Here is a 53447-nt window from a genome sequence, read left to right as displayed (position 1 = left end):
ATTGTTTATGTATAGTAGTCCTAGTATCCATTTAATATATATATATGATAACGGACACACATAATATATATATATATATATATATTATGTGTGTCCGTTATCATAATAACTCGAGCGAAAATGATCCGATTTTGATGAACTTAGGTTTGGTACAAACCTGCAAACATACATTTATTCCACCGAGTTCGCGAACCAACATGATCGGTCTATGGGAACGGGTGTTTTATGGGGTAAAAATTAGTTTTTCCCATTTTTGACGCAAAAACACAAAAAATCACAATTAATTTCTTTCCAAACCATAGATAACAAAAATAAATAATTTTGTATATTGAAGCAATTTTGTATGCTTAACGTTTACAGAGATAATTAAAAAAAAAATTTAAATTCCCATGTTATTCTTATGGATAGTAAATAAACTGTTGTAGTTTGCTTGTTTGTGGATATATTTTTATCAAATTTTGCAATTTTGTTTATTTTACAGTAAGCTATCAACATAAAAAAAACCTTAATTCCTTCCCTGTAGTAGCAAAACTAAGTACTCGTTATTTGAATAGGAAATAAATCGGACAATTTTAAGCGAATATTTTAGTAGAAATCCAGCCAGGAAAATTCACTTAGTCTGCAGGATTGCTGTGGTGGGAGTATTTGGGTTATGCTACCACAGATGATACGTTTTTATTTTTGGCATTCTTTCTCTAAAGCCACTACTTCAGGAGCTGTATCTACCAAAAAACTGTTTGCTTTGTACATTCTGCATCTAGCAGCTCATAAAAAGTTGGCAAGTCTTAAATTGAACCTAAGTTTAAAAAAGATTTTAAATATGTTTTTTAATTTTTAAGTTAGTTACCATATTGGAGAATGGTGGCCACTTTTTAAACAGCAGAAACAATATTTTTAACACATTTCCTGATTTAGAAATGTATAAATGTAGATATGTATATATCATTTTAACACGTTCACTGCTAATGACGCACTTGTGCGTCATAAGTATATTAGCAGATATATAATACATGATGTATATAATTACATAATATATTTTAATCCACAATTTATAGTATAAAATTTATTTAATTAAAGATATATTGTCACTCAATTAACATGATCATGTTAATGTTTATGTTTTTTAGCCATTTATAAAAGTATTACATATCATTAGCAGTGAATGTGTTAAAATGTATATGGGCTACAATAATTTTAATAATTATAAGACATTTATTTTTGATAATAATTTTTGTTAAGAACTATCTGTATATTTGTTAAGATAAACTGTTCTTAGGTTACATATCAATTCTGCTTACAATAATATAATAATTTTCACAGAGATTTATTGTTTAATTTCCTTACCTCTGTTAATTCAATAATTTCCTGAGGAACATGTCAAGCCAGACAGACAGTTTGGACAGCTTTTCACCAGTGTTCTTACGTTGATCTCAAGTTCGATAAATGATGTTTGGGACATATGAAAGTGCATAAAAACTTGTCATTGTTATCTTTTAACTCTTCAAATCTATAATCTATATCTATACGCAAGCAGATTTTTTGTGACAATTACTCCTCCGAAACTACTGAACCGATTGACATGTTTTTGGTGTCATTGGAAAGAGCGTAACGTGAAGTTGTGCAGGAAACTTTTTTTATAGGGAAATAATTAGAGAGTGAGGCCCTGGGGCCCTTTAAAGTTTCGTATTTCTCCATAAGATTAACATGGGAAACAAACATTGTTATGAAACTCCAGCTGTTGTCAGAAATGCTGTTCTGCTATTTAATTTAATTTGTTTACAAGGAGAATTGTTTCTTGGTGCCATGTGGTCAATGAGTTATACTTTTGCATATATTTTAAATGATATATATACACTATATAAAATGATGGTACTGTAATACATTAAGAGATATTCATTTAAATAATCAATAGGTACGATTGAGCCTATGCCTATATGTTTCCTGGTAAGTGTGTTGTAACTGTTTCTTATAGTATATTATAGTATCTTAAAGTAAAACCAAATTATTCTTTTCTGCATTCTCACCCCGTAGCGAAGCACGGGCAGAGCAACTAGTACTTATTTAATACGCAAGCAGGTTTTTTGTGACAATTACTCCTCCGAAACTACTGAACCGATTGTCATGTTTTTGGTGTCATTGGAAAGAGCGTAACGTGAAGTTGTGCAGGAAACTTTCTTTTTAGGCAAATAATTAGAGAGTGAGGCCCTAGGGTCCTTTTAATTTTCGTATTTCTCCATAAGATTAACATGGGAAACAAAAATGGTTATGAAACTCCAGCTGTTGTCAGAAATTAAAAGTGAGAAGAACATATGTTAATTGTAAACAGTCAACAATATTGCTAATTTAACAGTTTGGTACAAACATTTACTGACTTGGTTTAAATTTAATAGTTTACTTTTTCATTTGGGTTGGTGTAAATATTACAATGGAAAAAAGTGAGAGCCTGGATAAATTGATATACTAAAAAGGAAACTGAATTAACACTGTGCTGCATTTCGTAGTAATCATTGAAAGAGCCGATTTGCAAACTATGGAAACATAGAAAAGTCATAGAACACCACCAAGGAAAAGAAATAGAACTTTTTTTTATTTATAATCGTTATTATGGACAACCTAATGCGGCTATGAATTAGGCTATTTGTAGAAAACACTAAAAAACTAGATCAGCTTTGGAAAAATGATAAGATATTTATAAGAAATGTTGATTATATAGATCTGTTATGTACATCTTGAGTATTTCCATAATCTTTGAGACAAATTTTTTAAAGTCATCAGAAATTATGGATGTTATTCGTTTTTAAAATAACGCCTGTAATACTTAGGAATTGTTCGATTTCGAGCAACAGGGACACTAGTAGTGTATAAAAACTCTGTGATCTGCAGCTATGGGATGAACAGCCCAACACCCTTTTTACAATGTTTTTTTTCACATAGACTTGTTCAAAGTGTTAACACCACAGGGTGCGTATTTCAATTTGTAAAACTACAGTGTTTAAGATACCGACCATTTCTTGAGTACTCATACTGGGTTCTTTTATTCTCCATTCCTTCATCACCTGAGAGTGAGTTTTAAGTGGGAAATAAATGTCAATTTGGTCAGCCGCCAGACATTTGCTATATAAAACAGTTTGGCAATCATTTAATGAAATTATATGCTCACTGATAACAATAATTATTCTCTTGCCTGTAGTTGATTTGATTCCACTTGACCACATTACGGTGACAGTTGCTAAATTTATGTGCTATGACAATTGCAAATAAATGAGTGATTTATAATTACTAAGATTATTGGGAAAAGGTAATGACAAAAGTTCATACAACATCTAAAATCAATACTTTTATTGCACTTGGAAAATTGTGCTAAACATTACAATACTCTTCATCACTACTTAACATTATTTTGTTGCTGAAGTATAGTAAACTTAACAACACTTCCGAATACTAAGTAAATTAACAAATAGACTGACTCTTAAAAACTACAAAGTAAGGTCTTAAAAAATCTGAAAAAAATACAATATACAACTTTGGACTATCATTCTTATACTAAATGACTAGTAACAATTAATTTTTAAAAATCGTGTTTTTAAAACTAAAAATAAATCCTCTGACAATAAGAATGCTTACAATACCATAATATGAAATTGTTGACAAGATATAAACAATGCATACTGTAATTAGATTAATTAATCAGAAAAGTATGGTGACAAATGAAGTGGTTAAATAATATTCTTGGCTGAATGAAAACGTGATGTTGGTTACTTTTACCTCAGAAAAAAAAACATAAAACCCCTGTAACTTAAACTGGGCTAAGTCTTGGCACAACATTAGTAGGTACTCAATGTATAAGTAAAAATATTGCTTGATTAAACTTTTTCTGTATTCAACTAGGCCTAACTTTGCTGTTCTTGTACAGTGAGGCTTGAGGTTGAAAGAAAGTCATTTTCTTATTTCGGCCCACAGTTGTATAATGGCCTCCCTCAGGACATGAAGAGCTCCAAATCATATGGTTCATTCAGGGCCGCAATGCAGAAAAACGAATGTAAATTGTAAATGTTTTTTCTTTGTAGTTATTTTGTAGGATTATATTTATGTATATATTAGGTTAGCTTAGTTTTAGTTTGACTTGAGTAAGTTTGAAAAACATGTATATGAAACTCGCTTGCAAATAAAGGCCTTTTTATTTATTAAGTCTCAGCGGAAGTTACAAGTGATGTTGTTTTATAAAAGAAATAGAAAAATTGTCAATTTATATTTCAAATGTGCTACTGTACAAGAGAAAATTTTATTTGCTTAAAATGAATTTATAACCTTTTCAACTTCTCTAACACGTCAGGATTGTCGCATACTGCAGCAGACAAAACACTTTTTTGTGTTGATTTAGTTAGAGCTTGGCGCACATGCATCAAACAAAGATTTGACAATAAACCGTCTTCAATGTTTTTTCACAGTCTGGAAATTCTAGTAAATTTCGTCTTTAAATATTGTCTTTTATAAGACATGCACAAAATCCACTACCCCACTGTGCAGATGTGCTTCCAAACACTTGACAATTCCACTAACCCTCAGCAGGGACATTGTATGCATTAGGAAAACAAAAGATGTTCTCTTGTTGTGTTTCTTAGTGGGTATGCGTTGGGATAGTCATCCCACAAAATATTTTTTTGTTTCCAAATTTTATCAATATGATTCTGGACCCAGATACTAATTTTAATAATTAACTACCAATCAACAATGATACCTAACAAAACGGAGGACATAAGTAGTAACAAAAGCAGGATTTGGGCTGTTCCGTCAACAAAAAACACAAATATTTCAAACATATAAAAAACAAAATATACTAATGATCAACTGTTATGTACATTTTAAACAAAGAACAAGATATGATTCACACAATTTTTCATTATATCCACTAAGGAGTATCTACTTACACTGGAAGAGCCTAGTATGAATATATGTGAACTAAATCTAAAATGGCAGTGAAAACTTGGCAAGACACCTTACAGAACACTGTATATACACTGAAAATAGTTAAACAGTAAATAATTTAATTTTCTTAACAGCTTTAAATGTAAGATATAAAGCCCCCTACTCATGATCAATTCACATTATCAATTTAATGTAAACAAATATGATGTAAACAGTATGGAAATGTCCAAGCCAGCAATTTAATAGTGTGTGTATTCGTGTCAGTTCAGTTCATCAAATCAGCTGTTATGGCAATTGCAATTGTCAAGTTGAATTATTGAACATGTTAAACAGGCTTAGCTTAGGTGTAATAAATACTCAAAAAAGGATTTGGGCAGGCAGCATAAAGGTTTCAAAGATACCACCATTAGTGGAAGTAGCATCAAACATAAAAAACAACATTGAGCTCTGTGATTTAGAATAATTTTCACTGAACTTTTGAACGTGAAAGAAATTTAAAAAAATGAATTTGTTGTGACAGTTCACATAGTTTATACTTATTTATTTGTTGATAAGATCCCAAACAAAATGTGTACAAGGTTTTTTATTTCAGCAATATTTGAACAAATCAGTTTCATTACGAGTGCAGTAAATTGAAGCAAATATTATAAAGCACTTTCTTATAATATATAGAGTAAAATCTCACTAACTTGACACACCGGTAACTTGACAGAATGTGTAATTAGATAGTCAACAGGGGTGCACACAAAATAGTAAATTTTTTCACAAAATTTAGTTTGAATTGTTGAATATAAAAAAAATTTTTGAAGATTTTTTATTCAATATGTAAAAATACTCATCTAAGTAACAAATTCTCAATACCACTGATACTTGGACATTGGTATCGGTATCGAGAATCGATCGTCAAAAGTCGATTCCGATATTGATACCCGACTCGTCTAAGAATATCACACTATCAGGAAATTACCGCTATTGCTGTGATCGCACAAGACGACGATGATGTTTTCGTGACCGTAGGAAACGATGATGATCTTTATGTCCACAAATGGTTGAGTTAGTGAGGTTTTACCTTAGTTTTTGTTTTTGGTAAATAACAAAACCAGAGTTTTGTATAAATATAATCCATCCTCAAGCAAGCTAAAATTCATAAATACCATATTCACTTAGACAGCATTAAAGTATTTGCAGCAGTTCTCATTTCGCAGTATTTCTTAACACAATATTTTGTTCTCATTCTTGTCCAATACATTTTACATTGATTACTCAACCAAAGTATTGCACGCAATTATAAATAACAATTTATTATTTTACCATATCCTTCACTAATTTATGTTGTGACAAATCATTTACAAACAAGGAGAAATATTTGGTGAAAGAGGCTTCCCTAGAACATATCAGAAAAATGAGGCCATCTTTCACTAAACAGTATTTTACAAACCATAGGTTGTAGTGGGTGTCAATCTCGCTAGTAAGCATTCAGTAGGCTACCCAATGAACTGTTCTTGTGAACACTCAAATCACAAAACTTATGAAAAACATTATTTACAATACGACAAAAGTAAAAAAGTTGTTGGTAGATTTGGAAATTTAGTAGAAGATTGCAAAAGTTTTAAAAACTGTAAATTCAGCTTGTTTCTACTTAATTAGATAAAACGTTAAACAATACAATGTTTACCTTTACATTTCTACTTTATCTAAGGGAGCTGCTACTAAAGAAATTATGATTTTCAAGCAATAGTGAACCCTAAACAGTAATATAATCTTTCTTAAAATATTTTCATGCAAAACAATTAAAAACTTAATCCTTCAACATTACAATATATTTTTTCTGAATTTGAAATTTACTTGTAAAAACATGAATCTCAATAGAACTTTGTTTATCGATAGATAATAACTGCTATACAAATTTAAAACTCCTCCATTTTTTTAAAGAGCTTATTATAGGCTTTTTATAGGTGTGCTATTTCCGTCATAAGTTGACGTCACCCAGATTGCAAACAAAAAATCAGCTGATTGTATTGCCATACAAGTATATATTTGTTTTGATTTGATTGTTATTGTTTTTATAATTTTTCTAAATGGTAAAATGGTGTTTGCAATCTGAGTGACGTCAGCATATGACTAGAATAGCACACCTATGTATTTTCCTTAAACCATGAGCTACAGAAATTTGTCCTTTCTTAAACCAGATAATTAATTATAGGAAATGGTTAAATAATATTGACACTTTAAGCATAACAACTATAAACACCCTAATATTTCAATGTGAAATAACATAGAGAACATAATCACTAATTTTGTTACCCAAAGGTGATTGTAATAGTCACATAGATGCAAAGAAAACAAAAATAGCTATAATACTCGTAGGTAGCTGATTAAAAAAGTCCTGCGGTCAGTTTCCAAGCGTATGTTAATTCAACTAAATAAATATAACATGTTCAACATGAACTATAGGACTGTATCATCCTTCCCAGTTGGAAACCCAAAATTATAATATCAACGGTTAATGCTTTACTTTGACGTACAGTTTATTATTTGGAAGATAATGTTTAATAAAACAACTTTAGATATTTTAAACACAATAATTGGTGTTATGTCTTCCATATATACTAAAAAGCTCCACATAGTATGCAAGATCCTAACATTAATATTTAAAAATTTCCTACAACAAAAAAGTAAAAAAATGCTAAGCTGAAAAAAGTGATTATCATTTGCCACACACAACTGAGATATCAAAGTTCTTCACATCAAATAGAAATGTAAAAAAGCCCCATTTCCTCTACTTTAACACTCCCCCAGAATAATTCAAGTTATTTATTAGTAATTTGGAAAAAAACAAGGTTTATATATATATATTTAAACTAACTGTTTGAGGATTTCCAAAAAGAGCACACAATGTATTCATTATTAAAACATATTTACAATCTGTGCAGTTTTCTAATTTCTTCAAGATCAAAGTACAAACGACGTACTCTCGTTTCTATTTCTTGCTTGATAAATAAAATCTCAAATCTTGGAACTGTAAAGGGTATGGAAAAACGCACAGATTTTTATTTGGTATCGACTCCACTTTTAGTTATAGCAAAATAAAATATTCAACAACGTTTGTGGGTAAGTATGACAGCATTTGAAACTTCTGTTGCCTTAAGTCGGGTTTTCCTAGGCGCGGAATCGGCGAGCGGAGAGAGGAACGCGGAGAGCGGACTCCACTTGTCTTAGGCAATTTAATGTTACTGTTTTCCTAGAAGCGGGGCGTAACACCATGTTAATCTCATTTCTGCTCTCCGCGTTCCTCTCTCCGCTCGCCGATTCCGCGCCTAGGAAAACCCGGCTTTACTTCAAATTTGGCTGGAACTCCTATTATTAGCATACAGTTTTAGCAACAAAATATTTTAGTTTTCCTGGTCAAAACATAACAAAGAGCAAACAGACTGCTTACTCTGTCCAAAATTACAGATACTGAAACCAAAACAAAGAAGAGACAATCACTGGTTTTCTACCTGTAATAAATACAGCGATCACATATGACCAATAGATGGAGCACGTTGGCTGTGACGTGAAGCCAGGATTTTTCACTAATCTACAACAAGATGGCGGATGCCGGCTGTGATGAGCCCTAGTAGCGAGCGCATCTAATTAAATTTAATGTTAGTTGATATCAATAATATCCGTGACAATATGTGCCGTGGCGTGTATCGACTATGGTATAACCAAAACTATAGCAGCTAAAAATTAAAAAAAAAAATGATCCAGAACATATAACTCTTTAGCTACAAAATCCACCGTTTTTTAACTTACCACTCCAAGAAATAAAAAAAGTAGTAGCCGACAAACTATTTCATGTCATATTTCAAAACTCTTTTATCAACTCTTAAGCTTTTAATTTAAAACTATTAGTGTCCTAGATTTATTGACTTCACTCATACGAAATTTCAACCATATAACTTTAGTATAAGTATACTAAATGTCGAGTTATTTTGAAGCGAAACATTGAGTTTTGGTGCCATTTTCATTGACATCTAGTGCTTCTATCCTACAGTAAGATGGCGGACCAGGCTTCAGCTGCTTGAATGTTAGTTAGATATGTGTGCTCCATCTATTGGTCTTATGTGTTCATTGAATAAATACTTGTAACTTCTGTGACAAATTTCAGTTCCCTTTGTTTTAGTCTTAGGAGATAAAGAAGCCTCCTTTAGAGTCAAGTTAAAAATATTAAGTTATGGATACACGACTAACCAAAGAAAATACTTCACACGTTCTCAATACACAATTAATGAATCTACAACATAATTAATAATTGTGTTGTGAATGTGAACTTTTTGTTTTGTCAACTGCTGGAACTATTTTTTGGGTAAGCTCGTTGTGTATCAATTCCTCAATGTATTCCTAATCCAAGAGATCTTTCCAAATAAATCAAGTTTGATAAACCATCATCAATAAAAACTTTATCAGTACTAGGTTTTGTGCAGAGGATTACCGTTGGATGTCTTGGAGCAAAGAGTCTAATCTCGTGGTTATCCTCTGGAGCAAGAAAAACCCAACCATCGTGAAGGGAAGGCTGAGAACAAACCCGATACCTTCGAAGATCAACTTAGGTGTAAAGATGCTCCACACCATGAGGTGGCGGGCATGTATACTGGCTGCTAACATGCAGCCAAACACCTGCAAAAATTCACTAATTTAAAAAAGAGTCTTGTGAATAATGTTAAACCTGGAACCAAAAGTCAAAAATACCGCCGCCGCAAACCTGCAGACTAGGTGAATTACCATAGTTGAATCTTTACTTAGCAGCTTCCTTAAAATGTTCAGATTTTTCCCCCTATTTAAAAAAACAATAGGTAGGCTGAATATAGTAGTGAATTATTAAAAGCTTAGTATAAAATAAAACCAGCCAAATTTAATCAAAATACACCAATTAACGAGCAAATCAAGTACAACAGTTTATTCTATAAGAATAAAACGAGAATTTAAAATTGACTTTTTATGGAATTTTTCCCGTAGCATTAAGACGTAACAGGGTTTCAAATTATTAAAATAACTTTTTTTTAGCTCTTCAACCTGGTTTAGAACTACATTCCAAAATTTTATGTTTGTGAGTCAGAAATTGGAAAGCTGGTTTGCAAACTCGTTAGTTGAGTTATCTTGCTAACTGACATAATTTAAAAATTTTAACGCATAGTGTTTTTGGCTTTTGGGTGAAATTAAAACAAAAACTAAATTTATTCTGGGTCTAGATCTTACCATGATACCAAAATACCTACTTTGTATGGCAGCCATTTCATTTAAAAGTATAAGTATTCATTTAAGTATTAAAGTATCGTAATGCTTATTCTCTATATGGGAAATTTGCAGCGTCGGTTGAAAATAGAGAAGTCTGTACAATACATTTTTGGTCGAGTTTTGGCCACTGGACGACTTACTTCTAGTAAATATAAATATGTATGAATGTGGACATGTGTTTTTTGCCTCTGGGGACATCAAAAAACTAAAAAGTGAATTCGGTCCCAGGCCCAGGTCTTACTATGAGACCTATGGTAATTGCTTAATCCCTATATAGAGATAAGTAAAATGTCTGATTTTGAATACCCCCGCCACAGCAAACCTGCAGAATATGTAAAATTCCATTTGTCTAAAGAGTTAAGCTTATATGCCTTTTTGAAAAAGTGCTTGGTAATTTCACTGAACTCCATCAAGCTAATTGTACTTATCTGTTTCAAACAGCGACATTCTACAAGTCTACAAAGAGACGAGAAATCACTTGCTTTCAGTGTGACAAAAATATTTTACTCATTGTAGACTCATTTACACAATACAGCCAACAAGTGAAAAGCCTAAACTCACCCTAAGACTGAAAAACAGCATATATTGTATGATTAACTTGAAAACGGCCCGATTCATCTGTCTGTCACGTTCAAACAGGTTGAGTTCGGCCCTCTTGGCATCATGCATGGATGAAGCAAGAGTCTGCGGCACAATCACCAACAATGGCAACAAAATGGCGTGAAGAATATGAGATGAGAAAACATTGCCTATGACCTGAAACAATGATCAGCAGTTAGTTACAGCACTTAGTTTCAGATGTAGTAGACCAGCAGTAGCCAATTTTCAAATAGGATGAGCGCACCAGTGAATGACCATTTTGTATGAAGAAGCTTTTTTTGCCTAGTCTAATCTTACTGCGAATGTGTCATCATGATCATGGTTTCGACACAATTACAGGAGATCGGTGTCAAAACTACAGTAATGACATATTGAGAACAACCAATTCCTCAGCACTCCCAGTATAAACAAATTAGAGGAATCGAGAAGAGGAGAGCAGAGGGCGGAGGGTGGAAAAGCGAGTAACATGGCATTCCGCTCCGCTTCAAGGAAAACGGTAACATTAAATAAATTACCTAAGACAAGAGGAGTCAGCTCTCCGCGTTCCCAGCGTTAAACCCAGCTTAAATAAGGATGTTTTAAGTTACAGTACCTGTTATCAGTCTAAACATTGTACTGTAGTATAATTAACAGCAGTTGTATCAAGTTACCTTTCATGGCTAGCATAATCAGGTTCAGCTAATTATCCCTTTTCGTGGAGCGAAATACCTTCTACCGTCACCTCATCTCGAGTTCAATCAGTGTTCGAACGGTTCTAAGAAATGTCTCGTTTTGTCAACGTTAACAATTGTGCCATGTTTTATTTTTAGTTATTTCAATCTTCCAACAAAATCCATGGTAGTGTTATGGTTAGCTTGGAATTCTTACCTGACGATGTGCTCCATTTCAGAAAGCCTGAAATAACTCCAGTTAATTGTACTACAACGGATAGTTTTGACAAACAACAGGTAACTTAAACCTTTATTACTTAATTTATACGATCCAGTTCAAGCCATTCATCATGAAACAACTATTGGTACGGAGGTAATTATTTCCCTGACCACCGTTAAATCATTAAAATCTCTCTTCCTTGAAAATGCTGCCAGTGACAGCGAAATATTCTAACATTTTGCGGATAGAGTGCAATGCTTTATGTTTCTTATGCTAGTTTGGACTCTTTCCCAGGGTCTTACATTTAGACTTTTTTGCCTTAGATTTTGTTGCTGACATAGTAGACAAAAAAATTTTTTTTTATAAGATGCAATAAGTTGTCCTATCAGCTGGACTTGGTTGAAAGGTCGACGTATTCGCTAAATTCAGTACATCCATTTTGATTTTAATCCAGCAACTTTGAAATGGGGATGGAATGTCTTTGGTCAATGGTCAGAATAACTCACCAGGACAGCTGGGACAATGTATGACGACAACTCTGAGTTGGGCGATAGCAGAAAAGCGGACTTCCAGTCAATAGTGGAGAATGAAGCTTGGTGACCCGTAGCGTAAAAGAAGTGGATACTGGAGAGGCCCCAGGCGACCACACACCACCACGGCACTTCACAGGCAACCCCTGCACAGGTAACTAAATATTATCTTACGTTACTAGTCCGGTAAATAGGTAGGTGTTTACCGGACAAGTGACGCACAACGTTTTTCGCCATTACTACCCTAACAAACAATAGAATCTAAATCGGTAATATGTTCCTAAAGATTTAATGACTTGACAATCACTAGCCTACTCACAACTTCTCTGAGAGGTTATGTTTTCTATTGTAACCACTTACTGTCATTAGAATATTAGACTACTTAATCAAACTTTGATTGTAATTTTATCTAGGCTTATTATAGCCTAATTAATTTTAGTGCAAAAAATTAAAATTAATTTATGAGTGAGGAATTGTATATTTTGCTGCACTACTGTGAAATAAACTGTTTCCGTTATATGTTTATCCCCTACCAAAATTGATCATTATATTGTTTACTACACAAAAAGAATGTTTGTTTACTATCTTTTTTGGATTTTACCGACGTAAACAAACAAAGATTTGTTAGTTATGATGTTTTAGGGCCTGCCCCCCCCCCCAGCCTTTGATTTATTTGTAGAGTTTGGATTAAAAGATTTGGTGATACTGACAAACTTTATTTATAACAGTTTAAATGTTCACGGCTGATCGTTCAGTTCAATGGAAAATGATTCATATTTAAAAAATCAAGGTGCCATGGACACCATTTACCTCATCATCAACATGTCTCAAGGTCACAACGCCATCCCCTTGATGTCCCACGTTTACAACCACATTTTAAGACATAGCTCGTCGTCACTATCTCCCGCGAGATTTGGGGAGCGAGCTGGCGTAGTGGTTAGAGCGCGGGACTTCAGTCCCTGAGGTCCCGGGTTCGATCCCCGCCAAGTCACCAATGGATTTTATCCAAGTGATAATGCCGCAACCCTAGCCTGAAGTAATGTGAAAAACAATCCCAGGTTCATGCCTAGCATCTTAGGACAAAAAAAAAAAAAAAAAAAAACTATCTCCCGCGATTGTGGCACCATCATGAACAGCTTCTGCAATTGCAATGCTATCGAGAACATCTCTTCACGGATATCATCGTCTCGTGGTTCAAACTGTGAAAAGCTTGCTATCTCAAAAATGTCATCATTGTTACTCGACGACGCAGCAAAATCGCTGATGATTGGAACAAATTACATTCCAATAAAATAATGTAACCCCCTCCCATGATCGGGAATTTATTTCTCCTGAAAATTTCCCAAAGTTTTGAGACCTGTACATCCCTACTATTGAGCACATCTCTGATCTGAATCCGATGTGAAGTTTGGGTAAATGTAGAAAACATAAAGATCCAATGTTCATACCTTTGTTCTGGCGGGAAATGGCAGTGACAATGGCCAGTGTCCAAAGAGATAACGTCATCAGCACGGCAGCAGCAGCAGTCTCGGAACCAAGCAGTAGCACGGCTAGCAGAGTCAGCAGCACAGACACATTGATGTAACAAGCGCTGTAGACAGTGGCCAGTCCAAACACTACAGGGTAACCCTTCACATCACTGCCTGTGCGCCGCACCATCACCTGTACAAAAATGTTATTTAGTAGCTAGTAAATCTCTATCGTAGACTATTGCTGACCGGCTCTTCAACTGATACAAAATTACTAGCTTTTAATTTTTTTTAAAGTTTAAGTTGTGTTTCAATGTTTTTATATATGGGTAATTTATTCAAAAATAACAAATCTGCAAAGAAATGGTTTTCATCATCATCTTTATTTCATAAAATGTACGGATTGGTACCATACGTGAAATAGTGTCAACATATTTTTTATCTAAATCTTAAAACTAGTGATTGTTAAGTGTCTAAAACAGAAAATATATAAAAAGAATCACCTTCAAGTTGATTTTCTTTTCCCTAAACAATAAGCCTAGCTGATTAAAACATCAAATGCAAAATAAAGTAGGTTAACAGAAAAAAAACATAGGTCGATGGAAAACAATCAATAGAGATGTTTTTGTCTTAAAGCGATTTTCAAATACAAAAAATTCTTGTATGAAGTAAAGTTCTGATTCATGTTTCACATTTCTGTAGCCCTGACAATGGGTTGGTAAAACTCAAAATGTATACATAGTCAATGTTCTAGAAAAGGAACTGCTTGGACTTAAGGTATGTTATCTTGATTATTTTACTATCTGGAAATTCTAAAGGCTACAAGAATCAAACTCTTAGGTTCCATTTTATGCTTGGGTATAATATCAGCCTTTGAAGTGCAAAGGATTAATGTAAACAAAGTAATCAATAGTAAGTAGTAATCATATGGTTTACCTCCTTGAGCTGGTTGAACAGAGCAGGTATGATGTTGTCATATGGGATGAAGTTGTTGCTGTGACGACTCACATGGTAAACACTGAGTGGACGGATAAACAGAGTGGACAGACCGACGATCAATAGGCACATGGCGGTCCTGGGCAGTATCTGCAGCTGCCACGGCTCTAACAGTTTGTGTTGGGTTTTGTGAGGAAGCGACTGTAGAATCCAGAACCCACCTGTGGCGATGACGATGGCCGTAGGAGCGTAGCGCGAGACAAATACTGTAGGCGAGAACCCCACGAGGTTCCCACAACTACGCAGGTACAAACGAGCGGCAGTGATGAACACAGCGATAAACACTATCGTCAACAAGCACCTCGACGATTCAGTCAGTAACGGCTTAGACAGCACACAGTTTTGTTCGACTCGACACACTATGTAGATCGCGGAAATCCTCAGCAATAGAAACAAAACAAACACTAACGACAGAGCTTTACCTCTGGATGTAAAAAGAAAGGACTTTAACGACTGTAATAATTCAAAAGTCTTTGCAACCTTTTTGGGGATTTCACCTTTCACTTCTAACATGGACACAAAAACGAGAGAGATCAGTAAGAAATGACACGTAAATGTTTCGTTGATAATATAACTGTTAGAAAAAAGTCCGGCGAAACTGAATAGCGTAATGAGTCTACAGAATACACTTGCCAAGTTTGACGATTTACTCATCTCATACCAATGGCAGGCAATGGAACTCCAGTTTATGATTACGATAATACACAAGCATACTACTGAGAGGGTGCACACACAAAAATAAACCAGTTGTTCTGCATCCTGCAAAACGTCCAGATATCTCAACAAACCGAGCACAACCAAAGAGATTATGACTAAACTGTAAGCAGCGTGAATCAGTACACAATCTATGATCCCATCTAGCTCATGGATCGGAGTTCCTTCAATTACAATGAAAGCAAACGCTACCAACAGAAAGTACAAAACTAACCCTCTCGACATTGCCATTGTATTGTACTGCGCCCATACTTGTGCACACATTTCTCTAACATCGTGCATGAACAGTGTTGAATCGTTAATGAAAATTAACAATTCTTCCTCACCACTTATACCCTCGACTTGCAATCTCAGTTTCTTGTACACGTCCGTTATTTCAGCAAGTCTTTCAGTAGGGAACTCCTCTTTTGTTTTAGCATATTCTTGGATATACAACGTAACTTGTTTGATGTTAGTCCACAGAGCGATAAGGATATATTCCCAGTTACTAGAAAGATCTGATTTGAGTGAGAATGAAGGCAAAACATTGACAACAACTTTTCCAAGGTTGGAAAACGGGATTGCAGTTCCCATTATTGATGCCAGAGTAGGCACAAGGTCGACCTGACGGACTTCTTCTACTGGATCGATATCCTTGATAAACGCTCGATTGGAGTAGACGAACATTGCACTGGTCACTTCCTCTTCACTGGCGCCTCCGTGATCCCCTGGAACAATAAACAACATTATATTTATTTGATTACTGTACCAACAGATCAAGCATTGAGATTTTTTTAGATATCCTTTTTTTATAATATATTGTAGCCTATTCATAAAAAACACTGCCTGAAAATTTGAGGGATGTCCACAAAGTAAAAGACAGTTGTATCCAGCTTTTAATGAACGGGACAAACGGCAACAGATTGTTTCTTTACTCAATAAAACATCCAACTGAGTCAGTGTGTACTATTGTTACCTTACAGTGTCTGCAGCAGGGTGTTTACCGCTACAATTAAAAATTAAAAGGTTTGTAGTATGGTTATTGTACCAACACAAATTTACCGTCTATAATGCTGAATAGCAAAGGAACAACTAGTTGGAGCTGGGTGTGATTATTATTATTATTACTATCAGTTGAGATGGGGAGGCCACCTATGTGCGTATTTTAATCCAAATATAAGAAAAGGGTGAGTGTTAAACGGTGTGAGATTATCTGTATAGCTTTGTTACTGACTGAGATTAGAATAGATTGATTTATGTTTTAGCTGGATTCATGTTCTAAACGGAGCATTTTAGAAGTAAGCCTAAAATTGTGAGTCACATGAACTAGTAACATAAGGCAGCAACAAACCCTCAAGATCATGGTTTGCTGACAGGATTTGTTGAATACTTCTATGACTTAAGTTCATAACACAGTACGTAGTCCAAAGCTTGGTTGATTGATGATAACAGTAGAACCCCTGATATTTAGCCTCAAAGTTTAAATCCGACAACTTCTACGAAGCCAATATCAAAACGATTTTCTCAAGGCCTTCAGACGTTTAGTTTGAAGCAGTCTCCGTGACTTGAGCGTTCTCACGGTTTTCCTGTTTGTTTACATTTTACTGTTCCAATATTCAGTTGAGCTAATGGGCCTAGCCTCTGAAAGGTTTCCAGTGTGTTTAGTACAATACAGTAATTGTATTAACAATGGATAAGAAAAGAAAAATCAGCAGAAAATTATATACTATTTTAAGGTCTAATAAATTATCTTCAAGGCTAATCTAGTGTTAGTCATTGTTATAAATCTATTATGCTATGTTGGTTTTACAAACATAAACCCAAAAGAAACTTCAACATGTTTTATACTACATTTTATTGGTAGGCCTAACACATTATTTTATTGTAAATTATCGTTATTAATAGTACCGATCTGGTCAAGAGTTTGGTCCCGAAGTGCCCGGATATGAGGCCTTCCACTGTAAAATATTTGTTAGGCTACTTTCAGGACAGTTCTGGTGTAATTGCTTTAATCTTACCTTATATACCTACTAGTCTTAAATTGTAGCATATGGTTCAATGTTACCTGTTGCAGTCATGCCATGGTCTCCAATAACAAATAGAATAGTATTGTTGTCCAATTCAGCAACTACACTCCTGTAACATAGGGATTATATTGGAAAACGATTGATTATGAGAGTTAAGACAGCCTAGTGGTTAACGTCTGACTTTGGAGGGAGAGCCTATTTACTATGGTAAGTCATAATCTAGCCTAAATTACCGGCAACAGTTTTGCAGAGAACCTGCACTAGGTTATGTTACCAGATTAAATATTGAAATAGGCAATATTGATTTTGTTTCAGTTTGATAAAGGTACCGGTATCGCTTTTGTTTAATTTTTATTACCTATGTTTAGTAAGTAATTAAACTAAACTTACCAATCATATTAAACTTGTAACCAAAAACAATAATATTTTATGAATGTTAACAAAACAAACAATAAGTTAACAAAAACGGCAATAAAATAAAAAAATGAAGCAATCAAACATAACAAAAACCTACAATCAAAAGGGTTTTCTATATAACTTAAGTTAAGTATTTATTTAACTCACCAAATCCTAAGTATTGACAAATAGAATAATTATAGACTGTCAAAGGAAGGTACCGTCGCCCACCGCTGGGTTTGCCGTGTAGTTACGGCGCACACCGCTGCAGGCGAGGAGCGCAGTAGCCGTATGCGACCAGCAGACCAGTACGGCCAGCGGTGTGCGCCGTAACCACAAGGCAAACCTAGCGGTGGACGCCAGAACTTATGCTAACCGCAGCAATGCTGACGGTCTATACGGTATTTATTCTTTATGTCTAATGTATGGCCTAAGTTAACTACATAACTTGAGTAGTACATAAATTTAGGATGATAATAACTTGCTAAGGATAAAATAAACAAACAGAACAACTTTATTAATGTTCTCGTTATCATTTATAATGATAGGCCTAGGCCTAAATTAAATTTGATGAGATATTTTCCTGTGGGACTGTACCTCCGTAACTTAGGCCTACCTAGCCTGAACTGGAAATTCTGTGATACCTATTAGGCCTAGGCTTGAATCAATACAAAACACATAACTTACCTAATTACTTCGTTCATTTCTGTTAACTTCCTTGCCATTTCTGAGTGGAAGGGACCGTAAGTATGTCCACAATGGTCAACTCCAAGAAAGTGAGCTATTATAATATCCCAATCGTTACTTTTTACTTCTGGTACCAGTCGTTCCCTTACATTAGAATCTACAGAATCCAAGTCCCAGACATTAAAAGAGGGATATGGATATTCTTTTCGAAATCTTCCAGGATACATAAATGTTAATGTCTCGTCTCCCATGAAAGTTATATTTTTCTTGGCTTTTACTAACTGATCGATAAGGTTGTCTTCATTTATTTCAGATGTATCAAAGTTAGATCCTACATCAATGAAAGTTGGTAAGCTTCCTGTGGTAAGACCATTCAATCTCTGCATCGTAGTGGTTGGAGGATCAGCGATGAACTTGTATAACCTCCCTTTATCTGGTTCCTTTTTTAACAATTCATCAATGAAAGGCAATTTGTTTTTATAGGGAGGAATATTCTCAACAAGACTTTCATTGTAGAGAACAAAATCATAACTAAGTGCATCAATCAAAATCAAAATCACTTTTATATTGCTATTAAAACAAAACTGAGAACTATCTAATTTATTGTTCAATTGATTTGATACAACATTCTCCTCAGTACATTCTAGGATCTGCTCTCCATTTATTTCATTTTTTGCACTAGAATTAAACATAATATCACAAAAGCCAAGACTAGAAGAAGATTTGCATGATGAATAAAAATGCAGGACTTCTCGATTAAGCAGAAATCCTCTGGTAAACAAGAACATCCCACAAATTAACATGCATCCTAACCAAAATAAGAATATGAAATACTTTAAAAGTAAAATCATTTTTGTTCAGATATTACCATCGGCAACCACGAAATAGGCTAACTATAAAAACAAGTTAAATAAGTACGGATGTACAAAATAAAGGCTGCAGTGACTGCAAATTCTCTCCCCATAACTAACTTTTCATGACATTCACTCATCAAGCACAATCTAGGAATCTTGTATTAAGTTATAGTAATCAACTCAACTCAACTAAACTGATAACTGATTACTGAAGAACTTTAAGAAGTCCCAACACTCCCAACTCCCAAGTCCCAAGTACCACCAACACTCCCAACCCAACTCCCAACCCACCTAACCCTAAACCCAACCTCAACGCAACGCAACCTATTCAATCCCATTCCCATTCCGAAATAGCAGAAAGCAGAAGTAGTTTCTTATTATTTTTAGCAGGCTTGGATAAGTGTCGTGTAGCTCGAAAGGGTAGGTCACAAAAATGGAATCGACAGCCAAAAGCTTCAAATTACGAAGTGTAAGATTCCCCTCGGATAAAAAAATCAAACATTATTAATCTTCTACATCATAAGTTTAGAATTTTTTTCTGTTTTAGTAAAAATCTTCAATAAAAAAATAACTGTAGTATTTTCAGTTATATTTTCTTGCACTCTCGTCTGACATGCATGTTCATTTTCACACAATGGCTACATGATGTTCATTTTCATTAATCTTAAAGTCCCCTTTCCTTACCTCCATTCATACTGTATATTAAAATAAGCTATGGCAATAGTTTCCTGAAATCTTTAAACAAACACAACCATGAAGTACTTACATACAAAACTTTAGGCAACAAAACCATTAATCAATTAATTTACCTTTGAATTGCTACCGAATATCTTTGGCAATAGCCGGACCACATCAAGTATTTAGGTATCAAAAAATGTATTTACTAAACTGCCAGAAGACATGAAGCTGTCAAGATAATAACATTTTTAAGAAAATGCGTAAGAACTACTTAATAGAAAGATATACTACAAATAAGTTAGAAGAATTTTGATAAGAATAAGAAAAATAGGACATAGGTATACCGGAATTATTACCTTTGATGACCAAGGCTGGAAAGCTACAACCACAGATAAAACATACGTCTAATGGAGTATGTTTTATCTATGGTTTTATCTATGCTACAACTATCCTACTAGTGGGTGGGATCATCGTGACTGCAATTAATTTGTCTTTCTCCTTCCCCAGAAGAATGGATAAAAATACTGTACTCTCTTAGAAGATGTCTCATCCTTATGGAACATCTCCAACAGCTGAAGTTTTTTTTTTATTGGTACGCTTAGCTGTCAACTTAAAATAAATTGGGTTTAATATTTACAATCTGAGTTCTGGAAAGACTGTGTCACTAGTCAGTAACAATCCAACCTGAAAATCAGTTTATCCATTAAGATGTCATAGTCAAATACGTTAAAGAAATATTTTAAATCTATGGCCCCAGATCAGATTAAACACTATCCATCCAATAATTTAATGTTACAAGAAAAAAACACTGTCTATTCATTAATTTAATGTTATAAGAGTTTAAAAAGAATATACATTAATAGTAGTATATAGCTTTTTCAATGCCATCTCGATTTTAAGTACACTTTTTTACTGAGGTACTGTCCCACTGAGCAGTAACCAGACCAGACGCTGGCAGCCCATAGCAGCATAGCAGAAGCAGAAAGCAGAAAGCAATAGCCGTAGCAGAAGACAAAAGTTCGATAGACCCTAGGTTAAAGGTTAGAAGAGATAATATTACATTTATTTACCAAATTTTTTGTCGTTCTATCTTGCCTTATGTGTAAATTTTGCGTTAAGTCTTTCATGTGTTATAGATATAAATGCAACTAAAGAATGCAAAACAGGTTTGGTGTGAAGACTGTTAAACATTTTATTTGTGTTGGGTTAAGACCCGGCCCTATGCACAGCCATTGAAGAAAACTAAAATTTGACAGACATAATTTTCTCAAGTATTTAGCAGTAAGTAGCTTTTTATTACATTTCAATTTTTCACCCATGTAGAAATTTATATTATTATTTGTCGCAATACAAGCTACGGTAGACCCACTTAATGTGTTTTTATTTAAATTTCAAGGCTTATGCTATGTGTCAGGTTCATTTAACTTATGAAACCAATGCTGTTTACTTTTAAGTTTTAAGACTTGGATCGTTATCTTAAGACATTAAAATTACTAATATATTTATGATCTATTGTTTGTAAGATAAGTTTGCAAGTTCTTTTCCTCAATTATTTGTTATGTATTATTGTCTAGGTTTGCAGGATCAGAAAATGAAGTTTTGGTAGGCCTACATCTACTGAAAAGAAGGCAAAAATCTTAGATTATTTTAAGTTACTAGGCCTACTTATACAAAAACCAAAACCTAGTGCAGTACTGTTTTCAGATTATTACTACGGTACCTCTTTGTTAATAGTTTATTCATCCTCATTCAATCACTTTACTCTTTTTACCTAAGCAGTCATTCATAGGCTGTCATCTGTAGGCCCAAATGCTGAGACAGCGAGCAAAGACTAGTGGTGATGAGGAATGGCCACCACCGCCTCCTCCCATCATGGACGAGAAGGCCACCGCTTGTACCTCTAGGCTGCACCGACTTTCCACCACAGGCACAGTTGTTGCTGTTGTATCCGTAACCAGTCTTATCTACATAATTGCTCTCCTGCTCAACAACAGGTTGCCATTGCCCCTCAATATATCAGATGAAACTTTCAACGCTGACAGGTTAGTAGTTTTCTAGTTTTTTTTCTTATGGATATTTCTAACGTTGCAGTTTAAAAGACATCCTTCTAACATTTTATTTCTTTAACAGACAACAAATTTTTACAGCATGTTTAACACTTGTACAATAGGCCTACACAATACAGTAATACCAAAGTGAGCTTAAAAAGTAATCCCTCCACAAAATAATTTGACTCTTATCCTTAAGCATTAGTTTACCTTGCCAGAGTGAAGTTCTAAAACAGTATAAAAAAAAATGAATTAGCATAGGCTACCGACTAATAGCTACCGGTACCGGTATTTATGGCTCAGAAGCAGATTCCTTAGCCTATTAATAGAAATATGCTATCCAGCTACATGTGTACATTTGATTAGAGTGAACGCTAAAAATATTCTGAATTACAAGTTTTTAAGTAAAATGCCGTTACTGTACTGCAGTAATTCAAATATTTTGGGAGGTTTCTGTTGTAAACAATGTGTTATTGATGTAACACAAGTGTTGTTAAATCAAACCAAGGGACGTAGGTAGCAAATTATTTTTTGTAAAAATAATAGGTAAACAGGCAAGGCCTACTTAGGCAAATATCATCAGTTTTCTGTAATTTATAAGAAATTCAAGACAATTAGCCACAAACTGATCCTCCTCTTTGTTTGGCAGGTTTATTGCTGAAAGAGCTAGAAGCATATTAGAAGAGCTTTCCGATCTTGGCCCCAAAGTAGCAGGCAGTTTTGTCAACGAAGTTCATGCTGTACATTTTCTACAGCTACAAATCAATAACACGATTCTCCAGGCAAATCCTATCCACAAGATATCCCAGGACATTCAAAAACCAACGGGTTCTTTCAGTATTCCGCATAAGACATACAAAATGGTGTATCACTACAATGGTATACAAAATATAATAGTCAAGATCGGACCACATTCTGCAGTCAATGGAAGTCTGTTAGTCAACTGCCATTTTGACTCTGTTCCTTTAAGTCCAGGTAAATGATGATAACCGACTATTATTTTAGAAAGAAAATAATGGTTTAGTCAGTCAGTTTCATTAGTTGGTAGATTATACAATTTTTTTGGATTATCTGATCGATGGCATAGATAATACTGTATTTAATCCACATTAATAAATGATGAAATGGACGAAACTTGGTCTCATCTTGAAGTATTGAATAAATGAACTACAGTAGAATTCCAACTATCCAAATCAATTGGGAACGCACCACATTCGGATAGATTTTGATTGAAGTTCAAAGTGTTTTACAGAAAATAGGTTGAGCCAAGCTTTTACTTTTGTGATCACAAAATGCGCCTGTGAACATTTTGCCTTAAAAAATTGATGCTTTCACTTTGATTTTGGAGAACGATTATAATTTTCGGAGACTGCGGGAGACAAGGATGATGTCTACACTGCAGAAGATGTTCATGATTTTGCCTCGACCGTGGAAAACGATGCCAATTTTTCCATGACCTTGGGAGGCAATGATCATACCTACACTACCTTGTTTTGGATTTTGCCACAGTCATGGCTTCTGCCTTCTTTATAACGATTCTTATTACTGTGGTTTTAAGTTTTTTAAATTATTTACCGTATGTAAGAGATTCGGATCGTTGGAGTTTGTTTATTTGGAGTTCTACTGTACCGTCTATATACCGCTAAATGTTTGAGCAAGTGACAATTTAAGTGGAGGAAGAGCAGGTGGGTTTGTCTCTCGAATTTATCTATTCATTAATCCAACTATCCAATTAATTGTTACTGTACAGCAAATCACACTCAGTGTTATTTGTTACTGACTGAAATCAGCTGTTTCTTCAACCAGGATCGTTTATTTAAAGCCCAGTGATCAGGAACAGCTGAGTCAATTTCAAATCATCACAATTTAAGACAAATACTATTTTTGCTATATGGGTAACAAAAGGATTGTTCTAAAGTTTAATGGCACTGATACATTTTGAATTTCTAATCTTTAAAACCTTCGGCTATTGTCAGACCTGGTGGTTTACCTCACTAAACAACACAGGTCAACCAAAATTCCAAAAGCAGACTCGCAGAATTATTAATTATAAACTATACCCCTTGTAGCATAGCAAATGTCAAGTTCAGCCGATTTTATTGAGATATACCCTCCTTAACCTAATACTTAAGAAGTATTTTCATGTTACTCTTGGATCAATATAAATCAGTCAATATAGCTCAAAGGGATCAATCAAATTGAACGAACAGTTTAAGGCACTTTTCACTTAAAAATATCCAACCTTTTTTTCTTAGGGGCAAGTGACGACGGACTGAACTGCGCTGTCATGTTGGAAGTTCTTCGAGTCATATCTCGGCAACGCGACCCACTTCAACAGAACATAATTTTTCTCTTCAATGGAGCGGAAGAGACGCCTCTTATGGTGAGTTTTACTTTTAGGAGACCTACTTATTTTAAGTCAGAATTTTGTTGATTCATGTCATATTGCAGCGTTTTTTTAGTTTTGAGACAAAGTAGGAGATTTGAATGATAAAATTTATATTTTACAGTAATACTTATCATGTCATAGCCATTTTACATGATATCATTGAAGCCTTCCGTAATACAAGGCCGGAGCGAGACAAAAGTGGGCAGTTCCAACAGTTGTAGCACTAACTCATATGGAGTGTCTGCGCAGTGCTAATGTTTACACGTTTGTGGTTAGTTATTGGTGAGTGTGATCTTACCACATTGTTCGCCGGCCTTGTATTGTCGTGGCTCTTTCGACAGTTTTTTTTTTTTAATTATTACAACAACAAAAAATTATAGAAGAAGGCTTTATTTATCACAGCAAGAATTGGACAAAATATTTATAGTAAAATTAGAATCCAACAATAATTTTGACACTTTAAGTTAATTTGAAATCCAAGTTCCATCTGGAAAATTTCCTAGCTGATCACCATTTCTTTCTTGTTCGTCTGAGGCACATTGCTTGTTGCCCTTAAAACTACACAAAAAACTCTTGATCTTATTCAATTAATTAGACCTACTAATCTGTTTGGGTTTTTACAATTTTTGTAATAACTTTTCAGCCATAACTATTAAAAACACCTGAAATTAATTCCCGAGAATTCCACCAAAGCTGTGGAGTAAATGATGCCCATCTTTTTTGCAAGTTTTTGTGTAATTTCTTTTAAGTTATTAAGTTTGTAGTAGGCTTACTGACTTTTACGCTTGTTCCCAGGCGTCTCACGGGTTCATTACGACTCACAAGTGGGCCCCTGAAGTAAGAGCTTTCATCAACCTAGAGAGCTGCGGGGCCGGTGGCAAAGAAGTTCTTTTTCAAGCCGGTCCTAACCATCCTTGGTTGGTGCAGGTAAGATTAGCTTATATTGTCTTTAAAAAAAAAAAAATCTTTTTAAAGCTTTTAAAGAACCAAGATGTTGAGAAGTTTTAAATTTAGCCTATAATGAAAAATAACACAACATTACCTATCCAAAATATAGAGGACTAAGTCGTTCGAGACAACCAACATTTTTGGTTAAAATGTTATCTTTTCTTTTTCTCTATTAATTAAGTTAATTAATTTAATATACAAATAATGCATTAAAAGCGGACACTGTTGTCAGGAAGGTATGTTAACAGGAATTCAATCACCTTAAAAAAACATCTTTATTATATGGTAGGGCCTAGTGCTTTTCAATGCTTTGCCAAATTATCTAAAAATTGAGTCGGCCTGCTATTTAAAAAAAAAACCCTTATGAAAATTACCAGTGTGTAAATGCTATTACTGTTTACGTGAGTTTATTGTTGACGGGTGAAATTGTTAAATATGGTTTAGTTTAATAGTTACTTCATAGTTTATAAGAAAAATTTTATTTTTTTATGTATTCCTGACTTAGTCAATGCATTAACCCTGTAAATCTGGCCAAATAAATGACTTATGATACTAAGGTTATTTTTATTTAACCATAATATAGAGGAACCAGTTGGTCTAGTAGCACAGGGCCTTAGTCCCTGAGGTCCTGTGTTCAAATCCTGCCAATCTCCTATGACTCTTAGCTATGTAACAAGGGCGGTTCCAGGGCTAATTTTCGGGGGGGGCCATTCTATCTCGACCACCGGGGGGTGTGGGGGGTATGGAATACCCCCCATTGCGCAAGGGGGGTCCGGGGGAAAATTGTAAAATTTGGAAAATTATACTTACAAAGTCGACATTTTAAGCACTCTGACGAAGAAAAAGTTTAATCTCTTGTAATCTGAAAAGGAGAGTTTTAGTGCAAAACTTACCTACTTTGTTCAGTGATACAACTTTGTCTGCTCTACTGTCCCTGTAATTTCACATTATCTATTTTTAAATATTTTGTTTCATAATGCTGACGCGCATTGTATTCCTTCAACAATTATTGTTTCAGAAAATAAAAAAGTTTCTCGCTTACTACATTATTGACGTTGCCTAACCTAACCTAACATTTTTACACAGTTTAAAAGCAAATTGTGAGATTTTAACAATCAAGGGATTTGAGGAACATGAATTTTTGGACAATAATTAGGCTATAGTACCAGTTTTTTTTTAATTTAAGTTACATGTAAAACAAAATGGAAATTCAACAGTGAATTCTATGATAGTTATCCTTGTTAGATCTTAGGCTATTTACAAAACAAAATCAAGTCGTCTTTCACTCTTTTTGGCAAAACATTCGATCACTTTTTCAGTATCTACTTCAATATCCCGGTGAACGTGAAGTAGACAAAGACCCGTAAGACGGTACTCCCCCATTCTCGCCCGTAGCCATGTTTTCACTCTCCTCAATGTGGAGAACGACCTTTCCGCTGTTGCCACACTGACTGAAAAACATTACGTCTGAATTTTATTAACTGTATATATAATATATATATATATATAAACTAATAATTGAAAATACACCACAAGCGTCTACAAATTTGAACATAAATTATTAACTGAAGTAAAACTACCCAAGCAGTTGTGGAACAAATAAATAATTATGTTTACGTTTTGTTCAGCTATTTATTAATAAGAGTAATATGCCTCTTATATTTGTTCAAATTTGGGTATTTAAATCCACAATTTTATTGTTAACTCTACTTGTCTACTCCCTTACGGTATTATTTTTATTAGATCGGAGAATCAAAATATTACTAAAAGTGAAATAAAATAAAAACTGTTTTAATAGCTTGTTTACTGTATGCATAGTAGACCGTAATATTAAATACCACATACCTGGAAGAGTAGCCAGGATTCTGACAAGATTTGATATTGTAGGAAATATATTACTGTCACAGGCATCCAATACTTCCATTACGTCTTCAGGCAGCTTAACATTTTTCTCTTGCTGTGACATCCAATGTGTTTTCCACAGTTCCAGTTCACCTTCGAAGTAAATCGTGTTCATTTTACTGTCTCCACTGCCAATGATAGAAGAAAATTTATCAAATGCCGTTTTCAACTGACTTAGTAGATTTATGCGTTGTTCTTCTTTTGCTCCAACTAGAATTGTTGGGATGATCCCTCTTAGACCAAAACATTCTAGGGAACTCTGACTTAGTCTTGTTGATAGATCATTTGATACATTGTCCAGTAGAGGTATGTAAATGGACCTCCTATAATACTCTTCCGGAGTTCCTGGGTGGTTTGATCTTTTTGTTTGTTTGCTGGCAAGTCGTGGCAACCTCACTTCAACGTCTACTACTTTGGCTAGCTCTGTAAATTCAACAAACACTTTGCTGAAGTTTGTTTCAACCTGAGTTCGTTTTACTTGTATTGTGGTCAGTGTGTTGGTTACAGCTTGTGATGCCATATTGGAGTCCAGGGATGGTGTTTTGAGCAGTCTACTAAGGGGTAGCGTGATTTTCAGGATATCAATCAATACAAGCATTGATATCAAAAACTCAGGTGTGCATAACGAGTTTAGCAACGTTGATGCAGTAGATGATGACTTTGAATCTTTCCATGTAGTTATTAAAGTCAATGCGTCAACAATATTGGTTAGTGCAGCTCTAAATTTGATGACGCTTTCGTGGCACTCCACCCAACGAGTTTCACACAGGCTTGATAGTTGATATCCTAAAGTTGCCTTCAAAACCTGATTCCTTTTGGCTGACATATTAAAAAAAGCCACAACTGTCTTCATCACACCCACGGCGTTTCTAATGCAAGCCACATTAACTGATGTTGAAATTGAGTTATTCAATACATGGTTCAGGCAGGGACATCTACATGCATTCTTCAAAACCTTTTGCATTTCAGTAACAGCACCTACTGATTCGGATGACATGACACTACAACTGTCGGTGCCGATGCCTACACAATCGTTTAAATCTAATGACAATTCTTGCAGCAATTTGACAACAATTTTTCCTAAGGCCTCTCCAGTTAGGCGTTGTTCACTGTCTGTATCTTGATCTAGACTTATAGACGGAATTCTTTCATATGCGTCAATGAATTTGACGAAATCTTCTCGTATTTCATTTTTGTATAAGTATCTTAGATTCAATGAAAGTTGTTCTGTGTGAGAAATATCTGTCGTTTCGTCAAATATAACTGAATAATATTTAGCATTTTTTACTTGACTCAGGATAGTGTCAGTAATTTCTTCTCCACAGCAGGTAATAAGGTCATTTTGTGTCGTATTGCTAATGTAGGTGGCTCTTGAAGAAGCAGTTGACAAGTGACGTTTTAAATGCTCGTCTCCTGATGCCACCTTGAAACGTAGCAATGCCCTAAAATTACCCTCATTGCTAGGCCCAGCTGTCTCTTCCAAACAGCCGTCGTCTCGATGACCTCTTAAGGGGATGTTCTGCCGGCCCAAAAATACTATTGATTCCACTATAGGTCGAAGTCGTTCCCTATTTTCTTTTACCTGGAGTAATCGTTGGGTATCTACCTGATTTTCAACAGATTTCTGAGGATTGTGATAACTTTTAAGAAAATCAATGCCGGCTTGAACACATGACTTGTGATACAAAGTATCTTCATGGGACTGTAAATGTCCCTGCTTACCTAAAAGCTTAGCGTAAGTGGTCAAAGGCTGAGTGACGAGGTTTTGTGCTATCATACCTTTGTTGTGGCCACACCTTTCGCCGGCAAAAAGCACACAAAACTTACAAAATATTCCCCTTTTTTCGTGAGAATAAACTAGCCAACTCCTTTGTTCTAGGTGATGGTGTCCCAAATAACGTTTTAATTCCTTGCCTCCCTTTGTGTGCACCGAATGAGGCAGTTGGTACGATTTCGGTGGTACCCATGGGTTTTCCAACAATTTACACTTTGTATATTCGTCGACACTTTTATTTATGAACAATCCTATATCATTGGAGAAAATACTGTCATTGCTGGATGACTCAATCGTGGACGAAGCTTCATTTGCCTTCACGTTTTGGGTTTCTTTAGATCCAATGTTATAAATTTTGAATGGAATTGACATCATTTTGTGAGGTGCCTGCATCAGATATCCCTTGATCAAGACTGAGTGTCAGTGTGTCACCGAGTTTTATGGACGCATCCTGAGTTACGTAATCTTTCTTGTCTACTTTTTTAAAGTACGAACTTATTGGATTTGGATTCAAGCGTTTCCGATCATTTTGGAATGCCTAGAACAACGAACGGAATACAATATACAGGTATACATACAAACCATAGGCAATTTAAGTTAAAATCTGTAAATAAATCAAATTAACAAATTACAAGGCATAAATTGGGAAATTTATTCCAAAAGTTTGATACGATGTTCATGGAATTTTAAGTTAAAATCTGTAAATAAATCAAATTAACAAATTACAAGGCATAAATTGTGAAATTTTTTCCAAAACGGCAAGAGGACTATTTTACATTATACTGAAAACTGGCCGATATCATACTAGAGATGTAAGTTATCGTTGTTTCCCAGCAACGCAACTTAATTTTAGTAGGTATTTTAGCAATTTATAGAATTATTGTCCTAGTTTCTAACATCATAATTTATCGTCATTACTTTTACTTAAATGGCTTTTTCCAATTATTATTATCATAATAATAATTGGAAAAAGCCATTTAAGTAAAAGTAATGACGATAATTTACAATATGTAAATATATTAATATAATTCCCAGTATCCACTTATTTTTATTTCTCAAAGCATTACCTACCGTTTTGAAACTTACGTTATTCATAGTTTAACATTAATCTATGATTTCACTCTTAATTAACTGAATGTTTATAGGTTACTAAAATAAAATACATCACTTTAAGAATTTTTTATATATAAAATCAAAACAAGTCATAAGTGTACTGCTACAATACATTTGCTCATTATTTTACAAAAATAATGGAGAATTATAGTACCTGGGAATCAGTGGAGAACTAAAATGTGAAAACGCATAAAATAACTCAGGTTTGATACAATACGTATGCAAACAATACGTATACTTCCTGTGAGACTTCCGACCTACGTACCATTCCCACACTCCACAGCGCAACATACACAGCGCTTAGTTTATTACTATTTGTCTATATTGCCGTAACTTAACATAACATTAACATGTGGAAGTTGCGGTGACGAGTTTAATAATTCGGTTATTTCAAGACCCACTTCCACACAACAACTAACTACCGTATCTAGATTGTCGGTACATAAACTAGTTGTCGACGATTTCGTCAAAACTATTATAGTTTTTCAAAAACGGCGTTCTGTTCTGCGGATCTGTCCGCTGCCGACTGCCGTGGCATTGTCGCAATGAAAAAAACACAAACGCAATGAATATTATAACATCGATATTTTACAATCGCTTACTGTTTGTGCCACTGCGACTTTGTTAATGTCTACACATGAGTGGTAGTAAGTTTAATGGCGGTTGCTCAATTTCGAGTCTAGGCTAACCTAACTTAGAAAACAACTAAGCCTAGGATTTAAAAACTTTCATGATCAGTACTTACCATTATAATCTTGTCCGGTGCTTGAGCTCAAGACGCTCAAATGGAGATGAACATTGGTTATATCTTGTAAAACTGTGTTTTAATAACAAACACAACAAAAAACGTAACAAATTAACAAAACGAATACTGAGCTGAGCCACAAGTGTAGGTGTAACGTAATGTGGAGGTATGATCGACACGGTGACGTACCGGATGGCAGGAAACGCGGATGCGCGCGGACGCGGTGCCACGCCCACTGCCCAGACTGCATTGCTACAGAGTGCAGAGCGGGGTTTCCCACGATTTTCCAGACACACAGTTTGTCCAAGTCTTTCAACTCTTCAGTGACACTTATAGTCCAACATGCTTATGTGCGTGTAATAGTCTATTCATGTAAATAAAATAAATGTTTAAATAAAAAAAAAAAAAAAATCTCGGGGGGGGCCATGGCCCCCTCTCTGGAACCGCCACTGCTATGTAATGATACCGCTGCCCTTTAGGCCTGGCCTGAAGCAATGTGTGAAAGTAAAACGGTTCCAGGCTAAAGCCTTGTGTCCTTAGATGTAGGACAAAAGGAAATCAAGACAGAGGCACATAACACATTTAACACAAAGGTCTTTTAATGTAGATACGGTACATGATATTGTCAATGGTCTTGCATGGGAATCCACATTAGTAATAAGAATAGTATTATAAGATCGCAGTGGTATCAGTAGGGTACTTGATAAATAATTTATCATGACATTATTATTATTGTTATGTGTCAACTCAACAATTCCTTTGCTGACTAAGTAGGCCTATGAATAATAGGAAAAACATTTGACTGTGTTAAAAATAAAGTGGAATTAGGTGACTGGCCTCTTTACAATTAAATTATTTTTGTTTTATGAACATAATCGGGAATTAGAAACAGAAAACTTTTGCTCCACCCAACCACTCCCCCCCATACGCCTTTGCTATTTTCTGTGCTCTAGAATTGCTAAATAACTACCAGTAACTGTGTTTTTAGCTTAATGATGTAACATAGGGTTGAAGAGCCAACGTTTTAAGGATTTCTGGGGTAAAGCAGGTCTACCAAAATGGGGAAGACTAGCTTAGAACAAGAAACACAAATACTGGATGGTGTTGCAACTGTCAACATTCATGATTTTGTTGTGCAAAGTTTTTAAGTTTTTTTCCATTTTCCTAATTGTATTTCACAAGTTTTGCACTTTCAATTATCAGCACCACATAGGTTGGATAGGAGATTTAGCCTATAAATCTCCTATGATCTTATCTCCTGGATAGGAGATAAGATTGGATGGGATTAGTGGGAGTCTATTGTACTGAATTATATTTTTTTACGCTTACTTGAAAAAAAAAAAAACTTTGTTTCACATATACCTTATTTATCCAACATTTTTCAACTTTTATTCACCATACGTGGTAAATAGTTACAATAAAATAAGAAAGGTGGATTCAAGCCAAAATATGTAAACAAACATAATTGTCATTTGATCTGGACATCGGGTTTAAACAAGGCATGTAAAACTTCAATATCTTATTGATTAAATCTCAAGGGCTAGAATAAAATTAGAGTGAATTTCAGTTCTGATTCTTGGTTTTTCTGCAGTTGTATGCTGAATCTGTTCCATTCCCAAGTGCAAAAGTTCTGTTTGAAGAGATCTTCCATTCTGGACTGATTCCGTCCGATACAGATTTTAGGATATTCCGCGATTACGGCCAGAAACCTGGTAAGTAATTTTAATACTAACAAAGCTTTAAGATATCATCGAGAATATAACGACTTATGAATAATTTTGATTCTGAAACTGGCAAAACCACATAAAATGTCTAGTTCTATTAACTGTCAAAGGTTTCTGTTATTGTGTTTACAATGTATCAAAATCATTCTGAGATTCAATGAATATCTGTCAGGACTGGACTTTGCCCATTGCAAGAACGGCTACGTGTACCACACCAAGTATGACAGACATGACATGATTCTACCCAGCGTTTACCAGCACACCGGGGACAACTTGTTGGCTTTGGTGCGACACATCGTGGCTTCCGAACAGATCAAGAGACCTAACGAGTTCAAAAATGGCCGCCAGGTAAACAGTGTTTTTGTGATAGGGAAAATCCCTTCTGTTATTATTGAAATAATTATTTTCTTTGATATTGGCTATTATCGAAAATAGCTACTTTCTGTACGTAGTGTTGATATTGTGTTTTATTTAAATAATTAAAACTTGTATTCAAGCAAATTCTACTTGATTTGTAATCAACCTCTAAGTGTTTGAATGAAGTTTACATTTAGTTTAATTTTTATACCTATTTTGGCAGTTTTTAGGGATATTCAAACACAGTGGTTAAAAATAAAAAAATCCACTTCCGTTTCAGTTATTCCCAGTCTGCGAATCCACGAAGCCTCTAAATTTTCTTTCCCTTTTCAGTTTCTCTCACTTTTCCATCTGCCATTTTATTCATCCTCTGTTTCTGCGCTCTTAACCTCATCAATCTACCTGGGGCGTAAAAAAGGGTAATATATGACTCACCTAAAATCCAAGGGTGGTGAAACCAGTCCTGGACCAAGAAACACTAGAGAGTAGAGGCGGCACATAGGCGGAACCCGTAGGTGGATGGTGGATGACGATTGACGACGTCTTGGGAAGAGGGTAGCCAATTTGTAGATTATGTAAGATGAGGGAAGTGTGCACACTTTTGGCAAACCCTTGATGTGGGGGACGCATTGAAGTTGACACTTGACACAGGTTCCAGGCACTCGTGGCGGACGTGGCAGCGATAAAATACGTTTTAAATAATTAATTGTAAAAGCCCTAACGGTTCTGCATTTTCACTCTTGAGCTGTCTTCAACTATTTCGATATTTTCTCTCCAATCTTTACTCCGCCTTTTTTTACTCTAAATACCCACTAAAAATATTATTTCTTTAACTGTATTTTGCATTCTCCATTTTCTTAAAATTTCTGTCTCCACCACAGTTGATTGTGTTAATCTTGTGAAACTTTTCAGGTGTACTTTGATGTCCTGGGACTTTTCATGGTGCAATACTCGGAAGTGATCGGGATCATACTAAATCTCAGCACCGTCGCACTGTCTGTGTACACAGTCATTAAAAACACCCTCGCTTACACTTCTGGTGAGTGTTTTCCTGGTTTATTTATATGACTGACAAACATTAACTTTACCCATTGACGACTCGTATGTAGCTCGTCGCCACATTTCATGAAGAGATAGCCTTACGGCTAACCCACCCGCTCATGTAGTTTGTCGAATCAAACCCGTAAAGGGCTAGTGTCGTCGTGAACTTTAGCCGGGTTCACACGATGGCAGTAGGAGAGACAATCTTCTGAAGAGAACTGACTGGTATGAAATTATTGGCTTTGTGTAAATACGTCAGGACGATTGTCTTGCCAACTGCCCTCACAATTGCTCTGAAATTCAGTTGTCTCCGGTAGTAGACTGAGTACAACTAGGAGGACATCTGGCCTTCGACAATCCCGCAATCTTGTAATGACAACTGTCTTACCAACTGGCATCATGTAAACCTGGCTTTATCGACTTGTTTGGCCAATGGTGGCATGCCAGCTCAGTTGGCTAAAGTGTTGCACTGATGAGTATTGCGTCGAGGTTTTTCTACACTCGTGGGTTTGAATCCCATACATGTGCAATCCATTTGAGCTTACTAATGTGTGGCTTAGCTGGTGGGAGGCCCACCTTGAGTAAACGTCCAGCTTAAGTGGAAGCTCACAGCATTAGTGAGTTTAACGAGGATTGCTCACAACACCTGTATTGTCTCTTTTTAAACATAAGTATAGAAGAGGAGGACAATGATTTTTATATTTTGTTTTTAAATGGACGTATCGAGTTGAAATACTTATATGATGAAAGCCATAAAATGACTCAAAAGAATAAGTTAAAAGACTAATAAAAAAAAAAATCCAGCGTGAATGGGTTCATTAAAAACAGTTTTTTTCTGGGTGGAACCTTGTCACATCATTCATAGAATCAGAATCAGAATCCGTGGAAGCCTTGCTTCTAAAGGAATTAAAATTTATTTTAATCAATGCTAAGTAAAAATCGTAAATTTGTTACAGATAAAATTTTGACACAAAATGTAACTTGTAAGACTACTGATGTTTTAGTTTATCACTTTATGTAAATAATATAACAATTTAAATATTTTAATTTTGTATTACTAAAAAAATTAAATTAATGAAAATATTCAGATTTCACAACTCCAAACTTTCTTTTAATTCGCTACATATGTGAGTTTATAAGTTCACCAACGCATATATTATGTTGAAAAACTGAAATTTTTGTATGCAAGTAGAGAACAATCATGGGAAAATATAATCTTGAAAGATAACACCACATATTCAGTCTTTATCCTCGTGTGTTTGTCATTTATTATCAGCTGATAAATTGTTATTCTTTAATTATTAGAAAGAAGTTAAATATTTTATCCACACTGTAATGTGGGTACAACCATTGACTAACACAGAATTTACACAGTGTATAGTCAACGGTTCAACACAGAATTCTCCTATCACCCAAGTTTTGTATTTAATGAGTCAGACTTACAAAATGTACATACTACACGAGAAAAGAAATGGAAATTTCACGGATGGATTTTATCTTGTATAAAAAATTAACTGCCAGACATTGTCTTGCAAAAGAAACCAATACAGTAAAGTCTCAATTATCCAATTTAATTGTACAACCAGAAAAACAGTGAAAACTATAACACAAGTGTTGAATATTATCTCCAAACACTACAAAAATTTAAAAATCACACATTTAAACACAGTTGTTATAATTTTAAATCAAACCAAATAAAAATCACCCACTGAAACAGTACTTTTGAAGTCAGTCACAGTTTTCCCTTTGCGCGATGTTAGGGGTCTTATCTTATCTAGAAGGGGCTGGCCAAAGCCTCAAAGAAATTCATCTGTATTTGTAAAATCTTCACACACCCTAGTCGGTTATATTTGGAGACCTTCAATATCCGTACACATGATTATTCTCTGCATTCTACCGATCATTCACTCTTCAGGAAGGGGACTTACTAGATTGCCAACAGTTGTCCGACATACTAGACTGGGATGGGTGGTGTCGTCCTGTAATCCAGCTACTAGGCAGTCACGAATTGTGGATATTTATAGGCCATTGTGGATGCGATAATCCCTGGTGTGGATTAACGTCTGCACTAGTGAGTACTACGACTATCCGCAGTACTATCCTGTTAAGTAGACCAATTTGTTAAATACAAGGCAAAAATGTGGTTTGGATTCCACTATAAACCGTAGGTCCCTTAGTTGCCATTAGTATGGGCTATCAATTAACAGTTGTGTCTAAGGAATTTGTTGGCCTTAGTTACTAACAAGACTACAGATCACGCCACTCATCCTTCACTCATCTCCATTCATACTTGGCTTAAAATATCTACATTCGTACGGTTGCCATTTCTAAGTAAAGTATTAAAGTACAAAGAGCTTTTTGCAGTAAAAACAGGTGAACTACTGTTCACCTGCTGTGATCCGATCCAATACTCCGATCCGATACTTTAATAAGTTATATGACCTGTGGTGAACTACTGTTGTGTCTCCTCTGAACTCTTGGTTTTGGTGCACCATCATACAAAACAAACCCAAAAGATGCAGATGCTTTCTGAATGTCCAGTTATCAGTCCCCCTTGTCAGTTACTTTGCCTATCCAACCACGGGCTGTCTCAGACAATCCGTTTCTAAAGCATGTGATGAGTGTAAACTTAGTCACAGGTCTTTGTTTAACGACGTTAAGGTGTTTTCAGGAGTGGATGACATTTGTAGTATTTTAAATCTATGGGGGTATGCAGCGTGCAAAAACAAAGCGCAGTACGGTCAAGTGTAATATCTTTTGAGTACAGTCCTGTAGCATAAGGGATTTTTTTAGACACACCAAGGTATAAAATCAATCTGCCACACAGAATCAGTATGTGATCTCAGGGGACTCTAAGATTGTAAGGCACTCTCGGATATGGATCGAGCTGAGGTAGTGGTAGAGTGCAGAATTTTGTCCCTGAGGTCTTGGGTTCAAATCCTGCCAACCACCCATGGACTTTATTCAAGTAATAACTCCACAGCCCTGTAGGCCTAGCCTGAAGTATTGTTTGAAACTTTTGTGCTAGAGGCTACATCCTAGGATGTGAAGTGGGACAGAAAAAATAAGAAAAATACCATCAGGGAAGGACCAATAACACAGAAAATCAAATAATTAAAGATCGAATAATTGAGACTCTACTGGAAAGATTACAATTTGTGTAAATATATGTAGGAGAAAATGTATCTCACCTTTTACATTGTCTTCTTGTTTATGTAGAACCAGCACCAAACCAAACATCAAAATGTTTTTGTAAGTAAATCTGAGACCTAATTTCTTCTCCCTTTTTCAATTTACTGCTTTGCATACTGTTGTGCATTGCTGCATTTAACATTTGTTTATTTATTTTGTTAACTTTCTCCTAAAATCTGTTGCTGTATACAAACCCCGATCACAGTGAATGTATGCTTTGGTTATTTATTTTACACCTGTAGAAGGTTTTATAATGACTTTTAAATTCCTAACATGTTGCTTGTGCATTTTAATAAAATAGTTATCACATGTATGAGTAAAAGTTTAACACAATTATGTATCAACATTATATTCATTTATAATTTAAGAAAGCCGTAGGTTGCTGATTGAGGAGACATTAAAAGGAGTTTAGCTTGCTTACTTGTGAAAATATAGTTTATGACATTAAAAAATGCAGTTGACTCTTGCGCATCCAGATCGGCCTTGTCTGGACTCTTGGGAGTCCGGATCGGCAATCGTGATTTTTTTAGCGACACAGTACAGTAGAAGTCTGATTATCCGAGCTAAACGGGACTGAGACTACCTCGAATAATCAAACAAATTGGATAACAGTAGCAGTAAAAGCAGTAAAAATTATTACCAGTGGAAGTGCATATGCCCGTCTATCATTACTGTGGACCTGGAACAAAATTGAAAAAAAAAAAAACGGCTATATACAGTACTGTGCATTTGCTCGTCTCTCGATAGTCCGGATTTTTCGTAATTCGGACCGGACGTCCGCCACATTAGTCCGGATGAGCGAGGGTCTACTGTACATAGAAAAGGTCACATAAAACAACTTCACCCGAGAATACTTTGTGATAAGTAATCACATAAAGATATTGATTTCTCTTCGTCATTATACTGAATAAGGCTACTGGTCGTAATATCAGTGCTATGTTTTGTCATGTTTTATTGTAACTATGTAAAAAAAAATGTTTGGCTGTAAATCTTTTATTATTTCTCTGACGAAATAAAAGTAGTGAAAACAAATTTGCCAACCCATAACAAAACCTTAACCAAGTTTAGATTCAATCAATAAATTAAAATAGCCTTTGTGTCTTAGAAAAGACCACTTTGAAATTTAATCAATTTAAGTCACACTTGTACAAATAATAAATTATAGTTCTACTTATTGTTTGAAACAAAATACCATAGGAAAGTTGGTGATAGGATGGTTGCATGATCTAACCATTTTGGTGTTTTTTTACAAAATATTTCTGATGAATTTCCTAAGTTAAAGCAAAAAAGTAAACGACTTTAAACCATTCTTTGAAAATATCACAATTTGTTTGATCCTAATCAAGTAAATGCACAAAACAGGTAAAAAAAGTGATATTTTTCTATAGATTGCTGAATTTTCTTATTTATTTTAAGTCTTCATGAATGCTTTATGCCGTTTCCCCTTTTCACCTTGCCCATTATGAATTTGTGCTGAATGCAATGATTGAGATATTTTGCATGAAGCTTGTTCGTTGCACGTTTTTATTTTTAAACTCCTGTATTAACAGTTTTGAAATGTTAAACTATTTTCACCTTGTTATACTTTTAAGTTGTGGAAACAATTAAGATTTTTGTGAAATATTTGCATATTGTAAATTTGTTCAAAACAAAAAATGAGTGAATTGTCATATTAGCAAAATTTATTTCTTTAGATTGAGCTATAAATAATGATTGTTTTGATGTATTTTGTGCTGTAAGACAATCGCGATCTTTTAGTCTGGTTAGTGACTACGTAAGAGTCTTTCTGGCCACATAAGACTGACTAGTTTAAAGTGTTTTACCGTAAAGTCAGTTCGGTATTCTCCTACGCCAGCCATGATAGTGGATTAATTTACAGCCTTTACATTATTTAGTCTTTGAGTATAAATGTCAGTCTGCTTATAGTTTTTTAATGATAAAAATTTTCCTAATTTAAATTTTGCCTAAACAATTATTATCATAATTTATTTTGGTTTTTATTATCTAGACTTTGTTAAAGTCATTTAAGGTGGATAAAACCACTTAAAATTTAAGCTTTAGGAATTTTTTGTATTAGAGCATGCTTATCCGACTTTGAACCATAAACACATTATTCTAACCACAGAAACTTTTATACTATACCAAAAATATTTCAAACCAAGAAAAGTTCTAGTAGCAGAAAGAACGCCTTGGTTAAAAATGCTGCCAACTAAATACTATTAAAAAGTCCTTAATCATTGGGCTTTTAATGAATGATCGTGGAGGTAATCTATTAGAAGAAGGCAATCTTAGTCGGTAACAAAGCACACAGAAAATATCATTTGATTCTACACTCACCTTGCCTTGCATTAATGTACAGCTTAAACACGTACACTAGATCGCCTAAATTCGCCTTATGTAACATAGAGCACAAGGGCCTAGGTTTTATGATTTTTTGTGAGTACAGTATAGCAGGCTTACCTGAATGGGAAAGAGTCTGAACTGGTACAGGATACACAACCCCTTACATTACATACACAAAACATCAGAATAATTTTTAGTGTTTGTCTTTGCTGTCACTGACGGAATTATCAACTAAGGAAGAGCAAGAGAGTTTTCTTTAGGTCCAATATGGTGGCCAGGGGTTGTTGAGACAGTAGGATATTGCCAAAAAAGTGGGAGTAAAAATTAAAGTGATTAAAGTGTTTTTTGTTCCAGAATGGATTCTTTCCCATTTAGCTAAGCCTGCTCACTTAAACCCATGAAAACTAGATCCTTGTGTTGGCATTTGAAGTTAAAACTGAAATGGAAGTTTCAACTTAACCCTTATTCTTTTGTTAAAATAAAATATCGTTAAACTCAAAATACCTAATAATACCTGGATTGAACAGTAGTAAAAGATCGTCATACCTCAATATCAATATCAGGGGATTCTAAACAGCTAGAACTACTGACAGTTGACTAATCATTTGTAACGGCGCAGGTATGAAGAGGCAGGCGATGTGTCGACAGCTGGCGTTGTCGGTGCTCGTGCCGGCTCTTGGTATGGTTCTGGCGGTAACGAGCGCCGTTGCCAACGCCATCGTCTTGGACTCTACACAGCGGCCAATGTCCTGGTAATCAACTTATTACAATAATTTTTTATTTATTTGATGATGAGAAACTGAGGGTAGAATTAGCTATATTAAACGGTAAACATTTGCTTTAAATACAGTTTAAAACGGAGGGTAATGTTTATCATTGTTAGTTAGCTAGCTGTTTCTGTAGCTGGAAGGATCTGGAGTCTATGATTACGTAGCGTAATAATCTTGAACAAAACAACATTAAATTAACTATTTGTATAGCATTAACCTCAATGTGTTTGTTTAGGTATACCCACAACTCTTTGGTTTTGCCGATATACTTCCTACCATCTTTGTTTGCTCTCTCTGCTCCGTTGTATATCTTCACTGCCTGCAAGAGTGTGAGTATTTTGAAATTATACCATTCAGCTATGAAAGAAACTGATTTTATTTAGCACCAAATTTTTTAATGTACAACCAAATTTTTATGATGTACACAACAGGCCTGAATGAGACAGGAATCAAACCATCTATAATGCCATTTCCTTGTCATAGAAATATCATCTTGGATTGCTCGGCCATTAAGCAGACTTAAGGATCTGCCACACTAAAAACACTGGTCAACCCAAAGCCCAAGCAAGTAATGCTTAGTGAAAAATTGAAATATCATTGTAATGTTCAATTTTTCACTAAGCATTTCTTATCATTAAGCAAAAATCATCATCACTAAGCAAAAATCATTTACTCGTCAGTTTGATTCTATCAACCAGTACACCATCCAAATGCTTCAAATTTTTATGTAATAATATTGAGCCGTTGAACTTTTATTTAGCACTATTACATATTTAATTACAAGCAATTATTCTAACACTAGCTTTGAATTGACGGTTACAAATTTTTGTTCTACTTCAATCTAATTTAATTTCAGAGCAAGCTGTGTGATGGAATACAAGCGCAAATGTACTGCAACGGAATACAGCTGATCTGGAGTGTTCTTCTTCTAATCGCCACAGTGGCTGGGATCAGGTCTGCGTACATTTTGATGATTGTGGTACTGATACCAGCTGTTGCCAATTTCCTACTTCTGCTCTGTCAGAGGAACCAGTCAGGTGAGCGCAAGTTGTTTCCGCAAATCAAGTTTGCCGAATGTTATTTTCCAAAGTATCAATCAAGGGTTGGACTAGTTTTATCACACTTAGTGACCCGAGCGTTGCATGGCTTTAAATTTAACAAAACTGAGAGTACAAAGTTTCTCAAAATCGGGCGATTGACACTTGAAGGGTTAAATTATAAACATTTCAAGCTATAAGGTACTTTGGATTATATTGACCCCACCTTAATTGGTTACCCTTAGGTTGGGATCAGGTTATCTGCCGGTTATCTTATCATAACCTAACCTAGCCTGGCCTAGCTTAGCCTAACCTAGGTGTGGTAACCTAACCCAATTTGGTTGTGGTTGGTATAATACCAAAGAAACAGCTATTCCAAAGCCTGCTAGTAGTTAGTACATTTTAAAACTGAAACTGCAATTGTGACTAGTGGCAACAGTTAAGAAAACGCTAGTCTACATGTGCACATAAACAGCTATAATTATTTATCTCTACATTTTTGTGACTCTTGTCTGTTCTTCATGGACTTGTAGATAAATAATGTTGTTACAGTGCCCAATGTTGTTACAGTGCCCGTTTGGCTGTGTGGCTTCCTGGCGAGTGCGCTGTTGCCGGCCTTCTACACAGTCTACCTCAGTATATTGTTCCTGCAGGTGTTTGTACCTGTGACCGGTCGCATGGGAGCCGACACTAATCCTGACATCATCATCGGAGTTATCTGCTCCGTACTGTGTGTGCTTACTGCCAGCTACTTTGTGAGTAGGCCTGCGGTTAAACATATCGATATTGTGAAAGTTTATTTTTGTTGTAACTAGTGATGGTCAAAACCAGAAATTTAATTCAAATCTCAAAATCTACTAATGTAATAAAATGACTATGGGACTAACACACTTGAAACCTAAAATACTCTCAGTGCAATACTAAATATTTGTGATTTTTTATTTGAATACTTGAATGATGGATTCTAAATTCTGATGTCAATGTAATTGCCTAATTGGTAGGCCTATATGAATTTTACTTTGAAAAGTAGTTTTTAATATTTTAATAGTGGTTTTCTGTTTCTCATAAAATCTTATAAAATAACATAAAATCACATTTTTACAAAAACTGCTCGACCAATTGAATTAAATAACATTTTACAGTTCATTGATTTCAGATCAAAATTGCACAACAATGCTGTACAAATTAACATTATAAATATATTGCATTTGTTTTATTTCCCCCATAAAACACAAGTTCCTCCACTTACCAACTGAAATTTTCCCTTGCAAGGAGTATGTTCATTTTTAGTGTCAGGCTAATGGGATAGAGTATTTGTCAGTTTGCTGATACCATTTATCACAGGTGCCGCTGATGGTGCTCATAAGGAAACCATGGACTGTGTTCCTATCGCTGATATTTCTCTATGTGGCTGGTGTGTTAACTGCTATGTACACATCCGTGGGGTTCCCCTACTTAAACACCCCTTCCAGCCCGACACCACAGAGACTATATGTAGTGGTGAGTTGTAATGATATTTTAGATAGTAATTGTTAACTACTAACAGGTCTTTGGCATATATTAATTACCTATAATTGGTCCTCTTTTATGAAGATATTGTTTGAGAATACGTTTTAGTTCAGGGTGTTTTAATTCGTTGGAAGCCGCCATAGCGCATCACTTACTAACCGCAGGTCTGCTTGGCACATTTTGACTGGGACGGTGGCATCGTCCCGTAATCCAGCTACTAGGATGTCACGAATTGTAGATATTTATTGCATGCACTGTGGATGCGATACTCCCCGGTGTGGATTAACAACCACACTAGTGAGTACTACGACTATCCGCAGTACTGTTCTGATAATTAGACCAATTCGTTAATTACAAAGAAAGAATGTGGTTCGGATTCCACTATAAACTGTAGGTCCCTTGGTTGTCATTGGCTGTTGGTCCTATTAATTAACAGCTATGTCGGTCTTGGTCACTAACAAGACTACAAGATCGCGCCACTCATCCTACACTCATATTTGGGTTAAAATACGCACATAGCGGCGTCCCCATCTTTAATAATTGATTGATAACTATACGACACTCCTTTTATTTAGAGTAAATAACATAAAGTAGAAGTACTTTAAACTTAAACTATATAAATGAAATGATGGTGCTTATGATGGGCTTTTTTGCATATAGCTCCAATGTTTGTAGCAACGAGGCGGCTTGCCGCATACTGGCATCATTGGTAAACAGAAAGGCGCCATTTATAAACTCTTTAGTTGGCGTTAACGCTTCGCTGTGTGTTTGAAAAAATGTTTAACTATTGAATCTCCCCCTCAAAACGAGATAATATCATTGATATGATTTTTTAACCACACAAAACAAATCCGTCGCCAGCTGCCTGAAGGCAATTTCCCTAATGCAATGAGTGAGGGTAAATGGCTGTGAAAATGTTCTTTTTGGATTGAATCAAGTTTTTGATGGGTGTAGACTTCTCACATAAGACCACAACAAGGGAAAGGAGTTTTCACGACAATTTTTACTCTCAAAAACCCATTTCTGCACTTTACCCTAGGGCCATAACCTTCAGTCATCTGCCGATGAATGTCGGCATCAGATATGTTTCTTGTTGTCAAAAGCGTATCACTGACCTAATCCCTCATACGGCAGGAAAATATTAAAAACATATTCTAGACGCACAGCAAAGTGTGCTACAAAGCTTCAAATGGCACAGTTCTGTTCACAAATGATGCTAGTAAGTGGCAAGAAGCCTTGTTGCAGCGTACACCTTAACTATGAAGCGATACGCACAAACGGCCCTCGTAACTTGAAGACTTTATAATAACCAGCCATGTTTGTCCTAGCACTCAGACCAAACATATTACGGAAGCTCAGGATTTGTGAGGAAAAGAGAATCTGGATTTTATGTCATGAATTTGGATCGACGAATCAACGAGATTGACAACGTCATGTCAGAAATGACAGAGGCTCAAGACATCGCTGCTTTGTGCGAAGAAATATTCTGCGGGATACCAGTGATTTCCTGGAAATTCATGTTGAACAAGTAAGTTTTGTAAACTCTCTTCACTCTCTACATTTGACAAAGTACCCTAGAGTATTACTAGGGGGTAGTTATTTCCTATCTGTATTTCTTCAACGGTTAGCTAGCTGCTATCCTCCTTAATCTACAATTGAAAATCCTGGCCTAGCCTTTCTATGAACAAAACCATGTTGAAAAATCTAGGTCTTAAGCCGCGTTTACACCGGAGTTTGAAACACGAGTTGCAAACAGAAATTGCAAACATCTCTAAAAACGCCCAATTTTCAGATGAAACTTTTCGCTGTTGCAAACAGTTTTTCAGTGTTTGCAACAGAAATTTTAGTTTCCACTTGAAGTCGGTAAAGATCAAAGGGAGTTGCAAACTCTTTGTTTGCAACACTAGTTTCGGTCACTATGAGCCGTTGAAACACGAAACAGAAACATTTCTCCACCATCCCATCCCCTACGCTACCACCTCTCACTCACATGATCACTCGCACCACCCTGTCTCTACTCAGTGTACCCTGTCTGGACTGCTACCTCATGTTTGTTGTGACTTATCTCGTATCGTGCGTGTTGTGAGTGATGATCTACTGAGTGAGATGGAGTGAAGAGATGATAATATTAAGTTAATTAGATTGTACAGAGAACATGAAGAGCTTTAAAATCAAACTATTTCTGACTATAAAAACAAAAACAAGAAAAACTAGGCGTGGAATGACATTTCACGGGAAATTAACTTAAGCAAGGCAGAGGTCCAAAATAAGATGAGGAACCTCATAATTTATTTTAACAGAGAATCTAAAAAGGACAATAAGTCTGGATCGGGGGTCGACGATGTGAAAACCAAGTGGAAGTTTTTTTTTCAATCAATGGTGTTTCAATCAATGGTGTTTCAATCAAGGTCGAAATTATTTCAAACATTTTCATGAAACATGGAAACAAAACCATGAAATAAAAATTGCAAACTTTTATTTGAAACTACTGTTTGCAACTGCTGTTTGCAATAAAAGTTTGCAACTTTTTGTTTGAAACTCCGGTGTAAACGCGGCTTTAACATAACATGCTACCTGGTAAATTATAAAGTAAGATTTTGTGTTAGAAATTTAGCTATGTAAAAAAATCTTGTTATTAGTTAGTTTGAAATTTTTTATTGAAAATATAAATACCTATATTTAGGAATAGGGGTTTGAAAATAAAACTGATTAGAAATATTTTTTTACGTTGTGGAAATTGAATTTTTATTTTTCAATAAAACACCTATTGACAATAGTCAATGGGCAAAAAAAATTATCTTAAATCATAAATATTCCTGTGTTTTCTTCTTTACTAAATAATCTGGGAATATTATACTTTTTTTACTTTCTTGTTCCAACTAACAACTAGATTTGAGGCTAAAAAGGGAAGGAAGAAAGGAAAATTGTCCACTAGTTTTCCTATAAACTTATTATGTATCGGTTTTGTAGGGAATCGAAAAATGTGAGATGGCTAAAGGCAGGACCACCGGCAATTTACGAGAAGACAGGTTTAGAATTTGCAGGCTACGAAACCATCAGTAAAGTCGATGCTCCTCACTTAGTCAGAAGAGTACACTTCAATGTATCAGGTAAGTTCGAAATATTGAGTCATTCGCTGAACGTTCTTTCACTTATCAGTAGCCTATTTTAGACTCAGAATTCAAGGTGTGGGATGACTTGTGGGATTTTTTTGCTGACCAATATTCATTCAGTTTTTTTAGCCAGTAGGCCTACCATTTATTGATAGCCTTTTATTCTTGATCTTACCATTTAATCTGTAAAGTTTTTCTGATGTAAGAATATTGCATCTTTTACTATACTCCGTTCACAAAATTTAGGCAGTTTGAGGGGAAGCAATTCCATCCCCTCCACCTCACCCTAACTTTGAAACAACAGCCGACAACTAATCAATCAATACCTACCTTAAGCTAAAAAAGTTCGTGGGGAACTCAGGAAAACGTCTCCTTAAACCACCTGAATTTTGTGAACTTGATCATTAGTTTCGACATTTTATTCTCGTATTAAAGGATTAATTTTGTGATTTGTGCTTGTAATTAGATCGTTAGATTGATTTAGGTTTAACTCGTTTTTAAATAACAAGAAACATGTAAAGAAAATCAAGTCCCTACAAGACCAATCTAAATTGTTCTCAATTTATTGACATTTTTCATTTTTCCCAATATCTCTCCTTCACTTGTATCATGTTCGTTCAAGTTTCATTATTTAAACAGCAATCAATTTCTTAAATTCAATTTTCTTCAGTGTATATTTCCGAACCATCTTTTACGTTTGTTCAGACAAGAATTCCTTCACTAACTTCCCTCCGTATTGTTTGTCATGAAACAGAAAAAAATTATGTAGTAAAATGATTTTCTTAATATAGTAATAAACTAATCTAAAATGTCTTTGTTATTTCAAAAGAAAATAAGAATTGATTGATAATATAGTTAAGTAAAATAAATTAGTGTGATAAATTAGAATGATTTTCAATTTACATTTTGATTCTTTTTGTCATTAATGTCAGTTAGTGAAAATACACTTGTGTGGTGTATTTGTTGTCAAATAAATCATCTACAAAATCTTTTTCTTCCTTTGTTTTCCATTACTAAAGTAAAACTATTAAAAGACTTATTTATCCAAAATTTGATGGTAACTTTGTTAGTTTTTACATTTCCACCACAGTATTGCTACAAAACATTATTAAAATCATTGGTTTTTTGTACATTCTCTTTGTCATGCTATTTATTTTTCATCTAGATGCACCAGCTGTTAATAAAATTGCTGTTTGACAAGAGCACACTCTAAAGAGTGTTTTTTTAATCAACTGAAATTTTGCACAATTCAGTATATATTTGAAGAGTAAACAGTATTGGATCTTACTTTTGTAGTAGCATTTTAGACGTTTTGTAGAAATATTATTTTGCAAGTGATTTCCTCAATCAGTTAAAAATGTTACAAAATTAGCTTGCCAACAATGGTAAAAATCTCTGACTCATATACAAATGAATTTATTTACAATCTGAAAATTAAGTTCTTAGATCTCACAATTGAACACTAACCCTCATCAATAGATATACATGTTTTTAGATTTATCTGTTATCCATGTATGTTTATCGCAAAAACTCCATTCTCTGCAACTCTCAAGCTTCCTTTATGAAAGCAAGAGGGTAATAATATCTCTACTTAATACTATATTATTATATGGGGTAAAAGTCTTATATCTTTAACAAAATAAATCGTAAATGCATGGGATTTGCACCAAGTGATTTGGAATTCAAATATATATGTAACTCAAAATCGAAAATTCCCGACAAGAGGTCCCTATTCGCTTTCCACATCACATATATATTATGTGTGTTTTTAGATTTAACTGGTTAGGTCCATGTATTACCAATATCCATGTATAATCCATGTTTATTGCTCCTATCTCAGCAACTCTTAACAAGCTTCCATTTATGAAAGCAAAGATTCACCTTAAAAATTATTCTGATTCCACATAAAATATAATAACTTAGGGAAGTTAACTAGATTTTTAAAATCCATCTCTTTGAACTCCATAGATTACCGAATTTAATTTTATAAAGCTAACTTATTACTGTTTTAATGTTTTTCTTATAAAGAAATCACAAAGAATCTTGCAAACTTCAGCCCGTGCCATCCACCAGCATCAACATGTATATCACTCTTTACCTTAAGTAAATTTAGTTGAAATATTGCAGATGGCACAGAATTACAACTATCTCTGAAATTCTAAGACAAAAAAAAAGAAGAGAGATACCACACAAAATGCAGTACAGTAATACACTGGCTGAGCTGTAAAACTGATATCATAATGCTTATGTTTCTTCCTTTCACCTAAAATAAGAGGTTTGACCATATAATTTATGGTCTCAAATGAAACTCAATGATCTTTTAATTCAATGAACAGAATTCAATTCTTACATAATTGTAGGTTTAAAATTAAATATAAGGCCTAACAGCAAACAATTCATGAGGTTAGTACTGGAGGATTTATGGTATTTTTTTTGTTTATTCACCTTAATGCGTTCAATGAGCTACAATTCAGATATGATTGAGAAACAGTGTTGTTGATAGTTGTACTGCTTACGTTGCACAATTTTGGTTTCGCTTTACCAGATTGATATTATTTATAGTACCTACAATACTTAATACTTACTACACATAGAGATTTTTAAACTACTTTATAAGAAAGCTACTAATATTTATTATGTATTTTAATGATTTTACTCACACTTTTCATCCTTGTGTTCTCTTCTGCACCAGCATAAATTTATGATGAATATGTAATTTATTGTTTCCATGGTTTTAACTAACTTTAAAATGGTAAAAAAAACACTTGTATTTAGTGACAGCAACTGAATGCAATTTTACTTGTTAGACTACTCGATTTTAAATAAAAAAATTTATTTTCATTATTTATACAACATAAACATGATAATTCCCCATTTTTGTAATCAATATTTTAGGTATTTCAACTGGCTTTTGAAATTGTTTTTACAAGGGATGGGTATGGTAGTTTTATTGCTATCAACCTGTTGTAGAATCATTATTTATTTATCAAAGCTGTTGACACCATCTCCAAACTCCATCCATGTTATGCACACATTTCTTACAACCAAACACATAACTTCTTTACTCCATTAACCCTTCAGTACATGCTTGGCTATTATACTAGACTATAGACAAGACTGGGACGGTGGCGTCGTCCTGTAATCCAGCTACTAGGAGGTCACGAATTGTGGATATTTATAGAAATGCATTGTGGGTGCGATACTTCCTGGTGTGGATTATTGTACTTACTAGTGAGTACTACGACTATCCGCAGTACTATCCTGATACTTAGACCAATTCGTTAATACCTACCAAGGCAAGAATGTGGTTCGGATTCCACTATAAACTGTAGGTCCCATAGTTGCCATTAGCTGTTTGGGCTATTTAGTAACAGCGGTGTCTAAGGAATATGTCGCCTAAGTCACTAACAAGACTACAAGATCGCACCAATCATCTTTCACTCATATTTGGGTTAAAATACGAACATAGTGGCGTCCCCATCTTAAATAATTGATGAATTTCAAAATAATTACAAATATTTCAAATTGAATATGTTGTGTTGAAAACCAATCAGTCAATCGCTGGCCTGTTCCCATCCATCCTCTTGAAACATGGCACGCCCAACTTTACACCTCGTAGCTCAGGGCCAACTGACTCCAAGACGGTCAAAACACTGCCATTGTCCTTGGAAAGGTAGTGGGTGAAGGAAGATGCACGTCTAATCATTCGCTCGCTTATTCACTTATTTTGGCGCACTTTGCAAATGCGCTGACTCTGAGTCCGCGGCGCGTGTACTGGAGGGTTAAGTGGTGATGGACTTGTAGTGGTTTATAATTATTTATTTATTTATTAATTATTTATTATTAATTATTTATTATTATTTATATTTATGGACTAATAGTGGTTTACCGCTGAGACCATAGAAAGTGATTCTTACTTGGCGTGAGAGGCAGTTTTTTACATTATGTTTGTGAATTAACGTACCATCAAATAATGTACCAGTACCTAGGAGAGCAGCTGCTTACAGATGTGTAAGAATTGTTAAAGATTATAGGGAGTTTGTTTAATCCATGGTAATATTTATTGATGTAAATTTAAGTTGAATACTTTTTTGGATCTGTAATCTGTCAAAAAAAGTTACCACTGCTTAATACAATCATGATTCACATTGTCATGAAAACATTTGATTTCCTGTTGACAGGGCCAGACCACATGCACTTGATAGTGTGGCCGAAAGTAGGCGTCAAGTTGGTCGGGTGGTCGTTCAACGAGAGTGGGAAAGATCCTCCAACACCAACAGCTACATGGGACACGAGGCCGGCCTACGTGGTCAGTTGTGTGCGAGGGTTGCACACAACACTTTCACCAGTATACTTTGACCTCCAGGTTGGTATAAGTTTACTTACCCTTCTGGCGGAGTTTGAGGTTATTTACTGGGGGTGGCAGGGGTTCTTCATATTTCTGCTGCAAACTTGCAGGGGAAAAATTAAATAGGTTTATTTGCGTAACAAAATTATAAATCATTTATATTGAAAGGTTTTTTTCTCTATTTTGGTAAGATTGTAAATATTTTGATACTATTTCCAAAATGAGAAAATACTAATTTTTTGGGTCTAAGAAAGAAAGTAAAAAATAGTTCATAGGGATGGGTCGGCTGTCGCTTTTATCAATTTGTTTACAAAAAACTTAAACCAAAAACTGAGGTAAATAGTCAGTTTTAATTTATCAATTAATTGTTGTGCAACAATTTTGCTGTGATTTTGTTTTATTGGATAACGGATACCAAAATTACTAATTACAGTAGAACACCATTCATTTGGATCAGTTGGGACCGAACCCCATTTGGGTAATACAGATGGTTGTATTTTTCAAGAATAGGAAGATTTAAAAATTAGAAATTCGCACTAGCGAGATTGCCTGCTGATCAATTAGACACTATAACAGACTCGCTGCATGATGGACACTATTAAATTACGACTAACTTTCCAGAGTGAAGGCGAGGTACAGGTGCCTCTGGCCGCTTTTGTCGCCATCGGCCAATATCTTCACGACGAAAGACAATTCACCATGGAAATGAAAACATTCCTGTCTAAGTTTCCCTCGTGGAGTCACGTGACGCCGTGGTTCTCGCAGACGGTTCAGAGAGAGTACTAGGCTGAAACTTTGTACTAGACAAGAATGGAGTATAAAACTTCGAGTACCAAAGTACACTCCTTACAAGACTGGGACCTAGTTTCATAGTTGTGTACATAGCTTAAGGGTCTACAACTACTCCACTGTTAGCGTAAGTTGTTTTGTGTGACAAAATATGATGCTATATTAGCAGAACAGTTAGCTTAAAGTTTTTTAATATTTACTATCTCACTTCTGAATCTCAGGGGTCTTGGATGTTTCAAGTTTTTATTTAAGTTCAGTTTTTGTTTGATTTGAAGCAGATTTAAATTAATGTTTTTTTTAATGAAGCCATTTTGATGAATAATGACTATCCAAAAGTAGCTCTAAAAGACACAATTGATTCCATTGCTCGATTTGCAGAGGAACGCAGCAGTACAAAGTTCCGGTACCTCTCTTTTGGAATGATAAAAATACTAACATAGTTACCAATCATATTTAATAGGTTACAGTTCCGACACCTCATTTTTTACAAATCAATCAATGATTGATTCTTATTCAAGGAAAAGCTTATAGGCTGTGGTTGTGTCAAGAGTTATGAGTTGCATGACTGTCATCGAATTCAAATTAAGTAACATTTAGTTAAAATAACCAAAATTAAATCATGTTATGAAGCACTGCGATGAAAATCATTGCCGGGATAACTGTAAGAGAAAAATTCTATCCTGATAAAATGTTCATCAAAATATTATACCAAAAATAAAACATTTCACTGCAACTGACAGCATTTTCAACCAAGAAAGGTGACATTTTTCATGACTTTTTTTAAACCTTCCACTTATCAAAACCGTCTTTGAGTCTTGTCTCGGTTAATCCTTATCTCTTCAACAGTCCTTTCCCTTTTTCATCACAAACTTTGTTTCCTTTCAATAGTCAAAAGAATCCAACTTTTTCAGCCTGTATTCTGATCAATTCTTTTTCTTGTTCATTCCATCTACCCGGTCCATAGGTGCTTCCTGGCATGTAATACGTCTTATACATGGCTATTATTGTCATTAACTCATTATTCCATAGTAAGCACTTTACGCTTTGGTAGAACCATTAGTATATTGAAACATAATGAACATAAACAGTCATCTGACAGATGTTATAAATAAAACATATGGACTTATTTCTTGGATAAATAACAGAACGCCTATCCTTTCCCTAATAATATTAAAAATCTATAAAAAAAAGTAGTCGTAACATGTAAAGCTTTGAAAGATGACAGTCAGTTAAGTCATAATTCCCACAGGGTTATTCTTCTTGAAAAATAACAGACTTGTGAAAATTACATTGCATAACTACCAAATATGTAGTCAATCACAAAAATGTTTTACTGAGTAACTTATCAACCTATAGATTATAGGAAATTGTTTTGTTACATTTGATTGACAAATGATCTTTGAATTAAGGAACAAATTATCTTATGTTTTACTATTCTGTTGATATTCACTTAAAAATTGATTTGTTATGAAAATACTGTAGGTAAGTATTTTAAAAGGCTTGTGAAAAAGTAACCTAATGTTTTGGGCTTGTATAGTGTAATTATTGTACATAAGTATTGGCCGATGAACTAAATGTTTGGAGTGTATTTAAAACTATAGTCTTTTTTATACAATAAATTAAATAGATAATTAATTGTTGTACATGACCGTTCGCTTTAAGATGAATAGATAGGAGGTTCTATGCTGAAAGTTTTTGACCATCGAAATTATTGCAATTTCTCATCTGTTTGGTAATCGAGAATTATGCTCGCTTGGACTGCATATTTTATCGAGGGTTTTAGGAATTTGTGACTCATCCTTTATGTTGGTATCTTTCTAAACTGAATGAATTAAGTGTTTGTATCCTAATATTAAAACATTCATTTATTATGACGTTTTTTGTATAGATGGCTTTAGGCTAAGGTTTATCTAAAGGATTTTGGAATGGGAAGGTTTAACAGCAGACTTACCTTACTGACTAAAATGGCACAAATAAACACATAAGGCATAGTATGATTCTATATTTAATGCCATATAGAAGGACATGAATTTGTTAATTTTTCGTACTGTACCATCTCACCCCTTTTACAGCTATCTGGACCCCTTTTACACTCCTTAAAGATATAGACACAACCTATTTTGTTTGGGAAAATTTTCAAAAGATTTGGTTTCGATTTTCAATTGAATGGACCAAAACCAATACTCTATCTATTCATCTTGACATTAATAATTCTCTGTACCATATTCAGTGTATATAAGTACACAATCTTTTTGTTTAAATGTCTTAGATCCAGTCAGTAAAAATGTAGATCTGATTT

At 34.8% G+C, this 53447-nt stretch overlaps 2 protein-coding genes across 2 annotated transcripts; one reads left to right on the top strand and one right to left on the bottom strand.

Annotated features, from left to right (window-relative positions):
- Positions 1 to 8262: 8262 nt before the first annotated feature.
- Positions 8263 to 19554, bottom strand: LOC128996743 (GPI ethanolamine phosphate transferase 3-like). The gene is made up of 8 exons (XM_054422195.1): positions 18475 to 19554; positions 17430 to 17500; positions 14612 to 16092; positions 13655 to 13868; positions 12183 to 12352; positions 10768 to 10962; positions 9404 to 9588; positions 8263 to 8385 (listed from the first exon to the last, which is right to left on the bottom strand). The coding sequence occupies exons 1-8, from the start codon at positions 19323 to 19325 to the stop codon at positions 8319 to 8321; spliced, it is 3234 nt and encodes a 1077-aa protein (XP_054278170.1). The 5' UTR covers positions 19326 to 19554; the 3' UTR covers positions 8263 to 8318.
- Positions 19555 to 21017: 1463 nt separating this feature from the next.
- On the top strand, positions 21018 to 51528 carry LOC128996510 (endoplasmic reticulum metallopeptidase 1-like). The gene is made up of 17 exons (XM_054421889.1): positions 21018 to 21287; positions 21810 to 22048; positions 22704 to 23029; positions 24310 to 24437; positions 25239 to 25370; positions 32517 to 32637; positions 32822 to 32997; positions 33919 to 34045; positions 40202 to 40334; positions 40588 to 40681; positions 41209 to 41389; positions 41960 to 42144; positions 42734 to 42889; positions 44227 to 44426; positions 45869 to 46008; positions 50193 to 50377; positions 50981 to 51528. Exons 2-17 carry the CDS (start codon positions 21816 to 21818, stop codon positions 51143 to 51145), a joined length of 2682 nt encoding a protein of 893 aa, XP_054277864.1. The 5' UTR covers positions 21018 to 21287; positions 21810 to 21815; the 3' UTR covers positions 51146 to 51528.
- Positions 51529 to 53447: the final 1919 nt, after the last annotated feature.

Source organism: Macrosteles quadrilineatus, unplaced genomic scaffold (genome assembly GCF_028750875.1).
Source record: "Macrosteles quadrilineatus isolate MER2022 unplaced genomic scaffold, UCM_ALF_1.0 Scaffold_6__1_contigs__length_79288215, whole genome shotgun sequence".
Classification (NCBI taxonomy): Eukaryota; Metazoa; Arthropoda; class Insecta; order Hemiptera; family Cicadellidae; genus Macrosteles; species Macrosteles quadrilineatus.
The sequence above is the reverse complement of the archived record's forward strand: the minus strand, read 5'-3'. Positions and strand labels throughout refer to the sequence as shown.

What these genes read in the sequence shown, in the direction of transcription:
- LOC128996743 (XM_054422195.1), bottom strand. Translation starts at nt 19,325, where the DNA reads ATGATTTTACTTTTAAAGTATTTCATATTCTTATTTTGGTTAGGATGC. An exon ending in CCATGGCATGACTGCAACAG is followed by an intron (nt 16,093 to 17,429) that starts GTAACATTGAAC and finishes TTATTGTTCCAG; the next exon opens with GGGATCACGGAGGCGCCAGT. An exon ending in CATTTCCCGCCAGAACAAAG is followed by an intron (nt 12,353 to 13,654) that starts GTATGAACATTG and finishes TTACCTGTGCAG; the next exon opens with GGGTTGCCTGTGAAGTGCCG.
- LOC128996510 (XM_054421889.1), top strand. Translation starts at nt 21,816, where the DNA reads ATGCTGAGACAGCGAGCAAAGACTAGTGGTGATGAGGAATGGCCACCA. An exon ending in ACACAGCGGCCAATGTCCTG is followed by an intron (nt 40,335 to 40,587) that starts GTAATCAACTTA and finishes GTGTTTGTTTAG; the next exon opens with GTATACCCACAACTCTTTGG. An exon ending in CACAGAGACTATATGTAGTG is followed by an intron (nt 42,890 to 44,226) that starts GTGAGTTGTAAT and finishes TGTTTGTCCTAG; the next exon opens with CACTCAGACCAAACATATTA.